We start from the raw sequence: 63698 nt of genomic DNA, 5'->3' as shown, positions 1-63698 counted from the left end.
GGTGATCCGGCCACTGATCGTGTGGTTTTGATTTTGTTATGAGACTTTTTAATGTTGTCGATAATATTTGCATTTTGTATGCATATGATAGTTGAGTTCTTATCATAGTTCATGTGATTAAGCCAATAGAACGAAGTATCTATAATCAAAGTAATAGAAAATGAGTCTAATGGTATATTCTTTTTTATTTTTTCTCTAACACTTTTTTTCAAAAATTAATATACTAAACACATTCATTATTTGTATGTTCTATATATAATTTTCTATCCTCTACATAAAAAAATTTATTTCACAAAACAATACTTACAAATATACTTAGGGCTTTGTTTATACAGCCATCTTTGGTGTGGTTGGCCCTGTTTATTTTCAACAGTTGCCTCTAATTTAAATTTGTTTTAAATTATTTTATTGTAATAATAAAGTAATATTTTTTATGTTTTTAGTATTATGTAAAATTTTATTTTTACTAAATAATATGTATTGATTATGGGTATCTTTATTTTTTGATCGGTTTGGAAAATATTTGGTTTGAATTTATTGTTAAAATAATGTATGATGAGATATTTTGTGAGAAAAAAAATATATTTTTTTATAGAAATGCTGAGTTCAGATACTTAAACATGCTTTTTTGTTGCAAAAGAAACATACCTTATGTTTTCATGAGTTTGTTCATCCAACTTTATTTTTAGATGACATGATTTTTTTTATAAATATTATAAAAAATATTATGTTAACATAGGGTGTGTTTCTTCAAATAAAAAATCCAAAGTTTTTATCATTTGGATTCTGTATTTTTTAAAAAGTATAGATTTTTTTCTCTCACAAAATATCTCATTATATGTTATTCTAATATCAAATTGAAATCAAATTTTTTTTATAACAAACAAACCCATAGTAGGAGTATAATACTAATATTTGTATTTTTGTGGAAAAGATAAAATTGCTTTTATTAGATTGTGATAAAAAAATAATGGCATTTGTGTTATTGAAAGTTGTAAAAATGTTAATTATTGTTTGCCTTTTTCTTTAATCTGCTTTTTCCTTGATCTCTTATTATTATACTAACATTCTATTAACAACTTTGTTGATGATTAATTAAGATAATTTTTAATGGTTGTAATTTACTCAAAGATCAAAGATATTTTATGCCATTAGGAATTCAAGAAATAAAATAGCGCCTTATATACCACAGGTAAAGATAGTTAATATTAATGAATTATATTATTATTTTTATATAATTAATAATGTTGATAGTTTTAAAGTAATTTTAATATACTCCTTTCATTCCGCAACAAGAGTGGTGTTTGTTTTTTGCATGTAAATTTTTTAATATTAGTATTATATTGGATTATAGTAAAAATAATAAAAATGTCTTTATTAGTATGGTGTAATATAAAAGTAATGATATTTGTGTAATATATTGTAAGTTGAAAGGATATTTATTATGTGAAGTAGGTAGTATAATTACTAAATTAGGAAATAGTATCATTGGACGAACGAAAATAGAAAAGAGTAACATTTAATGGGTAGGAGGGAGTATATAATTTATAAAATTAAAAATAATATTTAAGTATTTTAATTTTTTTATAATATATTTTAAATATTAATAATTAATATAAATTAATTTTATTTAAAAAAGTTATAATTTTAAATATAGATAAAAATATTTATTTTTTCAGAGAGAAATAAAAGATGTTTGAACATATCTAAAAATTTGATCTAAAATATAAATATTGACAAATTATGAATTATATCAATTGTGATGAGAGGGAGGAAATATTATTTTAATTTTAAATTTAAATCTAATATTTTCAAACTTTTTCCAAAGAAATGCTCCCTTGTAATAGAAGACTTAAGCAGACATTAGTTAATTCGAATTCTCACTCTCTATCACTATGAATTATTATTTTTTAAAATAAGATATAAGTAAGAAAAAAATATTTAATGGAAGTTAGGGTGTGTTTATTTTGGTTTTGAATTTTGATTTTAAATAATAAAATTTTGAATTATGTAATGATATGATGTTTTGAATGTTAAATTAGATTTTAGTGTAATATAATAAATAAAAATTGAATATTTGATTTGATATTTTTTAGAGAAAAAGTTGAAAATTAAAATCATGCTTAGAATCTTACAATGCCAAGTTTGTTTTTAGTTTATCCAAAATTTTACAATGACCTCGAAGAATCTAATGTTTGGATATGCTATGTATATTTCAAAGTTGATCGTCAAAATCAAATATTCAATTTTTTACTATCGACGAGGTTAAAGTATAAAGTGAATTCTTTTAGAAAAAAGCGATATTCAAATGCGTAACTTTTTAAAAATATTTTTATTTTTTGGGAAATGATTTGTATTTTAGATTTTGAATGAGGCGAAAACGCGTGGTGTTTAGCCGGGATAAAGATAGCGCAAACGAGTGGGGTAGCTCAAAGGTTCGGTCCCCTCCTATTCTTGGCAAGTTTGAGACACATTATTCGCAATTAGTCGAGTGCTTAGTCGATAAGGGATATGGATACAACACAAGGGACAGGGAAGAAAAGGAAACAACCACATCGAAACAAAAATAATATGATGTTGTCATGGCTTATCCCCTAGCAGCATGGACCCCCCTCTCATTGTCTGTCTTCTGTTATGTTCTTTGTTTCGATTTTCATCGCCATGTAATGTTCGCGCAGCGCCGAGGATCCCACCGTTATTACTATTATTATCATCGATGTGATAATGTTAGGAAGAAGATTGTTTTGCTGGCCTTTGTCAAGGAATTTTGGATGATCTTGTTGATGGATTATTGTTTTGGATACACACATTGATCGTTGAGGTTTGAATGGTGTCGAGGCGATAGAGAAGGGATGGTTTGGAAAGAAATGACTTAGAGAAGTAATTAATCATTGATGTTAGAGGAAGACATCGATATACATTACATGTTTTGTCTGAAAAATCTCTAATCCTCTTCGATCCTTCGACTTTGATTGTTTGTGTTCGTCTCATTTTTCTGAAAATGGAAAAAAAAAAGAGAGAAGAAAATGCTATTAGATTAAACTTCGATTCGATGATCTATTTACATACTGAATAAAAAAATTTAGAAAGTTAGTTTCTAGCCTTAGTTATAAAAAATTGAAAAATCGAGATATTTATGCTTTTTATCAAGACTTGATTTTTAGGGTCAGGTGAATTGCTAATAATATTAGTACCTATTGATTATTATTATTATTATTATTATTATTATTATCAAAAAACTCATTTCTAGCTTTAGTTATGAAAAATTGAAAATTAGAAACATCTACGCATTTTTATCAAGACTCGATTTTTAAGGATCAGGGGAACTGCTAATACTATTAGTACCTATTGAATTTTTTTTTTAATTTTTATCAAAAAACACATTTCTAGCTTTAGTTATGAAAAATTGAAAATTAGAGATATTTATGCATTTTTATCAAGACTCGATTTTTAAGGATTGGACAAGTTACGAAAATGTTTAGTACTTCTAGCTTTAGTCATTAGAATTGTTAAAGTAAAGATATCTACACATTTTTACCAAGATTCGATTTTTAAGGATCAGTCAAACTGCGAAAATGTTATTACCTATCGACTTCTATTAAAAATTCGTTTCTAGCTTTAGTTATCAAGAGTCGATTTTTACAAAGCGGACAAATTGTGAAAATGTTCAGTACCTATGGATTTTTATCAAAAAAACTCATTTATACCTTAGTTATCAAGACTCGATTTTTAAGGATTAGGCGAACAGTAAAAAAAACATTAGTACCTATCGATCTTTTGCAATAGAGAATGGCTTCATGGATCGAGCTCTCGAAAGCGTCGCTCGAATTAGAGTTACATGACGGCGTGAGATGGTGCGACGGCTCCGCCTGAGGCAAATTGCTCCAACTCTTGACCTTCCGAATTCCGTAATAAAAATTGACTTTTGCGCCGATTTTCTTTATATCTGACCAATCGACGACAGAGTAAGCCGAGCTTAGCCTCGGCGGCGAACAATTCCGATTCTGCTCGACTTCGCAAACCTTTCGTTCGAGATCGTCGACGCGGCTGCTTTTCCTCGGCCCGGACAACGTTTGGAGAACGAAACCGAGACATCTTCTCAGGATCATTTTCGATCTTTTTCGCCATTTGCGAAGAAACAGAGACCGGTAATTGTCGTCGATGTAAGAACCGATCGGTGTAAGAGTCGGAGGCGATGGTGGGACGGATGTCGTCGTCGATCTGCCGACGTATAGCGGCATGATGTGGCCGTCGGAGAAGATTTCGTCGGCGTGGACTAAGGTGGATGGAGAAGCAGGTGAGAATGAGAGGTGGAAGTCGAAATTCTGATCCCTTGGGGTTGAGGTGCCGTCGGCGCCGCCGTGACGGCGGTGGAGAGTCCGGTCGGTAAGCCAGCTGTAGGAGAAGCTCTCGGTGGCTAGAGGCTGGGAGTGAGAAGCATCCATCGCTGCTGAACAACACGGCTTGCAACACGGCTGTGTTGGTTTGTGTTGGCCTCTTGTTTATATAGATATATATATATATATATACACACGAGTGAGAGAGGATGAAGCCTGCGTGGCTAATTGGGTGTGTTTGTTTCAAGTTTTGTTTTGAATAGTAAAAATTTTAAATTGAAATAGTTTTATGATATGATATAAATCAGGGGTGTCAAAATTAAATCCAATCCGAAAAATTGAATCAGTTCGACCTGAAATTTTTTAGGTTTAGATTTGGGTTTGGGTATTTTGGGTTAGCAAAAGATCGGGTCGATCTGAATTTGAAATGAAAAAAAATTCGTATTGTGTTCGGGTTGGATTTCGGGTTGACCTGATTACCCGAAATGTAAAAATTAAGATGAGTTTCGTATTTCGGGTTTTGAAATTATTTATTATTATTAATTTAATTTATAATATTTATATTATTTAAATATAAAATAATATAAAAAATTAAATAAAAATGAAGGTTTTTAGGTTAATTTAATTTTTTTAAGTTTTCGGGTCTATTTTGTATCGGATTTGTTTCGAGTTTGTTCGGATTTCGGGTTAATTGAAACAAAATCAGGTTAAGCTGAACCCGACCTGAAAGAATTTGTGTCGTGTTCGAGTCCAGGGTTTTCACGTCATATTTTGAGTTTGGGGGGTTCGAGTTAACACTTTTTTTGTTAACCTCATTGCTCAACCTAACATGAACACGACCCAAAAATACGAATTGATACCCCTAATATAAAGATGTATTGAAGTGATATTTTCAATCTAAAAATTGATATTTAATTTGATATATATATATATTTTTAAAATAATAAATAATAAAAAATTGAAAAAATCTCTCAAACAAACGCACCATCCTCTTATTGTTATTATAACATATAAAGTATGAGCAAGTTAATAAAATGAAAGAAAATTTTAGAAAATTTAATAAATAGTTATGATATATTTGGAAATAATGGTAATATTAAAGCCAACAAATTAAAGTGTGTATTATTATTATTATTATTATTATAATAATAACGTATGAAGTATGAGCAAGTTAATGAAATGAAAGAAAATTTTAGAAATTTTAATAAATAGTTATGATATATTTGGAAACAATTGCAATATTAAAGGCAACAAATTAAAGAGTGTATAAAAGTTTAATTTTTTATTTTTGTTATAAAAATATAAATTTTGTGGATAAATAGAAAAATAAATATAAATTTGATGATAGAGAGATTATTATGATTTTTCTTCACTATAAAATTGTTTGGAGACAATTTAAGTGGAAGAATAAAGTATTATTATTATTTATAAGGTAAAAATTTATAATTATACCAAGAGATTTTTGAAGCTATTATTTATTTATTTATTTTTATTTTTTATGACATGAGATTCCATAATTATTATTCTTCAAGTACGTTCTGGGGTAAATATTCAATCGAACTTAATAGCTTGCAAACTAGATTTAGCAAGACAAATCACACTAGATGAACTATATGTGACGAACAAAATTTAGAGGCATAGGAGTTGGATATTATTTATTTATTTAGTTTCTAATTACGCGAGAATTTGCAACCGCTATTTTTCGAGTGCGCTTTAAATAAATCCGAGTCAAATCTAATAATTTGCAAACTAAACCCTATAAAATAAATTATATTAGACGAACTATATCTTACAAATAAAATTTAGAGGCGTCGGAGTTTGATTATTATTATTATTATTATTATTATGTGCATGAACACATGGTATGTTGCAGAAGCCAGAAACACTATTTTGGTAAGATTTGCCATTTAGATTTTAGGGTGACATATGTCTTTTGTTGCTTTACATTTCTGTCCCCCACCTTCCTTCTTATTCTTATTTAACCACTACCTAATTATAAGAGTCGTAAAACAATCGAATTGCTTCCTTTATCCAATTCAATCAAATCTGATTCCATATAAATTTCAACTTATAATAAAAAATTATTTTTGTTTGTGAACTATTCACTAATGTTCTATTTCGATAATAATTTTAAAAATTTTGAAAAATTTCAAAAATAATATATTGAAATTGGTGTAATTAAATTGACAGTACGATATTTTCATTTTGGACCAAGTCCGTATGAATTTATTTTTGAACAATTTTAATGTTTAATAATGCCTCGGCAACATATAAAATGTAAACGGATAACATAAATTATATTTTAGTACAATGAAAATATAATTTATGAAACAACAACATATAATACTCCATCCGTCCCATAAATATAATTTTAATTGGGTTGGGCACGAGATTTAAGGAATATTGATATTATATTTGCAGTTGATAAAAAGTATAGATAAAAAATTTTTTTGCTCTTTGAGTGTATTAGTGTAAAAAGTAGTGACAATTGTGTAATAATAATGAAAAAGTAAGACTAGTTTTTATAGTGATATGATTATTTATAGAAATGAGATTATTGTTTTCGGACGGATAAAAATAGTAAACAAAACTATTGTATTGGGACGAAAGGAGTAGTACGTATATAAAATAAAAAATACAACACAGACTATATTAATTCAAATCATATATTGTAAGACTAGATTTGGCTACTAAGCATTAACCCTAGTCAACATACAAGGCTTTGTTTACACAATAAAATTTAAAATTTGGCACTATTTATTTTTAAAAAATATTATATCAAATTTTTTTTTCTCACAAAATATTATATCAAATACTAATTTTTTACTATTTTCAAGATTTCAAAACTCCAAAACTCTCTTATCTAAGGTTGTTCTATTCTCATTTCAAATTTAAATCGACATTACCCTACACGATTTTTAATACAAAAATGTCACATTTTTTTATAAAATATCATATCAAAAATACTATTTAAACAAAATTTTAAATTAATGTTGCATTTCAAATTAATTTCAAACCACAATCATACAAACCAATTCCGAACAAGAGATTATTTGGCTCCCGTATTATTCAAACAATTGTTATATTGTATGATACACACAGAGATTATTTGACTTGAACATGGGTATTCAATAATAATAATAATAATAATAATAATAATAATAATAATAATAATAATAATAATAAAATTATTGAGTTATCAAGTTGAGTCGAACCAAGCCAAGTCGAAATTGTAGATGATATCTAATTCAGACATATATAAGCTAAAAACCCTATAGTATATAGTGTGCTAAAAGATATATGGACCCTATACAACAATAATATTAGATGAAATTGCAACTAACTAACAAATTCATTACATTATATATTATTGTTTGTACAATTATAAAAAAAAAAAGGTTAAAGTTGTCTAATGCATTTGGCATAACCTAAGTACAATTAAGCACAACTTGCCAGGAGTATTATAATTAATTAATTGGTTTTTAACAAATATATTTGTCACAAAGATACAACTACTAAACATCAATAATAATAATAATAATAATAATAATAATAATAATAATAATAATAATAATAATAATAATATCCTTTTCGAGAAGATGTGAAGGATTGAAGCAAATTATTGACACCACGCATGGGCCATGCCTGCATGCACGATATTATAATTTTTATTATTTTATTCGATACCTTATTTATTTATTTTCCTATGGTAATTTGATTCTATATATTTTAATCGTTTGTATAAATTCAGATCATAATTATTGATACGAATGTTTTATGTTACGTTAGTAAAAATTATGATCGAGATAATTGCAAAAAATATTTCGTACTTATACCCCATTATCACTTTTGTTATGTATTTATCTCGCTGGCAAAATATATCCCATATATTTACAAAAGTCAATACTTATGTCCTTTGCCCGCGCGTGACACTCACACCACGCGCCCTTACGTGCGATCACGCGCGGCCAAATGATAGAAATAGCGACTTTTGTAAACATGTGAGATATATTTTGCCAACAAAATAAATACAGGACAAAAGTGATAATAGGGTATACATGTGGGATATTTTTTGCAATTTACCCAATAATTATGTGATGAGACACTTTGAATGAAGAATGTTTTCTTCTTCTTCTTCTTTTTTATATAGAATTTCACATTTTTATTATAGTAATTTCGTTTGTAAATATAATATTTTTTTTTGGGTAAAATATGAGTATATATTTAAACAAGCAAACTGTAATGAATAGTTCCATATTAATGTGAAACTAATGCAAATATTTTCATTTAAAATGGTCCAACAAACCAAATTTGTTGCTTTGCCACAGTGTCTGAAGTTTTTCGGCCATTCAAAATCATTTAGGACCACAAATCAATATATATATATATATATATGAGAATGAATAATGTGCTGATTTTTTAATAATAACGAGTGTGTTGTATATAAGTATGTCATGTGCTGTTTGTTCATGTGTTGTATTTGTATTATATTAACATATACAATGTGTGATTTATAATAATATTATGTGTTGTCTATAGTAATATTGTGTGTTGTTTGTTGTAATAATTTGTGATGTGGAGACTATAACATGTATTTTTTGTTCATGTGTTGTATTTGTATTATATTAAGTATGTGATGTTTGTAGTAATATAATGTATTGTCTAATACTGTTCAGCATAATACTGAATTTTCAGCACTGTAGCCGCCGTGTATATATATATATACATACATATATTAGTTTTCAGGATTTTTTTCCTTTTGAACATTAAGGTTTCAAACGTATAAATACATACGTTTTTTTTTTGGATCTGGATTTTTATTTTTTTTTTCTAATAAAATATTTTAGATCTTTAATTAGTAAATTTTAATTCTATTTCGGCTATCTCAATTCATTCATCGGCATTGGAAACATTAAAAAAAAAAAAAAAGCCCTAATTAAGCTAATTTTTTTGGAGAGTATTATGATACACTCTCTATGTTGATCAATATAATTGTTTGCCAATATTGTGTTTGTTCATTTAGTATTTTTTAATGGCACAATTTTTTATAAATATTATTTTAAATTATAAATATACATATTAAAACAATATATAATATATATTATTTACTCACATAATGTCAATAATTCAATATAAAATATTTTTTTAATATTATTAATACAATTTATTGTACCTAACATAAAAAATATGCCAATAAAAAACATAAAGTGGACAAACTGATTTTTTGCACAACTTACATATCTTTAATGGCTATACTTTCATAATCTTATATTAACTATTTTGCACTTAAAATTCAAAACAAGCAATATATATACATTACAATATATATATATAACAGAAAATAAGGATGGTTGTCGTTAACTATGTAAATTTTAGTGACAAAATTGATTAAATTCTGTATTTAATTCCGTCTCTGATGTCATTAATAATGGAAAAAAATGGATTTAGAGATAAAAAAATTTCGTTATAAAAATATTATTTTCTTGTAGTGATATATCAAAGCCATTCAAAGTTTTCTTTTCAATTTATATATATATTGTTGGATAATCTATTATTCGGTTAATTAATCGATAAAATTTAATTTACGTAAATTAAATTTTAAATTTTCGAAAAATGGGATGATCTAAATTGCAAGTGAAGCTTTCAATTTAAGTTCTAGTATCAGTATAAGGGTTGCAACCATACCTTTTCGAGTTTAGTTTTGAATTGTCGTTTTTACAACTCGCGTGGTGTGTAATCAATTCGACATATATGTGCATTATTGATTCAATGCCACACATCGAAGGGCGAAGAAACACAATATATACATATAAAAATATCGGGAACTGAAAATTTCTGCATCCACTAACAATGGTCGTGGTTATTCGTTCGTATCGTAGAACACTTCCAAGAAGAGCAAGGTGTTGTTGTTTTCATCTTAATTACCAATGAACAAACTTTACCAGATAATTGTAAGAGAAAAGAGCAAAAGAAGGAGACAAGGGTCCCCAGCTGTAGGGTCAAAAGAAAAACCAAGTAAAAAGAAACAAAAGATTCAAGTATCAAGAAAAGCAACTCCAAAAATGGACAAACTTAGAGGTCCCCTACTTGATTTATACTAAATATATATATATATATATATATACGGCGCTGATTTCACCGTACAACGATGTTCAAGACTCTAGAGAGTATCGATTAAAAGTTTAAAAACCACTGATAAATGGTTCAGATAATACAAGTTTTAAATATAGCTCATACTTTCTGAACTCTTAATCGATACTTTCTGGACCTTGATCGATGCTTTTTTGAACTTTTGATTGATGCTATTTGAAAAAATCATCATGGCGTTATGTATTCTTAGTTTTTGGTTGTATTTGTAAAATATTAACATAAATTATATGTTATTTGAATAGTTAATCGGTGCTTTTGGAACTCTCGGTCGATACTGTTTAAAGAAATCAGCACTGTAACCATTGACATATATATAGCAGTAATTATGATGCTAATTCTAATGTTAATATAAAACAAATAGAGCACTTGAATTGACCGTATAATAAACAATGCAACACATGCTATAATTGATCTAATCATACAAGTTATATTAATACATTGTACATATAAAATAGAATAAACAACATATGATAATAATCTACAAAACACATGTATAATTCAGGTGTACGCTAACAATATATATTTCATATGCTGATTATGACTAAGTAGCATGATGTTTGATTAATCTTTAACAATTCATATATGTGTGTGTGTAAACTCTAAATTTTGTTCACTTTTTCGTAGTTACTTATTGTGGTCTTTATTTTTGTTTTCACATTTGTAGGGATGAGCATAAGTTCGACATGATTTGATGGTAATAAATAAGAAATTGCGATAGAATTGGATTATATATAACTTTTTAGGATATAATCGAGACAAAGAAAGCCTTATTTTAGGTTTTTTTTTTTTTTTTTTTTTAAATTTTATGGAATTATTGTCTAACCGATTTTCCACCCCACACCACCAGAACATCTCTATTTTTCTCAAATTATTGCCAGAATAATTTCACCTTCACACCAACATGTATATTAGTAGTAGTACTACAACTATACTATTATTATTATTATTATTATTATTATTATTATTATTATTATTATTATAGAACATGACATCATATATAAATAATATGTGATAGAAATAACATAAGTTAGTATTTTTTTAAGATTCAAATTTGAATTTTATTTAAATATTAATAATTTGATGTGATATTTTGAAAAAAAATCTTATATTTTTTATTGAAGAACGTGTGATATATATATATAGTGTCAAGTTTTAAAAATTCTTCGAAGAAATAGAAGCTTAAAATTTTAAATTTGATCTAATTATTTTTTGAAATTAAAAAAAATTATTGGTCTTAATTTGTATGGACATCATAGTCATGTTCAAAACAAAAAAGTTACTTAGAAAATGAACATTATTGGAAAGTGTAAACTAATTTGACAGATTTGAAAAGCCAAAGTTGAGTGGAAATTTTGTGTTTTTCTTGGTCTTGTCTTTGTTCTTCTTACTCTCTTTAGGGCAACTCCAACCACTGCATAAAATTGTTGGGGGGCCTCCAATCCACTCTCAAAATTACCCCTTCAATTTTAGTATTGCTCTACTTTACTTTTAAAGTGGAATTTGTGTGATGTTTTGTGATGTTTGTATATTTTTGTTATTTTTTTTTTTGGTATATTGTATAATTTTATTTTTTTTAAAAAGAAATGATATGTACTTTATTTTTTTTTAAAGATAATGTATAATTTTATTTTTTGGAAAGTAATATAATTTTATTTTTTAAAAAATAATGTATAATTTTTTTTAAAAGTGATATAATTATATAGTTTTTTTAAAAATAATGTGTAATTATATATATTTGAGTTATATTGTAAAAATAAATTAAAGTTGAACTGTAAGTTATAAATATAAAAAGTTATACAAAATAATATAAAATATGAATATATAAATAATATACTTTTTAGAGTGAAAATTGAAGTTTATGATTAGAGTAAAATTAACGTAGATCGACTGCATTTTTACTGTAACTACTGCAAAAATAAAGTAATAAATTGAAGATGATCTTAGTCTATTTATTTCTTTGTTGAAACAAAGATAAAGTGTAAAAATTTAAAGCCCGGGTTGAAATTAAAATTAAAACATTTCAATAGAGTATTGTTGATTGGATATTTATCAATATCATATTTGATTGCTCTAATCCCTACATAAAATTACTATATATAACATATGAAAATATAACAGATAATATATAATGTTTAAAGTATTAGTACTTGTTGGCAATTATATACTTTCTTTCTGTCCCGAAACTAAATATCTATTTGTTTTTCACGTAGTTTTATAAATATTGGTATTATATTGAGATATAGTATGAATAAAGTAGAAATGACTAAAATAACCTTATTAGTATGTGTGATATAAAGGTAATAACATTTGTGTAATATATTGTAAGTTGTAAGGGTATTTATAATGTTAGGTAGACAGTACAGTTACTAAAAAAAAAAAAAAAAGAAATTGATACTTTGTTATGGGATGGACTAAAATAAAAAAATTGATACTTTGTTATAGAACGAATGAAGTATTATATGTATTGTACATTTATGTACTATAATATATTGTCAAATATATATATTAAAGTATTGTGCTGAATTAGTACGGTAATCGCCGCCGTTAACAAATTATTCTTATGTTAGTTTGTGTTTTACTCCCTCCGTCCTAGGTAATTTGGGCGTGTTACTGTAAACATGAGAATTTAGGTAAAGTATGATTAGTAAGTAATTAAGAAGTGTATTAGTAAAAATAATTATAGATTAAGATTAAAATAACTATATACTTTAATTTAGATTAAAAAAATTATAAAATATAAAGTTTAAAATGTAATTAAAGTATATAATTATATTTTCAAAAAAATAAAGAACAAATTATATGGGACGAAAAAATATGGATAAATTATGTGGAACAAAGAGATTATAAAAAAATTGAGATAATTAGCACTATTTATTGTCTAGAAGATTCAATGAATTTGAAATTTTAGTCTGTGGAATTGATTAATATTTTTTTTTTTTGTTATTTTTTAGAGAGATATTATGTTTGATGTGCATTTTATGATTCATAGAAGTTACTGGTTTTCAACAAATTATTAATATCCATCGAACCACATATAGTTTTTTTTTATAACGTCGGAATTCGCAGCCGCTACTCAAAAATGCGCATCGGATAAATCCCCAACCAAATCAAATACCTGCACGAATATTATCATTATTCAATAAAAAATGATAATAGAATAAAAAAAAAGTGTTTATAAGCTGAAAACTCCAAAAAAAAATATTGTGAATACACTATTTAATTATAATAAATAGTACTCTTTTTTCTTTTTCTTTTTTCTTATAAAAATAATAAATAGTACTCTTTCATTCCGCATCTCATATCCATATTGGCATTTTAGTCCGTGTTTTATTTTTTTACAAAATTATATATTTTATTCATTTTTTATTTTTTAATTTATAATTAATTTAAATTTTAATTAAATTAATTAATTAATATTATTAATCTTAATATTAATTATTTATATTGTATTATAATTACTTTTATTAATATATTTTTTTAATTATTTATTAATTATGTCATTCCGAAAATCTATAAAAATATAATAACAAAAAATATTTTTATTGAAAACAATAGCTGATGAACATTAATCTATTCAATATATGATCATTTGTAACACCCACATCTTACATTATTGAGTTGAAACAAAATTTGTAAGGACATGATTATAATATTTGCTCATGAGTCAAAATTGTTAAAAAAATGTGCTAACTTTTGTTGACCCATTTTATTTTCTGAGTATAAACTTTCAATATAGTATAATTATTGACTGCATCAAATATTTATTTTCAGTCAAAATTTATTATGTTTAAAATATATCAAAATTATCAAAAACATTAAACGATAACCAAACAAATATGATACTTCCTCCGTCCCAGAATTATAGTTTGAGTTGTATTTGACACGAGATTTAAGGAATATAAATATTATATTGGTAGTGGATAAAAATATAGATAAAATACTTTTTTTGTCCTTATAGAGTGTATTAGTGTAAAAAATAATAATGAAAAAGTGAGACTAGTTTTTATAGTGATATGGTTATTTATTAAAATGAAACTATTGTTTTAGGACAAACAAAAATAGTAAATAACGCTGTTGTATTGGCACGGATGAAGTAATATATAAATGGAGCCCACAAAAAATTAATTTTTAAAGAAAGAGCAAAGAAAAAAAAAAAATTCCATCTCAATGGAAATCAAATGTTATATATATACCCGATACAATATGATTCGGCCCAAATTGACACCGTCCAAATCGGCCCAAATTGATTCCCTTGCCACAATCAAACCATTTTCCTCAATAAATATTGGATATGTCATTTATATTTTTGGATAGATATACTTTTTAATAGTGAGAGCATTCCTATTGTTGTAATGTATTCAAAGAGTTTGAACTGAATTTGAAAAATCAAATCCATCGATATCGTCATCTTGTTCGTTATCATGATAGTGCTATATTATACTCCATTTTCTCAAATGATCAAACTGTAGATATTTAAAATTTGATCCATTATTAAATTTGACCCGCAATCCAAAATCTTTAATCCGGTCCGGTTCTAAAGTCCTGATCCGATCCGGCACCCTTGTATCCGTGACTCCCCTTCACATTCGGTTCGGCTGAAAAACAGATTAATTTTACAATTATTTTTATAATAATTAATATTCAAAAATCACAACACATAATATTAATTAGCGGAGGAATAGAATAATACGTATTCAAGAAATAGACAGGCAGTGGTGCGGAGGGGAAATGTCCCCACAGAGAACTACCAAACGACGTCGTTTTCATCACTTGCATAGCCATATATATATATATATATATAGCTGGCATGGCGGCGTTGCTTTTACTACACACGCTCTTCCTCACGCACATACACACCACACCGCATTCTTATATAACTGCCCTGCATATACATACATATATATATATTAATATATACCTTGCTTTACCTCCAAATTTACTTCAAGCACGCCAATTGATTATTCCTCCAGTTCAAAATCCGCTACTTAATCAACTGTTGGAGCTCCGATTTCATTTTCGAATTTCAATCTCGCGCAATAGCAGCAGAATCAGTTGTGTTTTCGATGGAGGTGGAGGAAGGTGGAGCGGAGAAGCGAACGATGGTGTTCGAGGAGGAATCGATGGAGAGTTCTACGAGTTTTGTCACGGCATTGCAGGTTAAGTAATTTGCTTGATAGTTTTATGTTTGAATTGATCATATCTGTCTGTTCGTTAAAAGGCATTAAGTGTTTTGCATGTGGAACAGAGAGTATAATGGCTTTTGATTATCTACCTGGCTTGCTTGATGGCTCTGTTTGGATTTTTTAAATTCTATATTCTCCTAATGATAGTGTTTTTGCGTGTTCTCCATATGATTGACGCGGATGCAAATTGCGGATCAAATCAGTATCAAATATCACTTTTTAGCGTTTCGTTATGAATTATGATAGGAACGAGTTGATTATGCTCGACTTTATTTGTTGAATTTCTGGTTGTGTGAAGGGAATCGTATTAACTGAACTTCTGCTTTGTTATTTCTCATGATTTCCTCATATGAACACTGTGTTTCTTTTTCTTTTTTTTTTTTTACTGATATTTCGATTTTACGTGTCTATAGGAACTTAAAAACCTCAAATCTCATTTGTACTCTGCAGCAGAGTATTGTGAAAAGTCCTACCTTAAGAGTGAGCAACAGCAGATGTGAGATTTCTGCCATATGACCTATCTGATATGTTTGTTTCTTCAGAGCAATATTACTTCAATCTAAATTGTTATATTAAAATCATATTGGAGCCATAAGGATGATTAGTGTTCACTGTGGCTCTAAAAATCATATCTACGTCATCTCTTATTGTGCACAAGGATTCTGGACAATCTGAAAGATTATGTTTCACGAGCTCTCGTCAATACTATCGACCACCTCGGAACTGTTGCTTACAAGTTGCATGATATTGTGGATCAACAAGCATTAGAGATCTCATCTTTTGATCTGAAAGTTGATTGTCTAAACCAGGTAACTTTGCTTCTTGGGTGTTAATTTACAGAGCATAGAAGCAGTATCTGTACTGAAACATATATTTTTGTATGCAAGAAACTTCTTACTTGTCGAACATATACTGATAGAGAAGGTCTAAGGCAGCAACAATTGTTAGCCATCATTCCCAGCCATCACAAACATTATACATTGCCAAGTAAGATTAAGGCTACTCTAGAAGTAGTTACTAACTTACTATGGTAGATTTAAAACCCATCCTAACTTTCACCAGCACCCATGGTTCTTGATTGTCGTCGAGCTAGATTCAACGAGCAAGAAAGTGCACTTTGGACCATATATACAGTCAGATTTTGGGCAGCATGTACAAGTGAAAAGTCATCGATATCCTTCAGGTTATAGGTTTCGATAGTATTGAATGTGTGTTTATAAAGCGAGCGCGAAATAATGCATCCTTGTTACGTTAACCTTTGATTTTCTATACATTGGTTCAGGTGCTTTGGCAGCCAGAACACTTTCTTGGCATTTGGCCTCAGAAACCAAGTCGACCTTCAAAGGGCCTTCAATAGGGATTATGAGGTTAGTTGTAGAAAGTTTCATTCAACTAGAGCCAAATGAAAGTGAATTTCTTTACACTTGCATGCAGCACCGAGGAGTCGAAGATAAATGGGAATGAGAAAACATCTGGTATGTAAATATATATTTGATTCTTCTTTGTTGAGATATTTTAAATATTCATTTTATTTAAACTTGAGTCTATTGAGTTTTATGTTGCCTATAAATTATTTATTTTGATGATCGATATAATGTAATTTTCAGTTTCCCAAAAATTATTTTCACACTATTTTTGTTGTCAATGAATAAGTAGGCTTTGTCTGCATATATTTATTCAACTTTGATATGCACTCATCATTGTGGTAGTCACTTTGTATTGTTTAGGCAATTCGAAGAATAGCTGGAGGAGATCAACCCCAGCAACAAGAGTAGCTATGCGAACCCTTGGTGTCACACGGCGAGTAATATGATATTTTTTTATTTTTTCGGTCAATTGATTATTTTTTGATAAATTGATATATATATATATTTTTTCCCATGGACTATTTTATTATTTTAGCTCCGTAATAGAAGTTTGTCGCAAATTGGTTTTGTAAGTAAAAATTTTCTATACTTTTAATCCTCCCTTGCCAGAAATGCCTACGTGGCACCCGCGTGGCTCTCCTGATGACACGTATCCGTGCGACACCTTACAGACCTGTAAATTTTTTAAAATTTTTTTTGTTTATTTATTTTGTCTTTTTTTTAAAAAAATTAAAATTTTCAAAAAAGAAAATTGAAAATAAAATAAAAATCACGTGTCATCTGGTGAGCTAAATAGATGCCACATATTCATCTCCGACACCGGAAGACTAAAATTGCGAAAAATTTTCACTTACATACTAGTTTGCGACAAATTTCAGTTAGACAACTAAAATAATAAAATAATTTAGATACGAAACTAAAAAAATTAGTTTATCTTATTTTTTTTTAAAATATTTTTGCAAATAGAGTCGGGTGGACTTGAGTGAAATTGCAAGATGATTGTTTCTTTTGCAGGATTCTCCACAAAAACCCAAACCCTCAGCAGAAGAGGATAATGGCATCGACAACAAGAACAAAATTTCAGACTTATTGGTAAAACCCAAGGCATCAAACTTGAGGAAAAGTGGGTGAACGAATGAATGTTTTTTGGCCAAACAGGTAAGTAAACTAACTATACAAGGTAGTTAGTTTATATACATATGGACATAGGGAAAGAGTTTTAGATATAAAGTACACTGTTATAATACAAATGAAATTCTCTCTGTACTTTCGTCACATAATAGGATATATAGTAACACATACTTAATGAATGATTTTCTTGGGCATAATATTGGTTTTTAATTGTGGAAAGTGGCTTGTATCATTTGATTCATTTGGTGAATGAAAAGTTGGATCTCTATGTAAAAGGAGCCTAAAATAAATATATTGCATTAGCCCTGTGACTTTATAATGACTGTCATCATTTTTAGATCTAATCTCCTTGTAGATCTCGACATTTAGCCATACTTAATTAAGTTATATGGCGGGCATTAATTGAAAAATTCAACACTTGCTGATAGGACATTCTATATAGAAAAATAGCAAATAATACAGACTTGGCAGATAATATACTTCATCATCAGTCTCAACCTAAATTATTTTTTTCATTCTTTTTGTATGTCTCATATTTTTTTTTATATTTTAATAAAAATAATTGTATATTAATATAAAAATACTTTTTAACTTTTAGTACAATGACAAATGTACTATTAATACCAATATACTGTTAATTTTTAGTACTAAATTACAAACATACAGTATTATACATATAGTTAATTTATATATATATATATCAAATTAAAAAAAAAAAAAAATGACAAAGTACTTTTATTGTCCTTAAGAGTAGAATGTGGGGAGTATGAAATATATTAACTGAATGACACATGATATAAAAATAAACATCACATAACTACAGGATATACATCACATTGTATAGAGACAAACATCAATGTCAAAAATAGTGTCACAATTACTGTGAACACTATAATTTAAGAACCTTATAGCATACCAACTAGTCTAGATTATCTTTCTTTTAGACAGGACAGGTCAGGCAGCCACTTTGGGAGAAGCAGCCAACCCCCAAACTGCCTAATTAATTACAAAATCATCGAAACTGCGATGATTACAATAAAACTATACTATTTAGGGAAAGTGACGAATTCAGCTGCTCAACCCCTTGAGCAACCTTTTCCCCCAAAAATAGAAGGGCACTTCAGCCCTGTTACTTGAATTAGAAACACGATCTGTTGTAATGGCGGGTTACGGAGTGTTTCAGTCCTCGCCGTCTTCTTCGGACCTCTCTCCGACTTCAATTACAGCCTCCAAGGTGAAATCTCAATTTCTGATTACGCCAAAGTTGTAATTACGAGCTGTAGCTTTTCATGGAGGTTTTTAATTTTTGAGTGGCAGATCTTTGGCTCCCAATTGAGATTCCTGGAAATTGAGCTGAGTCACTTGCGAATTTCGGGGTCTTTAAAGTATGCCCTTGTCCTATTTTGAAAAGTTATTTTCCTTGGTTTGATCGTGGTTATTAGTATCTGGTTTGTCGTTTCGATTTTGATGAATGCATCCAATAATTCTTTGGTGTGAATTTTGCTTCAAGAGCAAATTTGGTTCATTGGTAGTTTTGATTTAAGCCTTTTTTTCTTTTCTTTTTTTTTTTTTTTTTTTTTTTTTTTTTTTTTTTCTGTTCTGTGGATTGCATTTGTTCTGTTTGATGAAATGCCTCAGTGACACTAAGGGACCATTTGATATCTTCAACTCTTTCCAGGTAAAGATACAATCGTGTGGGGATATTGTAATAAATTAGACTAATTTGTGATAAAATGATCGGTTCATTGAGATTTGTAAGATTCTTGACTTAATTAGACGATTTGTAGATCATTATTATATATGATATATATTCATGGAATGTATTTTATTTAACAGTTTCCTAAGATTTTTGACTTTGTAGGCCACTATAAATATGTATAAATTTTTATGATTGAATCATTTGTTGCTGTACTAATGCATGCTCTGTTTTGCTATCCGATAACGCCTAATGTAGAAGAAGTTTGACTTTAAGAGCAAAGGCATCAAGCGATTCTACACATCGAGTTCAGAAAGCCATTGATAGCAAGCCGAAAGTAGCAGGCTCGACTGATGAGGCATCCCATCATTTCGAGGAGTTGAGACAGAGGTTTCTCGGGTTCAAACAAGATATTTTTTTGTAAGAAAATTTGTGTTAGAGCCAAATATAGTTAGTTCGAGTCATTGAATCGATTGACAGGTCTAATCTTTGGCAAAATAGCAAAAAACTTCCATATGGTTTGCGAAATTTGCCGAAAAGACTCTTTCTAAAATTTTATCCACATGTGTTTAAGATTATGTTGCAAAAAATACCTCGCGTTTAAACTGCGAGTATTATTACAAAACTATAGATAACAGGAAAGAAAGTTACAAAAATAATACTTAGTTTAATACTCTTAGTTTAAGTGTGTCTGCTACCGTTAAATACTAACGGAGATGTATTTTATTTAAACCACAGGTGGGTAAATCGAAATTTTATGACCAGGGCTTTTCAGCAAATTTGCAAACTATAGGGATTTTTTTGCTATCTTGCCCTAATCTTTTAATCTAAATGCTTTTGCAACGTCTGCAGGAAAAACTTAGATCACTACCAAAAGCTTTCTGATGCCCAAGCACCTAAGGTTATTTTCTTTTCGGCAGTTTCTGAGAAAATTTCATCGATACCAATGAAATCATGCAAGAAAAATCTGATGTTTTTGAATGACAGTTCATGGTGATCGCTTGTGCAGACTCGCGAGTCTGTCCTTCGAGAATTCTAGGATTTCAACCCGGAGAAGCCTTTGTGGTCCGAAATGTGGCGAATTTGGTGCCACCTCATGAGGTGTGTAATAATTAATGTGGAAGCTCGTCTTTCCTAAGTTTTTATGTACAGATTTTACGACTTTTTATGCAGAGTGGACCTTTGGAGACGAATGCTGCTCTTGAGTTTGCTGTTAACTCTCTTGAAGTGAGTAAATATTTTGCTTTAGATCTCTTCAATAAATTGCGATTGATTATAATTTAGCCGGAAGCTATGAAAGATACTTGTTGTCGAGTTCAGGTCGAAAATATACTCGTTATTGGTCACAGCTGCTGTGGAGGAATTAAAGCCTTGATGAGCATGGAGGACGATGACCTTACTTCAAGGTTTTATTTAGTGTAAATTATATAATACGCCATTTAAATTTAGTGAAAATGCGCTGAACATATCGTATTTTATTTATTGAGTGAAACTGCTTTGTGTAAAATTAAAGCACCCTCGTCATTTAAAGGTAATGTTTGGTTATAAACTTACATTTAATTATGCAAATTTTATACCAATAAAATAAAAAGGGTAAAGTAATGCTAATTAAGACGATTTGTTAGCTAACTTTTATAGAAAACTATAAAATGAATGATTGATTTGTTATTTATTTATTTGTATAAAATTTGCATAATTAGGTGCGTATTTACGACTAAACTTCAGTTTTGACGAAAAAAATATTTTGTGCATACTTTAATTTAACACGAGGGGTTTCATGCAATAAATAAAGTACCGGATGTTTTATGCATTTATACTGAAACACAAGGGGTATTATGCAATTTATCCTTTTATTTATTAGTTAGTTTCTTTTTTTGGTTCGATTGGCTGATGAGTTGTTGCTTACTATCTGTTCTTACATCTCTTGTTGCCGTGTTTACAGTAGTTTCATCGAAAATTGGGTGGTTGTCGGGAAACCTGCCCGGGTGAAAACAAAGGCTGCTGCTTTGAACCTCGGCTTTGATCAGCAGTGTCGACACTGTGAGAAGGTTCACTTCCTTTGTTTTCCATTTTGTTCTCTCCCAATTATTACATAACTTTGCCGATGCTTTATATAATACTCCCTCTGTCCAAAAATACTTATTTTAGTTTGCTTGAATACGAAAATTAAGAAATAATAATATTTTACTATTAAAGTTTTGATGAATAGATGGTAGCTAAGTAGAAAAGCATGACAAATTAGTTGTTATTTAGGGTAAATTATATAAATGTAAAGTTTGCGTTTTTTATTTGTATAAAACTTGCGTGATTTAGGTCTTTATTTAGAATTAAGTATCAGTTTTGGACAGGGGGTGTGTTTGATACAAACTTTATATTAACGCAAAGGGATTTCACGCAATAAATAAAATATAGAATGTTTTATACATTTTTACTAAAACACAAGACGTGTTATATAATTTATCATGCTATTTATTAAAATAAAAGGTAAAAAATTATGAACGGATAAAATTATTTACTATAAATAGAATTTTCATAAATTTAACGAACAATGAAATAAAAAATAGAGATATAATTTTAGCGGACAAGGAAGTATTAAGTGAGTGTCTGCTTAATTTTGGCCAGGAGTCGATCAACAGGTCGTTGGTGAACTTGTTGACGTATCCGTGGATCGAAGAACGCGTGATGAGGGGGAAGCTCTCGATCCATGGAGGTTACTATGACTTCATCAATTGCACTTTCGAGAAATGGACACTCGACTACTATGGGGGAAGTAGCAAGTCGGGCGATAGTGAATACGGTATTAAAAATCGGGAATTATGGACTTGATTTTTATTTCAACAGGCAGTTTTTGTGTTGCCATTCTCTTGCTCTTGCCTTTTAAGACATAAAAGATTTGTTACATTATCACGTGTGGCCTTTTGTAATAACTTTTTGATCATGTTATGAACATTGAACTATGATTATGTTGTCTTGTTTACAAAACATTTATGTAACTTATGATTTACTCCTTCAGTCCCACCGTCCAAGTTCAAAGGATCCTTTGAATTTTATAAAAGATTAAAATATATTCATTTTTTTTTATGACGTGAAAATCGGCAGCCGCAATTCGAAAGTGCGCACTGGGTAAACCCTCGACCGAACCTAATACCCTGCAAACCAGGCCCGACGGGAAAATCACACTAGGCGAACCATGTGTGGCAGGTGACCTGAGGCGTCGGGGGTTTGAACCCGTGACCTCACGGTCACAAGTCCAACCCCGACACCACTAGGTCATCCCTTACGGGACAATATTCATATTTTATTGGTTAATAGAACGTTAAGAGATTTTGACATTTTTAACTTTCGATTTTATTTTATGTATAAAGTAATTATATATGTAATGATATGTGCATAATTTAAATAAAAATTAAAAATATTTTAGTATTAATGTATAATTATTTTTTTAAAATAAAAAAATAAATTAGTGAGATAGACAAAAAATAATAAAAATGATACTTTAAATAAGTATTTGTTTCCCTTTGTTGTTGTTGTGTTGTATTCATTTTTGGCAAGATAGATTATTAAGAGATTATTACTCTATCTAAGTAGTGTGTGTATATGTATATGCTTTGGTTTGGATGTTAATCGGGTCAAATTAGTATGATATTAATATAACTCGGTCAACATATACTATTAAGACAGCCAACATATTTTTTTTTGTAACACATAATATAATTTCAGGTAGCATATATTATAACATCAATGATATAATTATACATAGCACAATATATTATTGATTTCAACGCAGTAAATATATTTATACAGTATATCACAAATATAAAAAACTTCACACCAGATAATTGTATATGACATAGCATTGTGTTTTACTATATAGAGTATGTGTTGTCACCTTCATTATGTGTGTTTCGATTTACTCGATAAGTACTAAAATCGTATCTTTTAATTAATATCATTTAGATTTGATTATTATCATTCAAATATATCTACAAGTTTATTATTATTTGAGTTAGTCCTTATTTCATTATTGAGAGGCGGTTGTCGGGATATACCTCAGCACATTTATCACTCCAATCCTTACCTCGAAGATTAGATTAGCTATAATTGATATGGCGGCATCCTTCTTGGATGTTTCCTATATTGTTTTCTTTGAATCAAATAAGAAGCAATGTTTGAATTTCGACACGATAATTTAAGTGAGTAAAATAAAGCGATATGATAAAAATATATATATTTATGTTTTCATCTGACTTGCGTGATGAGATAAAATACATTAATTACTAGTATTTTTTATTTTAAAAATATTGCATAGAACATGCCAAAATAGAACATGTTGTAGAGTATGTAAAACAAAGAAAATATAACTTTTAATATTATCGATACGATTTCACATACATTATATCAAAAGTACATTCATAAAGTAAATATATATATATATAGAATGAACGAAACTCATTGTGTTAATGTATTTATATTTTTTTTTTTTATATAACTATTATTTATGAGTGAACAAACTCGGTAATGTTGAATAATAATATTATTTTATTCAGAATGTAAAAAAATAATTTATTTGGATTCGATATGAAAATTTTAAAGATAATATTTTATTAAATAATAAAAAATAATTTATGAATGAACAAAGAAAAAATAAGAATAAGTTTTATAGCTAAAAAATAATATTTTAAATTAAATAATAATAATAAATTATAAAAATTGATAAGTACATAATATAATTAAATTATATAAAAATATAAAATAAACCCTAATCTTGACATAGCCGTCGACCGTCGTTCTTCTTCACAGTAAGTGTGCGCCGTCTTTCTTCACTTCATCGTCTTTCTTGTCTTTCGGCTTCTCCGATCCACAGCGCCGCCGCCTCCGCCGTCGTATTCGTCTTCATCTTCCTCTTACCCCTCGACCTCGTCTTCAGGCGTCTTTATCTTCCCCGGCGTTGCCTTCCGTTTCAAATTCAGCTTGTCTTAGAATAGATCATTGGATAATCAGGGGAAGGAAAAACCTGAATTGTTAGCAGTGGCCAGTAAGAGCAAATTCTCCCCCAAATTATCGTTCCTTTTGCCGCAGATCATACTACAAAGATGGGAAGAGCGAGGAAAACCCCAAAGTTTGCTGCAATGAAGAAACTCGTCTCTCACAAAACGATAAAACAGTAAGATTTCTACCTTCAATACAAGCGTTTGGTTAATTACGCGGTGCTTCGTGGTTTATCCACACTAATCTCGTTGATTATGGTTGATAGATATAAGGAGGAGGTGTTAAACCCTAACAGGAAGGACTTAACCAAGGAGAAGCTCCCCAGAAACGTGTGAGTTCTCTCATCAAAATCGAATTGCTCAGATTTTATTTAAATTTCTTAAGGTTTGAGAATTTCAATCAGTCCCTGTACCGATTGTTGCAATTTTGCTTTTTGGATGCAGACCTCAAATTTCATCTGCACTGTACTTCAAGCATAACACTGCATTGGGGCCGCCATACAGAGTTTTGGTGGATACTAACTTTATCAATTTCTCCATTCAGAATAAAGTGAGTGTTCAAGCTTGCTAAAATACGCATTCTTATTTAGACGATTGAATATTGGAATTTAGAGTTCATAGAAACGTGTATGCAGTTGTTCATTGTTTGGCTATCTTGAATTATCAAGTGGGATATTTTTGGAACAGATTGTGATAATTGCTGATATATTTCTTTTTTCAATATTGAAACCTTTCCAAGAGATGTGGATATTCATTTTGGCAATCTTTTCAAATAAATTCAAGTGTGTTTTCATGATTTTCGATTGTTGTTTATACATTTTCCGTCTCTCAATCTTGAAAGTTTCTTATTCGGAATTTGTGCCCTTAGCATGACATTCAATATTTCTGTCTTGCCTGAATGTTTGAATCTAATTGCATTTTCTGTCGAATAACGCTTTGTAATCGATTGCCTTGCCTGAATGTTTGAATCTGATTGCAGTTGGATTTGGAGAAAGGAATGATGGACTGCTTGTATGCTAAATGTAAGTTTCTATACAAATTTGTTATTCTAGTGATTGCCCGATGCTTTTGTTAATCTTTTCCAAAATCGATGAACTTGTCCTTTCACTCTGAAAACGTGATAATAAGTTCTTTTGAATAAATTTGGATATCCATTGTACAAAACACATGTATATGTCGTGTTTATCTTCTTCTACTCTGTATTTTCTTGCTGTATATTTGCTTGGCTTATTGATTATCCACAATTTCAAGTTACCGTTGTCTGTTGATGGTTTATGTGTAGGTACGCCGTGCATATCAGACTGTGTTATGGCTGAGCTGGAAAAGTTGGGTCAGAAATACCGAGTTGCATTGAGGCATGTATCTTTGTCTCCTTTTTTCTTTTTTTCTTTTTTTTTTTTTCTATATATATGTGGATTGAGTCGGGACAAGATACTTAGGAAGCCGAGGAAACTAGAGCCAGGTGACAAAATCCGAACTAATCGTAGCACCTCTTTTAGAAAAATGATCCGCCAAAGAGCTTGTACTTTTCGGCGCACCTCTCTGTTTTTTTAGCTGTGTATTACTTTCCTGGATTTCGTTTTTTCTGTGTCTGAAATCGTTCCTTTTAAGAAACAAGACTTAGACTCGTAAAAAGTTGTCTATTTGATGTCCGTTTTTTTTTTTTTTATGTGCCTTTTTCGAAAAAGGTTTTCAAGAATGTCTAACTAAATAGAGACGAAAATGTGTAATTTACTTTTCTCGTATTCATTACAAACAGAATTGCTAAGGACCTGCGATTCGAAAGGCTTCCATGTACCCACACTGGAACATATGCTGATGATTGCATCGTCGAAAGGGTTACACAGGTGCATTTTGATTTGCTGATATTCATTTTCTGCACTTTCGACTCGTGACTTATATATTTATTTCATTCTCTAGCTCTTGGATAATGCATTCGTTCTAAAATTATTACGTACCTTAACATGTTCTTTTCTTAGACTTTTATTACAACAAAATATCTAACATCTCGCGATCGTTACCCTTACCCGTGAAACAGCACAAGTGCTACATCGTGGCAACATGTGATCGGGACTTAAAGCGCAGAATCCGTAAGGTTAGGACCATATCCAAAAATCTCTTACTAATTTTCTGTTTCCCTGACGGCAAGATTAATGAATGATTCATTGTCAGATCCCCGGCGTGCCGATCATGTACATCACTCAGCACAAGTATTCCATCGAACGGCTACCCGAGGCTACAATTGGCGGAGGTAAAAAAAAAAAAAAAAAAAATCCCGACTTACATAAACTTTTTTTTGGCTTCAATTACCTTTCGAGTCTTAATTATTGAACCATTTTTTTGCTTGCAGCTCCAAGAATGTAACGCGTACGGACAACATACAACAGACAGACAATGGTTGGAAGGAGTGCCTGTGTTTTTGCCATAGTTTTTACTCTCTTACTGTCTGAATTTCCTTGGTTTCGACAAATATTATAATTTAAATTTATCTTTGGTTTTGGAAGTTAGCCTTGGTGATATCATCTTTGTTGGAAGATGTAAATTAGTTATACATTTTTCTACTAACGTCATAGGGTCATTTAATATTTTTTTATATATATATATATATATACATACAAATTCCTAGCTGAAATTGAATTTAGTCTCATGGTTTGTTTATTTTTAATTTTTAGAGGTTATTTAGAAAAATAATCATTAGATTGTGTTCTATAGTATGTTATGTGCTTTATGGAAATATATTAGGTACTCCCTTTGATCCGACTAGAAATTTTTTTTTTGTTATTTTTGTTGTCTCATTAAAAATATAATTTTTTTAATTTTATTTTAGAAACAATAATTATACGTTAATAATAAAAATAATATTTATTTAAATTAAAAATATGTCTAAAATTAAATTATATTAATATAAATAACATGAACTCTTTGAACTTCTGATGAAAAATCGAAGACATGTTAATGTAATTTTTTATGAAAAAAAGTATTATTATTTTTCATAATTTTTTTAAAAAATGATAATATAAATATTTTAATTATATATTTTACAGGCTTTAAATATTTTTTTTCAAAAAATCTTAAATTGTAAGAAAATATAATAACAAAACACTATAAAATTAAATATATATTAAATAATTAAAAATTATTAAACAAGCTGCGTTTGTAGTCCAACGGTTAGGATAATTGCCTTCCAAGCAATAGACCCGGGTTCGACTCCCGGCAAACGCAATCATTTCGTATATTTAATGTCTGGACGGGCCAGATTTGTTTTATGCGATCGTACGCATACTGACTGGCGTAAGATTATTTGCTTTATTATGTATACAATAAATTACGAGTATTTCGTTTTGGTTTCAAATTAACATCAATGTTATTTAGTTCATATTTTGATAAATTATACTACACGTCCGATTTTAAGAGTTCATTTACATTTTTTTTTTTAATTTTACATTAATTATTATATTAAAATATAGTATAAATTAAAAAAAATTGTAAAAATATTTTTATTAATGTCTTATAATACTAATAGAATGACATTTGTAAAAAAAAATTATATAAATATAAAGATATTTTTAATGTTAAGTACAACGACGTAAAAGATAAATATGACGCTCAAAGACGGACAAAAGTATTATTTTATTTTATTAAAAATTATATTTAATATATTATTTTTTAAAAAATTAAATCAAAATCAATTATTTAGTATTTCTAATAAAAATATATTGTATTAATTTATCTTACAAAATATTTTATTAATATATAAACTTTAAAAAATTCAATAGTTATGATAATTTTGTAAAGAAAAATATTCAATATAATAGTAAGTTATATATATATATACAAATATTTTTTAAATATTATATTTAAAAATTATTTCTAATTAAAATATTAAATTAAAAATAAAAAATCTGAAAAAAAAAATTGTATTTACTTGAGAGATTTTAAAATAATTTTACTATTTCAACTTACTATCAAAAATATTAAATTAAACATCTATTTTATTTAGTTATGTATTATGTTACGTTAAAATTTAATTTTACATTTAAACTATGAAATCAATACTTATTTATATTACATCAAACACCGAATTCTATTCAAAAAATTTTCAGTGTCCCTTGATAATCTATCTATTTTTTCTTTTTAGTCTGTCTCATAACAAAGTATCTATTTTTTTTTAATAATTGTACTATCTACTTAACATTACAAACATCCTTCCAATTTATAATATATTACACAAATGTCATTACCTTTATATCATACAATACTAACAGAGTTAATTTAGTCTTTTTACCTTTATTTCTGTTTTACCCCAATATAGTACTAATAATTTTTAAAATTCCGTATAAAAAACAAATAGATATATAGATATGGGAACGAAGGAATACTACCTAAAATCTTAGAATAAAAAATACAACAAAACAAAATAATTTTGATGGGGTGGGATTGGATGACAGCATATTCTATTGATTTATTTATTTTTTTTAGTTTTGTGGTTTGGCTTGCTGGCTCCCACTTTCTTTTCACTCTTTCTTTTTTGTCAATATAACAAATTATATTAATGCTTGTCGGTTTATTAACAAATTATATATTTATATAAAATATATTTATTTTCGTCTATCCGATAAATATATATTTTTTGTTAATTTTTTTTTCCTTCAAACACATATGAATCCCATCATATATTGCACGTACCTTCGTATTTAACTTTACACATAGTAAAGATAAAATAATTTTTATATACTAAAATCATAATTAAAATATTATAATATTTATTAAACTCTGTGCAAAATATAAATATTTTACTTTAAAATGAATCAAGAAAATATAATATATATATATACATTTTATTCACTAAAGATAATAATTCAATATAAAATATCAATTTTTATATTGTCTAACACATTTTTCTTGCCTAATAGTATAAATAACACCTCGAATTAAAAATATAAAACAAACACTCAATATTGGATTTGTTCTTTTGTATTTTTAAATTGAAATCAATATTATTTATTCTTTATAAATTTTAATAAAAATGAACATATTTTTTTTTTTACAAAACATCACACTATATACTCCTCCGTCCACAAATTAACATCCTACTTTCCTATTTGAAATGTCCAACAATTATTGTCTATCTTTCTATTTTTATACACAAAATTTACTCTTTTACCCTTATTTTATTTACTCTTTCATTTTCTATACACAAGATTAAGGACAAATTTGTCATTTTATAACAAAAACAAAAACCCTAATTGTCTATGCGTGTAAATATCAAATAGGACATTAGAAAATGGACAGATGGAGTACTATTTAAACATTGAGAATTTAGAAAGCATGAGCTATATTTTAAATATTGTATTACTTGAACTCTTAATCGATATTTTCTGAAGTTATGAACAAAATTATCTGAAAAATAAGCATAATACTAATTTTTTCCAAATAAGCACCGTAATCGCTCGGATATATATATATAGTTGTATTGTATTGAAACTTTATTTGTAAGGTACATCGTCATTGTATTTAATTTCTTTTTATCAATGTGTCGAATTGACTAGACGTACCTCGTTATTGCAATAATATTCTATATATTGAATGCATTGTTGGTAACTTTTTGTTTATCTTTTTATTTATTTTTATTTTTATTTTTATTTTTTTGGCATTTTTTATTTTAATTTTGAATCTCCTACTATATCAGGAAACACATTATATGATATGATAACACACAAACTAAAATATTCTCCTATTGACATTGAAATATTGTTATATAAATTTATTAGAAAAAAATATTATAACCGAATAAGTAAAATATAGGATTTGTTTATTCTCTTAGAAAAGTTAATATTCAATATATAATATTATTTTGTATATTATCGATATAATTCTCTATATTTTACATCAATAATAAAAAAAAAAAATCAAATCAAAATACTAAACAAATAAACCATATATATACATTATTTTTCATTCATGAAAAGTTGTATGATATATGTATAAAAGTTGAATATATAAAATGATTATATTCTTTTTGTTTCAACTGAAAGTATTATTTTTATCATTTTTATTTATTTATTATTACAGTAAAAATAATCAGATATTAATACCAAAATATTTTTTTACTTTACATAAATTATATACTTATCATTGTACATATATACAAAGTACAAAAGACAAAAATATTAAAACAATCTTACATAATTCTACTAATTTATAAAATATTATTATTTTTTAATCAACTACATAAACTTCAATAGATATTTTGGTTAATATTACATGAACTTTGCTTTTATGAATGAGTGAAACTAGGATGCCTCAAAAAATTTAATTTTGTGTAGTATTTTACTATGATATATTAATATTTATATATATTGCTAGCAATATAAAATGTTTTTTTTTTTTTTCTAGTTATCGAATAAAATATTCATGTTAAGACACGACACAACCACACAAAGACAATTTATATTTTCATAGAAGGAAATTTTTCTATAGGAAATATATATAAATGTTATATACATACATCAAATATGTTAAATTATACTCCCTCCGTCCCAGATATCATGTTCACCACGTTGTCGTTTCTGTCCGTCCCACGTACCATGTCACTTTCCTTTTTTGGAAAATGATTACACACTTTAATCTAATTTTAAATATTTTAATTTTATTTTTTTTAATTTTAATTTAACTAATTAGTTATTTTAATCTTAATTTATAATTATTTATATTATAGGATAATTATTTTCACTAATATATTTTAATTATCTACTAATTACACTTCTCCTAAAATACCGTATCTACAGTGTAGCAGACACGGTATCTCGGACGGAGAGAGTATATATCAAAGTGTATACGTTATTGTAGGCATATAAATTTAGAAAAATATATAAGTAATAAATAATTAAAATATATACTAGTAAATATAATTATTATATAGTACAAATAATTATAAATTAAATTAAAAAATTTAGACAACTAAGTAATTTAAATAAAATAAAAAATTATAAATTATTAAATTTAAAATATATGATATTTTTCTAATATATATATATATGAAATAGATAAAAATATTAAATAAAAAAACACTTTATATGAGGGAGAAAATAAAACATACTAAAATTTTCGTGTGTAGACATATTTGAATAATTAAAAACTTAGAAGTTACCATGATTCATAATAGACTCCATCACGTGTTTGGTTCAACATGGATCACATGCTAATTTGTAATTTGTAATAATAATATTTTATTAGTTAGTGGAAGTGTGTAATAAATTTTGATTTTTTATCATTTGACTTTATATATAAAGTTACTGTATATGTAATGATATATTTGTAATTTAAATAAAATTTAAAAATATTTTAGTATTAGTGCATACTTTTATTAAAATAGAAAATTAGTACTTTGAATAGGATATACAAAAAAATGATAAAAATAATACTCCATATTTATTTTAATTATGGAGTATTGGTTATTTAATGATATATATACTTTATTTATTCATAAAATGTAAACAATTTAATACTACAAAATATAATAAAAAAGAAATACATAAGGTTATGTGCCACTTATAAGATGTTAGAATTTTTTTACATCTTTCAATGTGGGATTTGCGTTTCCACCTCAACACATTTTTCAAAAAAAATTACTACATTAATCCTACATTGGGTGCCCTAGTCACTGTAACATTAGAATTTAGGATAAGTATAATTAATAGATAATTAAAAATGTATTAGTGAAAATAATTAACCTATAATATAAATCATTATAAATTAAAATTAAGATAATTAATTAGTTTAATTAAAAGTAAATTAGAAAATTTAAAATAAAATTAAAATGGGTAATCATTTTCCAAAAAAGGAAAGTGACATCAGATGTAAGACGAACAGAAACGACAACATAGACATGGTAAATAAGACGGAGGGAGTACTATATTACATGTATTTATTATTTTTATATTTTCAACATAATTTTTTATATTTACATTAAGAAAAATTAAAAAAAATCCCTCCAAACCATTTTCACAAAACAAACACAAGACTAATTTATAGTTTTTAAAATGAATTCTCCAATTAAAGTACTCATCCCGTCTCAAAACTATAGTATGGATTGTGTTTGGCACGGGATTTAAGAAATATTAATATTATATTGGTAGTGGGTAAAAATTACAAATAAATTTTTTTTTTTTTGCCCTTGTGGGTGTATTAGTGTAAAAAGTAATGGCAATTGTGTAATAATAATGAAAAAGTATGAGTAGTTTTACAGTGATATGGTTATTTATGAAAATGAAACTATTGTTTTGAGACGAACAAAAATAATAAACAAAATTATTGTATTGGGACAGAAGAAGTATATATTTTTGTAAATAAAAGAAAATCGAGTATAAATAGAATAAGGAGGATATCATATATATACAATCAAGGCGATCTTGAGCAATATTTCTTAAATTAAGAAATTATCGCACCATATTTAATAAATAAAAATTACTAATTTTAAATATTTATCAAATATTAATGGGAAACTATTATCAATATTCTACTATCTCTTTTTCTTTCTTTTTTTTAAAAAAAAAAAAAAATTGTTTACAATTCATTTATATTAAATAATTTTATTTATCAATATTTTTATTATTTTACTTTAATAAATAATAGTAGTCGATTTTCCACTAATTTTCTACTTACTCCGTCGTCTTTTTATTAATCATTTGATATTTTCTTTTATAATATTTTTATCTTATTTTAATACTCCATCAGTCTCATAATTATGTATCTGTTTGCTTTTTGCACGGAGTTTTAGAAATATTAGTATTATATTGAGATGCAATAGTAATAAAATAAAAATAACTAAAATAACCTTATTATTAATGTGTGATATAAAAGTGATGACATCTGTGTAATATATTGTAAGTTGCAAGGGTATTTGTAGTGTTAGGCAGATAGTACAACTACAAAAAAAAAATAAATAAATACTTTGTTATGCGACGAACTAAAATAAAAAAAAATAATAATTTGTCGTAGGACGAAGAGAATAGAGTATTATAATATCATTATTATTTTTTTAAGTATATGTCCTCAAGCAAACCTTCATAATTTGATGGGATGCAGGAAATATTAAATTGGCTATACGTAGGAATGAGCATTCGCTTATTGATTTTCGAATATTTAATTTAGCATAGAGTTTTAAAATCATTAAATTTAGTAGTTTGGCAGTGCTACAAATTAAATTAAATTAAATTAAATTACATTAAATAAGCCTCAGATACTGTTGCTTATACAAAAGTTTAATTAACAGGGAGTTGTATGAGTGTTAATTTTAGGTGAAATATATGAGTAATTTTTTTACTTTAAAAGATAGAAAATTTGAACGTTTAGAATTTTTAAAAATAATAATTAAAAAAATTGAGTATTTAATGTAATATTTTGTGAGATGAGAAAAAATATTTATTTTGATATTGGTTTCTAAATAAATTATTGTTAATAAATACTCATTTTGTTTCAGATAAAATATCAAAATTGCTGTAGATACGAAAATTTAAAAATATTATAATTAGCAAGTAACTAAAAAAATATATTTGTAAAACTAATTATGTACTATACAAATAATCATAAATTATAATTAAGCCATAAACATTTATTTTTCTTTGCTCTTATTTAACTTTTATAAAATATATTCTTTTATTTTATAAAATATTGTATTTAAATTAAAAATTCCAAACAAAATAAAATATATAAAAAATTTCTAACTAAATATATCAATTTTTATTTGCCCAAATGTCTCTTATTCGATCGATCATATCATTTTATTAATCATTTTGCCATACATTATTTCTTTTAACTTATTCATTTGACATTTATATGTTATATTTTTTGGTGAATTTTTAATTTTACCGAGTAAATCAATTCTCATTCTTTGTTAAATTTTCTACTTTATCAAATAGAGAATAAATTATCCAAAATTTGAATCTAAACAAAGTAAAAAATATATATAAATAAAATGAAAGGTAGAATTAAGAAAAATAAAAAGAAAATATTTTTCACCTTTCAAATATTTTCTTATCATTTATATCTAATTCAAAAGTACAATATTTTAATAAGACAAAAACTTCAAAAAACATTCTACATATTTTTTCTTATCAATACAATATTACTATTATTTTTTAATTTATTAAAAAAAAAAAAGCCCATTTGAATCAATATAGGATGTGTTTGTGTGGGTTAAATCCACTATTTATCTCATCCCTTTTTTTTTTTTTTTAAAAAAAAACATCAAATCAAACATCTATTTTTTATTTTTTATATTATATGAAAAAATTAATTTTACATTCAAAATATCACATCAACGCCTATTTATATTACATCTCACAACTATTCAAATTCAAAATTTTTACTATTCAAGTTCCAACTCAAAATCCAAATACCCAAACAAACACACCCATAGAAGAAATATAAAGGATTTGTTTAAATAACACATTTGTATTAGTTAGACATTATTTATCTTTTTAAAAATATTATATTAAATATAATTTTTTTTTTACAAAACATCAAATCAAATACTAAATTTATTTTTTAAAAGTTTATAAAATTTCAAAAACTTCTAAAAATCTCTATCTAAACAAAGTGAAAAAAGATGTCACAAATATGCGTACATAAATGAAATAAACCAAAATTACGGAGTGTAAATATAAAAAACTGAAAGTTGATAAACAAGAAAAAGAGAGTAAAAAGGGTTGGTGTCTGTCGATCGGCGAAGAACAGCGGCGGCGGCGGCGGCGCCATTGCCTTTTCATCTTTCTTCGTTTCGAACAAAACAAGAATTCCCCACATAGACATACACACATTTTTAATTCGAGACCACTACTGGGGCTGCCTGCCTGGTGGGCTTTCCCTTCCCCTTCTCCTTCGCATCCAAAATTTGTCCTCAAAACCGCATCGAAGAAATGCACTGAAAATCAATTCCCTTCGCCCAACAGCAACAGCTCCCACTTTTTTGTCCGTGTCAACAAATCCAAAAACAAACCCCTATAGGAAAATGGAAAGCCGCCCTTCGCTGGCATTCCTCCTCTCAACTTGAGTTTCGTTTTTGTTTCAGGGTTAAAAAATCGAAGAGGGACAAAATCAGCATTTCGGGGGAGGACGGTAAACACTGTTGTTATTATCACAATCGTAATCGTAATCGTAGTAATAATACTGTGTGGATTGTTCCAGGTTTATCGACGAATCGAATCAAATCAAATCCAATCCACTTTTGCGCCGTTTCGTTTTTTATCGCTTATATTCAATCGGTTTGTCCCCATCTCGCTTGTTGTTTGAATGTTGCTGTAGATATATGAATCTGTGTGTTTGTGTTGAATCTTTCCTCTCTCTGTGCTCTGCATCAAGGGTAGAGTATTTGATTTGTTTTTTAGGAAGAATTATTTCGTCGTTTTGAATCGCCTACTTCATTATGTTCCTGAGATCTGTTTAGGTCGGCGCGTCGTTTCTATTGTCTCTTTCGTTTTCGATTTTATAGAATTTTATCCTTTTGCCTCCACTGTTGTCGGTAATGTTCTTCTCTGGTTGTTCAAATTAGATGCTGTGCGATGAATCATGAATCGATTGGTTTATGGAGCTGTTGGTTTCTGCAATTGTGCTATTTCCGATTTAGGTCAAGAAATTTTTTCAATTACAAAGAAACTTTTTATAAATTTCATCGATGGGTATATACAAAATTTCTGAAGATTTTAGCCCTTTTGAATGATTGATTATCCATGTTAGATTTCCTTTAGCCTCTCTGTGTTAAGAATCAGGGATTACGATTTTCGGTATATGATTTTGTTAGTAGGCGATCTTATAGCTCGATGGAATGTTTTTCTTGTTCTTTAAAGCTTACATTATCTTGTTGGAAGTGTAATTTGTGATTTGGGGATAGAATGTGGTTGTTGGAGCCATAGTTGAAAGTTATGTCCGGATTTATACGGAAATTGTTTTGTTTGGTGTTGTTCTAATGTTTGAGCTTTGAATATCGGTTTGTTATGTATTTCGGAATTAGAACGCCGCCAATTTTGTTGTTATAGGTTTGTTCATCAGTGAAATTCTTTGTGGTTTTTCTTAAATTGCATTGTATCTTTATCTTTGCTTCTTTGTGCGCCGTGCTTTTATCCCTAATTCGGTTGGCATTAATGGATGCATTTGTTTGTTGTTGCTCGATTTGGAAATCTATTTATTGCTCGATTAGTTTCTTCAAATATAAAAGCACGTGTTGGATTAGTTCCTTTGCCAATTCTTTTTCTGTTTCTGCAGATCGTTAATCATGGAAGAAGAGACTTCATGGATCAGTCACAGCTTCGATCACGCCACGAACACCACTGTGGCTTTGGATTCCTTTTCTGAGACAAACGAAGAGACAGACGATGACGCGGCAGTTTCTATGGATTTAGTTCTGCCTGATGATTTATTGGAACGAATTCTTTCCTATCTCCCAATCGCCAGCATTTTCCGAGCCGGATCTGTATGCAAAAGATGGAACGAGATCGTCTCTTCAAAAAGATTTCTATGGAACAGCTCGAATGTAATGTCGCAGAAGCCTTGGTACTTCATGTTCACGAGCTCCGACGAGCCCGTCGGCTTCGCTTACGATCCCGTCCTCCGAAAATGGTACGGCATCGATCTCCCCTGCGTCGAGACCTCCGACTGGTTCGTCTCATCGTCGTGCGGTTTAGTCTGCGTAATGGACAACGACAGCCGTAGCAAACTTTTCGTCTGCAACCCGATAACAAAGTGCTGGGCGGCGCTTCCGCAGCCGCCGGGTCTGCAAATCTCCGACTACAGCGCGTTGGCGGTGTCGGTCGACAGGGAAACCCACGAATACAACGTCGTGATCGTGAAATCGAAGCAGGTGCCCGGGAACTTCTTCCAATGGGATCTCACGATCCACGTCTACGACTCGTCGACGAAGGCGTGGACGACTCCGTTGACGGAGATTCTGACGGGGTGGAGGGGCGGCGACGAGAGCGTCATCTGCGGCGATTCTTTATACTTCTTGATTTACTCGGCCGGCGGAGGCGGGCCTGACAATCGCCACGGTCTGATTACATACGATCTCCGGAGCAAAATTTCCGACGAAGTCTTGATCAGGAGCTTTGTCCCGGTCCCGTGCGCGCTTACGTGCGGGCGACTGATGAATTTGAAGGAGAAACTTGTTTTAGTCGGGGGTATCGGGAAAAGGGATCGACCCGGGATTATTAAGGGGATCGGGATTTGGGTTCTGAAGGGGCGGGAGTGGGAGGAAATTGCGAGAATGCCGCATAAGTATTTCCAAGGTTTCGGCGAATTCGACGACGTTTTCGCGAGCAGCGGGACGGCTGATTTGGTGTACATTCAGAGCTACGGCTCGCCGGCGCTTCTTGTGTTCGATATGAAGGTTAAGCATTGGAAATGGTCGCAGAAGTGTCCGGTGACGAAGAAGTTCCCTCTTCAGCTCTTCACTGGCTTCTGCTTCGAGCCGCGGCTGGAAATCGCGCCGTAGAAGGTACGATATATATATATATAATCTATATCTATATATCTATATATATGTATGGGCTCTTTATGGTAGCTTGATGATACAGACAGAGATGATACAGAGAGAGAGGAGAGAGAGAGGGATACATTCATTGGGTTCTAAGTGGTTTTTGAATTTGATTCTGCTGAAGTTTTTCCTTTGAATTTTGATGGTTGGATTGGTTCTAAGATGATGAATACTTGTGTTGCCTGTGTTTGAATTTCTCTATTCTCTATTTTGTTTTGTTGATTATTATTATTATTATTTTTAATAAGTAGAAATGATTGGAAATTGAATTTGGTTGTGGATGAATGGGCAATTTGGTTAATGTTTCTAGGGGTGGACTAGTACGGTATACCGAAATTTATAACATGTATCATGCCGTGGTAAAATACCATATCGAGACTGTATTAGAAATTCGATATATTGAACTTTATAGTGTATATCGTTTCGAAATTTTAGGTATGGTAAAATATCATAATGAAACTATAGTAGAAAATTGCTATACTGAATTTTATAGTGTACATCGTATCGAAATTTTTGGTATGGTAAATGTCATACCGACGCCTAATTAGGAAATTGGTGTACTCGACTTTATAATGTATATTGTATAGAATTTTTGATAGAACTTTGTATACTGAATATATGGTATCGAAATTTAGGGTAGTACCAATCTTCTAATACGTTAAATTTCGATACGACATATGTTAAAAAATTCAGTATATCAAGTTCTATAAAAATTTCTATGCGATATACATTATAAAGTGGAGTATACCAATTTTCTAATTATTGATATGATCAGATATATCGAATATCAAAATATTAAAATAATCTGCGATATTTTTGATACATGCCGAACTAATTTTGGTATATATTGAAAATATAAATTTTGAAATTTTAATATTTTCGGCACGATATATGCAACATATGGACATTCTTTTAGCCCCTACATGTTTTTGTGGTTCTTTCTTTTGGTTAAGAGAAGATGTATATGGTTTGAATAGAATGGGGATTAGGTTTGGTTGGTTGGATTTTGCATATTGTTTAATTGTGAATGTGATGTGAGTTGGTTTACTTTTAGTTAGAAAGAAATTAAATACTCCTTCCCGCATCTGTTTGCTTTCTGTTTTAGAAATATTAGTATTATATTTGGATAAAATAGAAGTAAAAAGACTAAATTAACTTTATTAGTAATGACATTTGTGTAATATATTGTAAATTGAAATAATATTTGTAATATTTTGTTATGAAACGGACCAAAATAAAAATATGGATAAATTATTAAGGAACGGAGAGAGAATATATGGGTGTGTTCGTTTGTAGAATTCTAACAAAATTCTACTATTCATCCAATTTTTTCCCCCCAAAAACATCAAATCAAACACCTATTTTTCATTTTTTATATTATACTAAAAATCAATTTTACATTCAAAACATCACATCATCACATATTTATATCACATCATACAACTATTCAAATTCAAAATTTTTACTATTCAAATTCCAACTCAAAATCCAAACCCCCGAACAAACACACCCTATATATATATATATATATTATATTGTTTTAATATTAAAAAAAAAATGAATTCAAATATGGATTATTTTAATATATATTTAGTTTCAAGATAATTGAAAAGCCTTAAAATTGATTTGGCAGACCCGAGTTGGAACTAGTGACGAATGATATATTGTAGATTTGTAGGTTTGCCCGCAATGCGATTTGACAATTATTATTTGTTTTTTATATAAAAAAAAATTAAAAATAGTACTCTTTTTGTTCTAAATATTAAAATATTATTTTTTAAAATTTTGTGAATAAATAAAATGACATAATTTAATTACAAAATATGATGGCGATTGAGTAGTATTTTATTTACTCGTAATAGTGATCGACGACGTGACAATGACATTTGAATTAATAAAATTAATTATTAAAATAGAATTGAGTCGATTGGCTGTCAACAACATTCTATTTTTTCCACTTTATTTGTCGAACATCTTCTTTTTTATTTATTTTTTGAAATTTTGTTTTATACATTTTAATTAGACAAATAAATTTTTTAATATTAACTTATAATTACTTATATTATATATGGTATATAACTACTTTTATCAATATATTTTATTTATTGTGTCACTTTTAAAATACCATATTTACAATAAATATGACACAATATGTTGGACGAAGGAAATATTATTTACTTTTAATCCTCACGTGACGTTACTACATAGTTAATATAAACCTCCAATGATGTTGGATTCCCTCTTCGACATTTACCATAATTTATAATTGACAATAAAATACAAATCGTCATATTTTGGATTTTCTTCGGTAATGTGACATTTGAATGCGAGTTGGATAAACTATCTGAGAAATTAAAATTTGTAATGACAGAATATGTATATATATATATATGCTGATCACTCATAATGTATGCTAACCATTCAAATTAGTACAATATTAACGGGATCGGATCAGTAAATGATCTGCCATCCTCTTAATGATTTATTTGAAAAATTATTTTGCCTTAAAACACCTGTAAGGAAGTTACTTATACACATATGAAAATTTTTCGTTTCAAGAAAAATTGAACTTTTTTTTTTTTTTTTATGTGCTCATTTATGGATGAGGGCATTCGACTTGTAACGTGTCAAGTTTGGATATTAGAAAATTGTAAATTCTTGTGTATATTATCATCATATATTCAAATAAGTTAATTTTAGAGATATTTTTGTTGAGATATTTTAGATAGTTTTAGTAGATTTATATTTGGATTTGATATTATTCATAGATTAAATTACTTATATTTGAGTCTATCGAGTCTATTTTGTATTGCTTATATACAGGCTCTTTATTTTTATGATCAGTAATACAATCTTCTTATTTTCCCCCAAAATTTCTAACAACTTTGATTTTCGAATATTTGAAAGTATAAACGAAACGACATCTCATATATCTATATGCTGAAGTTCTTGAATTTTTGTAGATTTTTTACATCTAAACACTTTACTTCTCTAATTTCGATATAATTCAATTTTCTTTCATAAAATCAAGTTCTTCTTCATCTTATCCAATTTACGACTTTTCTAAGTGGTACTTGTGGCAAGACATTGATTCAAATAGATATTATTGTTGTAACCTATAAATCATTGTCCAAATAGATACAATATTTGTAATAGTTGTTATAAACAATATTTATATTTAATGTCACAATTGTTGTGATTGTTTTCTTCTCTTGGGCTTAATACCTTCTTGTAGCTTGTTTTTTTTAAAAAACATTCTTTTATCATAATAAAAAATTTCTCTATATGTGAAACAAATTATTATTTATATATATATTTTTTAAAATTTTGCATTTTAGGATAATATCTCACAGTAAAATTTAATTTTATTCTTCAGTGTCCGAAAAATTCACATGATCCTATATGCCGGCATAATGCCACATAGAATATGTGACTTGCACGTGAATTTATTTTTATGCCGATGGCCAAAATTAAGGTATACCGTCGAGATATTATTCTAACTTACAAAATTTAAAAAATAATAATTTGTTTAATATATAGGACAAAATTTATAAATTCCCTTTAATATATTAGATATACATATACAATAAAAAAATATTACTAATAATAAATATTGCTTTAAAATATTGGATTGTATCTAAGCATGTTCCCCAAGTGTTTGAAGTCTTGAATTAGTTTCTAAGGGTGCGTTTAGTGTGTATTTCAAATCAAAATGATTATTATTTAGTTTTATATTTTCAATAAACATATATTTTAATTTTTTTTTATAAAATATTAATTTAAATTAAATTATTTTCTTTTAGTTTTAAATCAAAATAAAAAAAAGTCTTAAATACTAAAAAAATTTATTAATATAATTTAAGCTATGTTCACATAAAAGTTTCTAACAGTTAAAAAAATAAAAAAAAAATATTTAATATAATATTTTATAAAATAAATATTTCCATCCGTCTAAAAGTGTTATTATTATTATATTTTGTAAAATAAGAATACTTTTTAAGAACGGGATAATAATTATTTAATATGATATATATTTTAAAAAAATATTATTTCACAGTAACATATCAAAACGTAACTTAAGTATTTTTTATTTGTTCACGAGGCAAATAATTTTGGTCACGCTCTCTACACGTGGCTACTTCTAGCCTAGGCCATGGACCACAATGCCCCACATTTTAAGGCATTCTTGATTCATTAAATAAATAATTTTTTTTTTTTTTTTAATTTAATCTCTTTAGAAAAAAAATACATATATATTTTCTCGTCTTAGATATGCTATCATGCATTATAGATACAAAATAATACTCACTTCTTTCGTTTGTTTGAGATTTTATAGTAAATTAAAAATAATAATATTTTATTAATATGTAAAAATATGTAAGAGATTTTAATTTTTTTGTGTTGAACTATATTTATAATTTAAATAAAAAATAAAAATATTTTTTATTGATATATAATTATTTTTATTTTTTAAAAAAAAGGTATTATGGGGGATGAATAAATATAATAAAAAAATACCTTAAATTAGGACGAAAAAAAAAAAAAAAAGTTTTTACGAGTGACCATAATTAAAAAAAAAAGAAGAGAAGATACTATAAAATATGAGACAAATAAAAATACAAGTAATATGGACACGGTATAATTTAAAGTTATTTTTACATTTAAATTTATCCAATCCTTCGACAAGGATAATTTGTAGTAAAATTATTTTACTTATAAAAATAAACCAGCACTGAACCCAAACAAATGGTCGGAACTTGCCACGTGTCTCCCGCACGCTCATCCATGAACTGATTTTGATTTCCAAAAATACAGTGTAAAAACTATGTATATATATACATAGGTGTGTGTGTAGTGTGTAGGTAAGGTAGGGTAGTGATGATTGATCTGAGAAGTCTTCTCCATGATGACTTCATTTCATGGCGGCAATTTCTTTTGAGGAGGAAAGCAGGACTGGCGTGCTGCGAAAGCGTTGGAAAAGGAAGGAGAAGATTTTCCAGAGGATACTGTGCGAAAGTCGAGCTCCAGCATGTGTGTGGTATGGTTATGGAGAGAGTTGAAAGTTTTTAACGAAGTGCTGCTGCTTTATTTTCGGTTCATTGATTGATTGGCAGGAATTGAAGTGCATATGCGAAGATTGGACAAAATTAATGCGTCTGCGAGCGATTGATTGATTGAATTGAATCGAATTGAATTGAATTACAGCGGCACCAATAATTAGTGGAAGTTACTCGAAAGTTAGGGATGGAAAAGGGGGAAAAGGTGAGACAGTTAATTGGGGAAAAGTTGAAACGCGGAGTTTCGATTGGGAAGCGCGAGGGGAATTCCACACCTTCGCCTACTTGGAATTTCGGATTTGTTCAACCTGATGGTACTCTGCTTCCCGATTTCCATCTCTCCTCGACCTCTAATTGTCTGTCTGCTAGGAAATTGGGAGCCAATCTTTGGGAAATGCTGCCAGAAAGTAACCCTAGCCTGGCAAAGCTGAGGAAAATTCGACTTCATCAGAAAGGGGAAAACACTGAATCCAAGGAGTTAGGAGGGGAACACGACGAGCAGGTGAGATTTGGAAGCTGCAATCAATTCTATGCTTAATTCGAACTCAAATGTGATCGTGATTGTATATCACTGATGTGCTGCTTGTGTGTTTAGTGTTATGATCTTCATCTTCTGTCTCTGTGTTGCTAAGTGCTTCTTGTGTGTTTGGATTATGATCTGTTAGCTTAGCTATATAAGTTTTGGATATGTTATTTGGTGATTAGGAATGTTTTTGGATCTTGAAATAAGTTTCTTGAGGTGGAATTGTTATCATATGCTATATGTTGTTGATAAGTACAGAAGCAAAATCGAAATGTGAATGCCGAAAATGGAGTTAAAACATTTGATGTTTTCTTATCAATGCTTGCTTATATGCTCGTCGTTTGTGCATTTACAATGCATTCTTTTGCTCATGGCAATATTTTCGAAAAACTAGCCTTGTGATTCAAGACTTGTAATGTGGATTACTACATTAACATGACAGCCGGCAAGTGGCGTTGATTTAGGAGAAGCGGCTGCGGCATCACCGACACAACACAATCTACGAGTGAAAAAGGCGGTGCAAGCTCAACAGCCCGCGTCTCCTGCTAGCTACCGTAGCTCTATGGAGGTATTTTTAATGCTCTAGCAACCTTGTTTATGATTTATGTGAGACTCTGAAGTTGGGTCGGTGCTAGACTATCCAAAATTGAATAGAGTTTAAATGGGTTGAATAGACTATTCATGTCAACAATGTGTATATTAATGTGTACGTTCCTTTTCGAGAGCTCTATTGAAAGAAATTTAGAGTTGAACGTTCTTGTTCTTGAGTATATTTTCCCCTGAGAAGTCTCTCACGGTGAGCGTAAGTGAGGACAAAGCATGTTGAAAGGACTCGTGTTCTAACTCTTGTTAACCTATGAGGTAGTCTGCAATCACGACATGCTCGGTTTTGCATGGCTTGCTGGCTGGAGTGTCACACTTTAGTTCTCAGAAGTCTCACATAATAGAGTTTTGACATTATGTATATATATGTATATATATGTTTGTGGTTTTCGAATGTGAAGAATAATACTTGATGTGTTTCGGTCTTCATATAGCCCGGTTTCATTTAACATGAAAATGAAGTAACTCGAACCGGGGTATGTAGAGGGGTGTTCTATGATTATGTGTAAACACTTTGTAAACTTGTTTACATGGATTGATGCCATTGCATTTTCACATTCTGATTGATATGAGTATATATAGCTAATCTTGCAGCTTTCGATGAAGTGTTCTTTTGAGTAGAGCTGTTAAACGAGCCGAGCGAGCTCGATTATTAGTTGTTCGAGCTCGATTCGAACTTGTTAACAGTACAGGCTTGACTTTGCTCGATAAGAGTTCGAGCCAAGATATGGCTCGAGCTTAGCTCATTAAGCTCAAATTTAAATTTGAGTTCAAGCTCGGCTTGTTTATAAAAAAAATTAATTTTTAAGCTCAAACTCGGTTCGTTTATCTCTGTAAACAAGCCAAGTCAGGCTAGCGAACTACTCGATTTGTTTAACGGCTCTACTTTTGAGTATAAGTCTATAATTGTTCCTTGTCTACTTGCATAGTAGTTACATATTATCCTAAATATGTTACATTGTGCCGTTAATTTTCTCCGAATTCCATTCCAGATGCCTCCGTATAGACCGGCCATAGCACCAAACGACTCTGTACTCGCCAAGGGTAAACTTGGAGAGTCGAGTCCGAGCCTCAGGACGTCAACCGAGTTGCTTAAAGTTCTCAACAGAATCTGGAGCCTCGAGGAGAAGCATGCGTTGGATATGTCGATCGTAAAAATGCTTAGACGGGAGCTGGACCAGTCGCAGGAACAAATACAAGAACTGCTTCAAGAGAAGAAGACAGATCAAACAGAAATCAATAATCTGACGAAGCGCCTATCGGAGTATGAAGTCGCGATGAAAAAGGAGAGGGAAGGCAAGATAGAGGACGAACATAAATTACGAAGAAACTCCGATCGATTCACTCGTAAGTCGGGCAACGAGCTTCTCGATTTGAAATCTTTACTGTCCAACACTTTAAAAGAGCTCGAGCGAGAGAGGAAAGCGAGAACACTGCTCGAAGATCTTTGCGACGAGTTTGCCAAAGGGATAGGAGATTACGAGCAAGAGCTTCGATCTATGAAGCACAAATATTGCGAGGATCAGACTAAAAGGGACGGCGATAGTCGATTAATCCTTCACATTTCCGAAGCCTGGTTAGACCAGCGATCTCAGATGAAGCTATCGGAACCTCATGTTTTCGAAAAGTCGTCTGATTTGGACAAACTATGCTTCGAAATCGAGGGATTTCTCCAAGCGAAGCAATCAGGTAAGAACAATTCAATCCCTGTGAAGAATTGTTTCGAATTGTTTCGTTTGAACGAGCCTGCAAGTGCTCCATGGAAGGCAATCGAAGAAGATGACTCAGTTGAAAGAAGTGCAATATCGAAAGTGGGCAAGAAAAAGGTACAAACCTTGAAGGATCTCGATGCATCTACGTCGCTAATGCAGCAGAAGTCTCCATACACATATAGTAATTCAAGAAAGAGTAGAGAAGGGGAGACGATGCACAGACCTTTACGGGAAGGAAAGAACAGGATGTTCGACACTAATGGCGACGATCTCCACAATACGGCAGCTTCAAGACAAGTTAAGAATCTGGAAGGGTCTATAAACTCGTCAATGTTTACGGGCCCTTCGAGTCCTGTAAAGAAATGGATTTCAGATACGTACGATTCCAGCACTGCTTTGAGGTGGCCGGGAAGCATCAAATCCGGTTCTTTGAAGACAAAGCTAATGGAGGCGCGCGTCGAAGGCCTGAAGTCTCGTCCCATGGGCTCGCCCTCGCCCTCGTCGTGAGACGGTAGGATTTCGGGTTGAGGAAATTTCCTGTTGGAGAAATTTTGATGCTAAAGTTCCTGTATTTGTGTACAGGTTAATAGCAAGTATCTATTTCTAAATAAATATTTCGGATAAATGTACTTTCAGTTCCAATCGTGGCATATATTATGCATTTTCATTTATTAATAAAATACTATTATTTCGCAATCCACTGTAAAAAAAAAGTAGAAGTATGCATTTGATAGGGAAAAAGGGAGTATATTTGTATATCTATCTAAAAGTTAAATTTATGTCAACGTAACAAGTTCACGTTAGCTAGTTTCGGAGAAGTCATGTCAATACATGTGACAATATTTCAGTATTAGAGGACTTTTTCAAAGACTATGCATTAGATGTAAGACTATTTCTATTTACTCAAATGACTAAAATCGTAACGGTTGCTATAAACGATAATAAAAATAAGTTTATCCCAAAATATTTTGCGGAGCATCAATTCAAAAATTTGCAAGTGTTGAAATAGAGAGTGAGGCGAATTACGTCTTGTTTCAGTAACACAAACAAGTCGAATTGTAGAGACAGCAAAGAAATTGCCATAAATGTTAAATGTACCACCAAGAGTCTATTGAATCCTGCAAACTTATGCCTCCAAACACGGCCATGGCCTGTCCAAAGCATTGTTGATCCGTCGAACCACAAACAGAAACCAACTGCTATTCACCGATCGATCAGAATTCCTTAAATTTCGCCGTCAACGCACACAAGCAGCAGACAGTGTCTGTTATTCAGCCAATTCAAAGTTGTCAGCATTCTTTGAACATTGATTAAAACACAAGATGAAAACAGATGCATAAAGAACATAGAACATTTCTTTACGATGGAACTGAAATACAAAATCTAATCAATCAACAAAAGTATTCCTACTCTTAAAAATGATGAATACTTTCACAATTACGATAAGGATCACAAATGGATTCTTACCTTTCGTCATCTGAGTTTCTCCTTGGCAGCACTCTTCCGAGCTGCCTCGTTGATCTTCTCAATATATCCTTCGATTGGAGGTGTTAGAGTAGCCATAAACCTGTTCACAGGAAAAGGGGTTAAATCAGGCACCAAAGCCGCTGCTTTCAAGTCTTCGGGTAGAGCCTCAATTGCTTCCTTCTTTAACTGCAACAATGTCGATTCTGCAGCCTGTCTTGCCCTGTGTTTCCTCATCAAAACTCTGCTATACTCCTTAGCAAGCCTCCGTCCATCTTCAACAGTCAGTTCGTACTTCGGAATTTTTTCAGCATCGACTAAGCCCAAGCTAATCAAATCCATTCCGGGTGTCCCCATGATAAAAGGTGAATCGAACTCTTTCCCCTGTTTCTTTAGCTTTTGTTTCGCCTGCTCATTAGCTTTGCTTATCAGCCCCATCTTCTCCCTCTCAGCTTCCCGAGCCATTTCCTTAGGTTTCAGGAATCTTAATGGTGGAGTTGCAGTCAAGCATTGATCAACCATTTCGTCGAACTCACTGCGCTTTCTTGGTCCTTCTTTACTCGAATCTGGAGCCCCCCCCTTTCTTGTGGTGACCTTTGATCGCTTCAATGGCTGCCCGGCTTTGATTTTAGCCTTTCCCTTTGCTGTCCTGCTTACAGAACATCTCTGCAAAAGCTGGCAGCTTAAAGAGTCCAACGAGGAATGCAATGGCTTCCATTTCTTGATCACTGCAGAGCTCATCATCTTCCACTTTATATAGCCCTCTTTACTCACGTTGTAACCCAATCACAAACCCTAATTCGATTTTAACATTAGTATAATTGCTCTGAATTCTTTGAAGCAATAGATATTGAAACCATTACTTGTTACCAATCAGTCAATAATTTTAAACAAAAAAAAGTGAGACATATAATCAGTTCTCAAAGGAATTATAAAAAGACAGTAACAGAAATCAGGAACATAACAGTGAGTTAGGCAGGAAATCAATGGAGGTTCCTAGAGAAAACAGGATTCAAATCACATCGAACAAACTAAAACCACAAGTTCAATGGACAACAAACTAACGAATTTCAATCGTTATTACGATAAACCCTACAAAAAACCGTCGTCGCTCCTGATTACAAATTCAGCTTTGTATATAGCACTCGAGATCATTCATAGCCCAGCAGATTCTAACGATTTTGTACAAAAGCCGAATCGATTGCTTAATAATTTGCAAGCGAAAAAACGGGTAGACTCACCTATTCTCGCAGGTGAAAATAAAATTGAGCTAGAAATCAACGTCCATACGTACATACATACCTCAGACAACGCTGAAATCGATCCGAAGCTGTAAAGCCGATCCGAGGAAGGCGACGACCACACCTGCACCTGCACCTGACTTAGAGCTGGAGAAGGAGGAGGAGAAATGAAGGAGAAGAGACGGCGGTCTATAATTTGGGCCGTTTGGGAGTTCATGTCCTTTTTGGGCTTTTTTATTGGGCCTAAAATAATTGCTCATTCAATCACTACCCATTTTAATAAGAATAGATAATATTTTTTAGATGATTATATTTTTAGCCTAATTAAAAGTATGTGTTTAAAAAAGAAAATAGAACAATATGTTCCAAATAAAAAAGTAAATCATTAGTGCGTGGACGGAGGGAGTAATTGATACTAATTTTATTTTTTATTTTTTATAAAAGAAAATGGAAACATTGTTTTTTGACATATATATAAAAAAAAAAAAGAAAAAAGTATAAATGTAAACGATAAAAATAAAGTAATATAGTTACGGTGGAGAATTAACTATCATAATTATATTCATAATAAAAATTAATTATATGGATTAAAATAATTAAGTATAAGTGCTGAATATTATTAAGCACTTTATCCCTAACCATATAATTATTATCACTGTTATTATTAGGATTAATTTGTCTCAAAAGTTTACTTAAAAACAAAAAAAAAAAAAAAAAAAAACATTCTTTTAAATTGTTAAAATTAAATCATTTTTTTAATTGTTCTTTAAATTTATGATTTTTATATAGAATAAAAAATTTATAAGTAAAATTTTTGATTCAGACATATTTTAATGATTTTTACTGTAGAAAATAATAATTAATTTACTACTCTCTCCGTCCCACGTACCATGTCCACGTTGCCATTTCTGTCCATCCCACATACCATGTCATTTTCATTTTTTGGAAAATGATTACACATTTTAATCTCGTTTTAAACTTTTTAATTTTATTTTTTAAAATTTTAATTAAACTAATTAGTTATCTTAATTTTAAGTTATAATTATTTATATTATTGAATAGTTATTTTCACTAATACATTCTTAATTATCTACTAATTACACCCGGAGTATTATTTTTTATACTTATTCAATTACTCTCTCCTTTTAGATATAAGGAGTTAGATACGGTACATAAAAAAAAAAAAAAAAGTTACTCTAAAATTAATATTCGCATTAAAAAGGATATTATTTTTTATTTTTGTCTGTCTCAAAATGAGGATACTATTTTCTTATTTAGTAATTATATTATATACTAACATTATTAATATCTTTACAATTTTTAATATATTACAGAAATGTCATTATTTTTATATTACACAATCTAATAGGGGCATTTTTGTCTTTTTCACTATAAATAAATATAATACTAATATTAAAAAATTTATTTGTAAAAAATAAATATTACTCTTCTTTTGAAACGGAGATAGTATATTGAAATGACATAAAGGACAAAGAACAAAAAATGACCGATTAAAAAATAAATAAATAAAAATGAAATGATTGGTTATGTTTAAAGAATTACTATAGGATTGTGCCATGTATGGTAGATCCAATAGATATTTTTATGAAAGTTCACTATGATACAAAAAACCTTTTTTGTTTTTATTCATAAATAAATACACAAATAAATAAAAATGGGGAAAAGAACATGATTAATGGTTATTGAATCATATGAATAGAACAACCAAACCAACCCTACTCACGACACACACTATCCTAATAAACTAAGGGCGTGTTTGTTTGGGCATTTGAATTTTTTTATTAGAATTTGAATAGTAAAAACTTTGAATTTGAATAGCGATTGGGTGATTTGATATGATATAAATATATATATATTGATTCGATATTTTGAATGTACAATTAATTTTTAATATAATATATAAAAAATAAGTATTTAATCCGATATTTTTAAGATAAATTTTTTTATGAACAGTAAAAATTTTGTAAAATGTTACTCCATCCGTCTCATATGGTCCACTCTTTTTATTTCGATGAGTTCCACATAATTTATCTTTTAAAAAAATATATAATTATACACTTTAATCATATTTTAAAATTCATAATTTATAATTTTTTATTTTAATTAAATTATTTAGTCATTTTAATTTATAATTTATAATTTTTTTTTATTATATTATAATTATTTTTACTAATATATTTATTAATTACATAATATCTAAAATTTAATGTCTCAAACTAAAACTAAAACTAAAATAAACAAATTAATTGAGTTGAAAATAATATATAAATGGTATATATATATATATATATGCGCGTGTGTTGCCGTCAGGGCATTGTCAAGTGTTTGCTAAATAATATTCCTATGCAACAACTATGTTATTATAATAACTATAATATTTCATTCGTTACATAATTATGTATTCATTTATTTTTTTATAAAATTTTAAAAATATTAGTATTATATTGAGATGTAATAGAAATAAAGTATAAATATTATTAGTATTGTGCTATATAAAAATAATGATATTTGTGTAATATATTGTAAATTGTAAGAGTATTTGTAATATTAGATAAATAGTTCATTATAAAATAAAATAAAAATGGATACAAAATAAAAAAAAAATAGATAATTTGTTAGAAAGGATTAATAATAATTCAAATCTTTCTCATTATTCCCAAAACTCCCCACAAATTTGCAATATTAATTTTGTGCCATTTGCAGCAACCCCTTTTATCAAAATCTTCTTTTCATCTTCCCAAAACTTCCAACAAAATCAAGACAAAGAATATTCAGTCAGTCAAGAATCAATCAACCAATCAATCAACCAATCATGTCCTAACCTTACAATACTTTGAATGCCAATAATCACCATTTCCACACCTCCAAATTATGCTCAGATCATGTCTTGCCTCCTCGTCCTAATTTGGACCATCTTCTCCGGCGTCCGGGCAGACCCTAACCGCGATTCCCTCGACTCCTTTCTCCACGACTACGCTCTCCGCACCCTGCCCGTAATTCAGACCGGCCTGCCCTACTCCGTCGCCCCGCCGCCGGCCAACATGTCCGCCGTCGAACTGTCGGTGATCCGCCTGAGAGCGCACCGCCTCTGGATCGCCGGCGCCAATTTCACCTCCGCCGTCGAAATCCCGCCGGTAACGGCGCTTCCGGAGCCATTCACGAAAAGGATAACCTTACTGTATCAGAACCTCGGCAATCTGTCGGCGAATTATTACAGCATCGAGAATTACACCCTCGTCGCGCCTGTCGTCGCCATTCTCGCCTACGATTCCTACATGAAAACATTAAACCAGACATTAATCGATCTCAACGTCAGCAGAAGCAAAAGCCATGGAATTCGAATCAATTTCTTCGTCGGAGAAGACGATGATGTGAGAATAACAGGTGGTCTGATACAGTGCGTGAGGTTCGATAGAAATGGCACGTGGGAGCTTAGTGAAGCAATTTCGAGTCCTTCTAGAAAGTCGTGTGTGGCAAGAAGATCAGGGCATTTCTCACTGGTGATTCCGGACACGGGTGGGGGTGGGGGTGGGGGTGGGGGTTTTAAGGGGTGGGTGTGGGGGGTTATCGCAGGAGGGGTAATATTGGGAATTGGAATTTTGGGGGGTTTGGGATTTAGGATTTGGGAGGGTCACAGGATGAGAGTTATGGAAAGAGAAGCAGAAAGAAGAGAGGGATTGGAGAGAATTTGGATAAATGGAGAGACAAGAATGCCCTTTGCTTCAGCTATTAGGACAAATCCTATTCTTGAAAATACCTATGTTCCTTGATTTTATTTATTTATTTTTATTTTCTTGCTAGCTAATTAAATTAATTTGTATAATTACTTCATTATATATATTTTCAATTTATATACATACATTCCTCAAACAAATTAAACCACTTGTTTGATGAAATGATTTGTTACAAAATTTGTCTTGATAAAACCTTTTTGTCATGCGAGTATATGTTACAACAGAAATACCGTAATAAAGTTGACACAAATATATACTCCCTCCGTCCAGTTAGAAAGTATACATGTTTCTATTTTGGGACGTCCAATTACAAAGTAATCATTTCATTAAATACCTCATTTTTTCCACAAATACATCTATTTTACATCACATAATTACTTTTATACAAAAAAAAAAGTAAGGACAAAAATGTCATTTCACTACTTCTATCTACCCACTATAATTAAAATACTATTATTCCTTAATCTCCGTGCCAAAAGTAAATGTATACTTATTTTGTGGACGGAGGGAGTACGTTATATTCTTCCTCTCACCTAAATTTGTGTTAATTTTTTTTTTTTTTATTTTTTGTCAATAAAAAATATTTTTATTTCTTATTTAGTAATAAATTATATTAATTTATTTTTATAATTCAGAATAGCATTAAATAATATATTAAGAAATGATAAAAATTGCACGATATAATAATATAATCAATCACAAAAAATATTCATATAATATACTATCTCCGTCTTATTTACTTTTGCACATAAATTTTTTAATATTAGTATTATATTGAATTGTAATAAAAATAAATTAAAAAATCCTCTATTAGTATTATGTAATATAAAAGTAATAATATTTGTTTAATATATTATAAATTAAAATGATATTTATTATGTTAAGTAAATAATATAATTACTAAATCAAAAAATAATACAATTGTTTTGAGACATATATATATATATATAAATAGAATATAACAACTTTTTAATGAGAAAGAAGTATTACACTAATATAAATTATAATTTCAACTAATATACATCACATGCTAACAATGTGAACTTTCCCCAAACAGATGATATGGAAAAAAATAAATAAAGGACACAATTCCATTTCGGGTGTGGTTGTACTGGCATTGGATTAGATTTTTATTATTTATCCCATTTTTTTCTTTAAGAAATATCAAATTAAACACCTATTTTTTATTTTTTATATTATACTAAAAATCAATTTTACATTCAAAACATCACATCAACATCTATTTATATCGTATCATACAACTATTCAAATTTAAAATTTTTATTATTCAAATCCCAACTCAAAATCCAAACTCCTAAACAAACACACCCGAAATAAATGGGACAGTAGAAAAGCTTTATTGGAAGTCTTTGCATTGTTCATATTTGTTTACACACCAAACTTCTATGTATGTTTAGGACAGCTGTGAATTACCTGTTTTGCCTTTTGTCGGTTTGCAAAATTTCTAATGCATATAACTTGTGTTCAAATTTGTATGCAGAGAGAGAAATAAAGTGTGAGAATATAAAACTATCATAAAAATACTTACATATTTACAGTGATATACAAATTTTATAAATAACAAAAAAATATTTTAAAATTTTTTTTAAATAAGATAATTATCATAAATATAAATATAATAGTATATATTACTTCTAAATATATATATATTAAATAGAGTGAGAAATCCAACCACCAATAATTTTAATTCTTTCATACTGTGTAACATAAAAGTGGGATGCAACTAATTATTAATTGTAGGGCCAATATACAAGAAACCAGGCATATAAAAAATATATATATATATATATATATGTATTTGTGTGACAATTTGGAATTGATTGGAGTATTCCCAACCACTGGTCTAGATTTTTATTGTATTGTATTGTACTTTTTTTGTCGGGTTATTTATACATAAAGTTCAAATACGAACACTAAAGAATAATAATATTTTAATATAAAAATAAAATAAAAATATTATAAAAAATTATTAGAAAACTAATAATAAAGTAATAAAGCAAATTGAATATTATTTATTAAAGTAGATGGAGTTACTGTTGAATAAAATTATTTACCATAAATATATTATTCATAAATTTATTGGACAATAATAAAATATTATTTAGTCCCATATACCAGGTCTGTTACACTGTAGACACGGTATTTTATATTTTAGGAGAGGTGTAATTAGTAGATAATTAAGAATGTATTAGTGAAAATAATTATCATATAATATAAATAATTATAAATTAAGATTAAAATAACTAATTAGTTTAATTAAAATTAAAAAAAAAAAAAATTAAAAAGTTTAAAATGAGATTGTGTATAATCATTATTTTTTAAAAAAAGGTGACATGGTAGGTTGGACGGACAGAAACGACAACGTGGACATAGTACGTAGGACGGAGGGAGTAACATAATTATTTATTTATTTGTATAGTTGTCTACAACTTATATAGAGGAGATGATTGTTGTTCCAAGTACTTTCGTGTATGTAACTACTAATTTTGACACATGTTAATCGTCGAAAAATAAATTTATTTATTTTTTATATGAATTCTAATGTAATGTGTGTATATATATATATATATATTTTGTAAAAAAAATTACTAAAATATCATATGATTTTTTTTGCTAAAATAATAGATTTTTTTTTTCTAATAGATAAAATAAATATAATAAATCTATTTTTTTATGATGGAGAAAATAAAAATATTTTAACTTATTGTTGAGTTGGTCTATTTTATTCATCTCAAGAAAAGGTTGGATCAAATATTTGTTTGAAAGTTTGAATTTTAAACTTGAGATATGAATACTAAAACTTTTGATTTTTTTATTTTTGTATAGATTATTTTGTATTTTTATTATTATTTTTGAAAAATCACAATTGGAAAAGAGTATTGAGATAATAAAATAATTGTTTTAATAAATTATAAACATAATTATTTTAAAGTGTGTAGAGCATCTTGTCTCACTTTATAGTTTAAAGGAGAGTTTGATTGAAATAAATTTTTACTAACTTTATCTCATCCTACCAAAATTCACTCAATTGTAAAAATTATATTCTGTGCACCTGATTTCTCTGTGTTAAAAATTACTCCATTCTTTCCAAAAGAGACATCTTATTGGATGGTAACACGAAAATCAAAGAATAATACTTCTTTCGTTCCATAAATATAGTTTTAATTAAGTTGGATATGAGATTTAAAGAATATTGATATTATATTGGTAGTTGGTAAAAAATATGGATAAAAGACTTTTTTACCATTGTGAGTGTATTAATGTAAAAAGTAGAAGCAATTGTGTAATAAAAATGAAAAAATAGGGGTAGTTTTACGATGATATGGTTATTTATGGAAACAAGACTATTGTTTTGAGATGGACAAAAATGGTAAACAAGACTATTGTGTTGGGACGGAGGAGTAGTATTTAATTGTAAATGGATATAAAGTAAAATGTAAAAGACTAAAATACTCTTGTTTTTTTTAAGAATTTTAAAAAATAGGTTAGAGTAATAATTAGGGGTAGTTTAAAAAAGTGTGAATAATTTTATTGTAAAGTAAGGACCACAATTATTAAATAAAACAATAAGACAATTGTTTTGGGACAGACCAAAATGAAAAAAATAAGACAACTCTTTTGGGACGGAAGAAGTATGCTTATTATTTATTATTATTACTCACTCCGTCTTAATACAATAGTCTTGTTTACCATTTTTGTCCGTCCCAAAAAAATAGTCTTGTTTCCATAAATAACCATATCACCATAATATCTTTACTTTTTCATTTTTATTACCCAATTGCCACTATTTTTTACACTAATACACACAGAAGGGCAAAAAAGTTTTTTATCTATATTTTTTTATCAACTATCAATATAATATCAATATTTTTTAAATCTTGTGTCCAATCCATTTAAGACAATATTTATGGAACGAATGTAGTATTTTTTTTTATTATTATTATTTTTTTTTCTGCAGATAAATGAACAAAATAGTGATCTTGAGGTTGAGATTGAGATTGGTTGTTACCACATTGCTTTCTCTCCTCTTTGTATAAATACATGATGCCACGTAAGGTTTGACAAAATTTTATTTTATTTTATTTTATTTTATTGGGTTTTCTTGTAAATTGTTACTTATATCACATCATAAAAGTGGCAGTGGACAGAAATTGCACATCATTTTGTACATAATTTTGAAATGAATATTGAAAATGATGTGTTGATTCCCACCACTGATTAATTAATCTGACGTGACATAGAAATAAATAATAGTAGTAATAATATATATTCACTATACTCTAAATTTAATTTGTGTTTTTTAAGTTTTAAATTTTTATTTAAATAATATTTTGATATAATATTTTATAAAATAAATAACATATTTTTATTAAAACGGTATCAAATTAATAATATTAATTTTTATTTAAAATAGTAAAAAATTAAACTGCAATATCTATTAAATTAATTTTTAATCATAATTATGTATGTTGTGTATATCTTTATATAGTCCGGCCTTTGGATGGTTTGTGTATATATTATGGTTCCTTTTGTTTGGAGTTTTGGATTTTAAATTGACATTTGAACATATAAAAATTTGAATTGTAATAGCGGTGTATGATGCTATGTTTTGAATGTAAAATTAATTTTTAGTATAATATAAAAAATAATAAATAAGTGTTTAGTTTGATATTTTTGAAAAAAATAAAAAAAATTGATGAATAATAAAATTTAGAGAATTTTTCTCAAACGAAGACACCCTATATATAAATATTGTGTTATAGCTGAGAATATATATATATATATATTTATATAAATTATAACATTATGAGTTTATTTTTTTTATAATTTTAATTTAAAATTAATATTATTCACATGATTTTCAATAAAAATGTATTATTATCAAATCTCTTATAAAACATTCTAAATATTATTTAAATAAAAATTCAAATCAACATTTTAATTTAAATCAATTTCAAATTACAATCAAACAAATAATATTAGAGCTAGGCAATTAGGGTTCACTTTTCCCCTTTATGTTGCCGCCGATCAACACTGTCACCGACAATGTTCGCCTCGTCGAAATTGGTCGACTCTAAAAATTTTATGGCCATCGGCCGCATGTGTTACTGTAATTCGTTGTATTTTTATTTTTTTTAATGATGTGGAAACTTACAGCCGCTACCTAACGATTATTAATTAATCAGCACAGTGCTGAAAATTGCGATTCAACGTTATTCAAGCCCTTTTATGGGAGACAACAATGAGAATCAAATGATAGGCTTAATGTCGCAATAGTTGTAAATATTGAAAGGAGGATAAAAGTAAGATCCCGTAAGCATAGCTTTAACGACAAGTTTGTTAGCCGCTTCTGTCGCATGAATTCCATCGAAGCTTACATAGTTGTACGGGTCCTCGCACGCCGTTGCTGTCACATTCTTACCATCGATTATCTTCGAGTTTCCACAAAACATGTCTTTGTTGAAGTTGTACTTCCCGCCTCCATAGCCACAACATGCTTTTGTTCCAAATTTGAACCCTACTCAAGATGGTCGTAATATTGTGTTATCAAGTACAAAATAATCGGAGCTAAATGTATTCTAGTCTCATATACAATATATATTATATATTGAAATTTTTTTATATATAATATGTAGACGTTGAATATATTCTATACTGTCGGAATATTATCACATGTACTGACATGACACTCCTAAAATTGAAATGAATAAGCCATATAGTAATTTTTAGTACCAAATATTGATGTAGAATTAATTTTGTATATTTTAGTAGAACATATATATTTAAAAATTAAATACACTTCAAATTTTGGTGTTGCATATTACTATGTGGCTAATCCATGTCAACCTCGATCATATTAACTCGCATAATGATACTTTCGTACCAGATGTAGTTTTTTTAGCGACTGCTTATTAAATATAGAAATATTTATTTACATGCTTTATTTAAAAAACAAAAATAATAATTACATCACATGTAGGACTAAAAATACATTTATCCTTAATAGTAATAGATGATTGTTATATTTGGTATTATTAGGTTTTATTTAGCCATATGAGAAATTAAATCATACAAATAAATATTGACTTAATATATACTTTCTCCGCTATGTTATTTTCATATAAGTGGTGTTGTTAATATTTTTAAAATAAAAAATAATATATATGATTAAAAAAAAATATTTAATTATTTTAAACACTATTGTCTCAATAAATAATATATAATATGAATATTATTTTGTAGATATTTATGTCCTGAATAAAAAATATTACTTCAAATGGAAAGGTTTCTATAAACATCCTCAACGAAATTCTATTTTGTTGAAAAAACTTCTATAATATATGGAAACTTATTTAAAGAGAAGAAAAATTGTTACCATGAGATTTAGGATGTTGGAAGAGGTCGAGCATTATGGAATGGATATCGACGCAAACAACATGTGCGCCGGGAAGATCTTTTCCCACTCGTACCAATGTCTTTTTGAGCATATTATTGTAGTCGACCACAGCCTTGTTGTAAGAGATCAGACAGCCAAATGAGTCGATGTCTAAACCGTCATGGGGCAGCTCCACCAAAAATGCAGGGTAGCACCCAATAGGAGCCATATTTAACACGAAAAATGTTCGCCCCCCTAAGGCGTAGATTTCCTAGAAAATTAAATTTCGAGTATGTAAAAATTAAGTATGAACTAAAACCAGCTCGTAGAAGACAAATAAATCACTTCTTCTTTTTTTTTTTTTCGAAAATAAAATCCTAATTTTTGAAGTTACTATAATAATATCTACATGATAACTGTTGTAAGAATTTATGTTTGATACTAGAGCAAAAACATTACATTTAATACATATTTTTTTGTACATAACATAACAGTATTAAACTATTATTATCACCTCAATAATTTTACAAACAAAGGATTTGTTTACTTGGTTTGATTTCATAATTTTATTTGAAGAATAATTTGTATATGATATTTTGATACTTTGTAAGTAGAGATGTTGTTGTTGTTATTATTATTATTACTACTACCATAAAAGACGTAATTTATCATAAAAAGAAATTATAAATAATTAACATATAGATTATGAATATTTATATATATATATATTTTATCATCACATGATCAACATATTTGCTTAAAGATTTATAAAAACTATAGGTTTGATTTAACTACCTTTATGGTTGAACTAATTTGAGACACGATATCTGGTAGGAATTTTTTTACTCCAATTACACCGATCTCGGCTAAATTTTCAGTAAAATCATTTTGTCCGATGTAGAATGTGTAGAGAGACTTTCCAAATACATCTCGCCCGGGAAGATTATACTCAGCTAAGCATAATAAAAAAAAAAGAAAAAAATTAACAATAACACTCAATATTTTTTCAAAAAATTAAAATTAAAATTAATAAAAAAATATATATACGGTATAAATATATATATATAAATTACCGGAATGGCGATGATGTTGGTCGACTTGAACCTTGAATTGCTTGAGTTGATTGAACTGAATGGCGAGGGAAAAAGGGCTAAGCCCGGACACGAACAATGATGTTTGTGGCAAAAGCACGGTTGATGCCAATGTCGCAAAGTTTGCGCCGTGACTATAATTTGATCCTATCGACTGTAAGTATGGGCTTATAAATGGCAATTCCAATGCTTCGGCTTCGCCACCAGAATCGATCAAAAATAAATATCATGAGAATGATGAACTAGGTAGGAAACTATATATTAGGTCTTAAAGGTTATACTTATTGTATAAAAATGGCCATAAATTTATTTACTATAATGAAAAATAAAAATGAAAAATAAGCGTTTATTTATATAAATATTTTAAAGATTTTTTTTACAGTATTTACCAACAATAATTTTTCACCAAATTTCACATCAAATAGTATTATGTTACCTTTGACATTATATATCTCAATTAATCATATTTGTTTGGTTGTGTTTTTAAATTAAAGTTAATATTATTCATTTCGCACATTTACCCGATAAAAGTATAATATTTATTTCTTTCTTGAGTATATTTTTTTTATCATTTTGTACTGTCCTACTCAAAAGTATCATTTTTTTTATTTTAATAAAAATAATTATACACTGATACCAAAATCCTTTTAGTTTATTATTACACATAGAATAAAAATGTCAAAACCTCTTACGCTTTTACTGAACCAATAAAATACTTTTATTTCTTAATCTACTACAAAACTCCAAAAGACTCATTTAGTGATGTGTGACAAATGGAGTACTATTTTATTTTAAAAAATATCATATAAAAATAATATTTAAATAAAAATTTAAATCTACCATCTATTCGCCCAAGCCAAATTTTGAATTGCGTTTTCCTTAATAATAAAAGTAAAAGATTATGAAAATATAATTTAAATTTTTAAAAATAATGTACCTAAAAAGTCGATAATAACCCTGCCGTCGGTGGCGCGTCCGGCGGGTTTCTTGAAGTAAGTGTTGCCGTACGGCGGCCTTTCCGCCGGAAAAGCCGCCCAGAAACCGCCGGTGTCGGTGTTGGAGTCGCCAAAATTGAATATAGCCTTGAAATCACACGACGAACAATTTCCAATTGCCAGACTTAATCCAATTATAAGAATATTAATACTTCTCCTACACTTCATTCCTTCCATTTGCCTGTTTAACCAATTTATTACCTTTCTGTTATCGACATAACTTTTCAAGACATATATATATAAGAGTAGGAGATTGAGAAAGGGTTTAATTGATGGGAGTAATTGTCGGTTTCTGTTTATGGGCACTTAAACCGAAGGAATATATATATATATATATATATAGACAACTTGAGGATAAGGTTGAAGAAGTAGAAGATAGAACAAGATAATGGTAGTGAATGATATATATATATATCTATAGTAAAGAGAACTAATACAAATGTTATATTCACCAAAAATAAAAATAAAAACTATACTCCTTCCAAAAATAAAAAATATACTCCTTCATTCCTAACTAAAATTGATAAATGTCTCAAATTTGGACACCTAAGCTTCTTTTACCTTAAACTATTGTGGATGCTCTAATTAATTTCTTTGAGAGAAGCAAATGAACCTAAAATGATAAATGTCTCAAATTTTGTTGAAAGTTTCATATTGTTGACAAAATAATTATTGAATATCATATTTTATATTAAAAATATATATAAATATTTACACACATTAGACCCGTGGGTTTGAAAAACATAAATATATATCTATACATGTTAGAAAATAATCTTTTTAACTTATGTTTCCGTATACATGTGTTTTTTTAAAAAAAAATATGAAAAATTATGATGAAAATATAAAATTAATATTTTGTATTAAATTATTGATTTTTTTATAAGAAAAATATTTGTATATTACATATATGGTGATACTGTATATATATATTATAATTTTTTAAGTTAATCTTTAACAATCGTGTCACAAAAAAAAATAATAAGTTAACAAACCCTATTGTTTTCCTTAAAGACACCTATCAAATTTAGACGAGAATGGCGTCAAAGTGAGTTGTCTATCTTACTCAATAAAATGTCCGGACTTGCGCTCGTGAATATATAATTGAATTTGTAAAAGTAATGAAACATAACCAAAAATAAAGACCTTGGAAGATTAAAAAAATTGCCAAAAGGAAATAAATGTAGAACACTAGATAAAAATAAGATGAATGCAATAATCTAATACCAGAGACTAAATAAAATCATAATGCTGAAATTTTAAAATAAGAAACCAAATTTAAGAAAAAGTTAACTTCAAAGAGATAAAGACAAGAAGCCAATCTATTTGCCAACACATTGCTAGCTTTGAACATGTCTTGAACTTCCAAAAGTTTGGTTACATTCTCTATGGGCTTTTTGGATTGCTTGAGCTTCCTAAAATTTTATTTTGTCGGGTGAGTAATAAATTTTTATTGGAACTGAATCAACACAATACTAGTATGATATTGTCTGCTTTGAGTCAAGCTCGCACGGATTTTTTTTGGACTTACTCCAAAAGATCTCATACTAGTGAAGTTTATTTGAGATTTGTAAAATGTAGAATTTTCTTCACAATATCCAATGGGGGACTTGGATTTGCACCCAACAATTTTCCTTGAAAAATATCGGACATACATAATTTTCCAATATAATCCAATATTTTTTAGTCGATAGAGTTTGAACCAAATGGATTTTCATATAAGATCGGCTAGCTACTTCACATTTTTTGTGCTAATTTTGATCTTCATTGAGTCATAGCAAATTGACTCTTTCTTAAGGGTAATGTGCCTCGAATGTCACATCATCTTTTGGATTGGCATATCTATATGGGGACAAAAGGGTTACTCTCACCCATATGTATATACACATTATGTGTATGGGGATATGAAAATAGGGTATGTTAATGGGACAAATGATTCGGTCTGGTTTTTAAAGTTGTAGTTTTCTTCATATTGACCGTTCTTTCGGGCGATAACCCTCTTGTTACAGTTGGTAGTAGAGCCGACAACTGACCTCCGACAACTTATAGTTGTTGACCAAATTGTTGAGTGGTTCAATGGTTGAAGATCCTTGAAGATATAGGATTGCATTTTTAAGTTGGCGATGATGTAATACTCGGAAGTTGAGTTAAACCGATACTAGACCAACTCCAGTATATAAATAAACTGATACTCGGCCATTCAATTGATGAATAAAATTTTAATGGATTGATCTTACTATTCATATCAATAATATGAACGTTTCTTTTCTTTCCAAGACAACCTTAATTTGAGGGTGTGCTTGTGTTATTTTTGAATTCAGTTTGAAAATTTAAGAATTGTCAAAATTTAAATTTAAATTTAAATAGTATTTGTTGTGATTTTTTTCTTTTAACGAAGAATTATTATTATTATTATTTATGTACTATTAAATAACAAATAAGAATTTCATAATATTTAATAAGAATTAAAAATATTCCTA

At 28.8% G+C, this 63698-nt stretch overlaps 8 protein-coding genes and 1 non-coding gene across 18 annotated transcripts; 6 read left to right on the top strand and 3 right to left on the bottom strand.

The window, feature by feature from the left end:
* Nucleotides 1-2872: 2872 nt before the first annotated feature.
* Nucleotides 2873-4487, bottom strand: LOC127263016 (uncharacterized). Its single transcript, XM_051291934.1, has 2 exons — nucleotides 3767-4487; nucleotides 2873-2995 (listed from the first exon to the last, which is right to left on the bottom strand). The coding sequence occupies exons 1-2, from the start codon at nucleotides 4443-4445 to the stop codon at nucleotides 2988-2990; spliced, it is 687 nt and encodes a 228-aa protein (XP_051147891.1). The 5' UTR covers nucleotides 4446-4487; the 3' UTR covers nucleotides 2873-2987.
* A 10848-nt stretch (nucleotides 4488-15335) lies between these two features.
* Nucleotides 15336-18808, top strand: LOC127261500 (protein ABIL1-like). Of its 3 annotated transcripts, none has more exons than XM_051289821.1 (9): nucleotides 15336-15643; nucleotides 16084-16166; nucleotides 16329-16479; nucleotides 16558-16657; nucleotides 16764-16853; nucleotides 16953-17037; nucleotides 17105-17145; nucleotides 17398-17470; nucleotides 18052-18808. In XM_051289821.1, the coding sequence occupies exons 1-9, from the start codon at nucleotides 15551-15553 to the stop codon at nucleotides 18131-18133; spliced, it is 798 nt and encodes a 265-aa protein (XP_051145778.1). In that variant the 5' UTR covers nucleotides 15336-15550; the 3' UTR covers nucleotides 18134-18808. The 3 variants fall into 3 exon arrangements, 2 of the variants coding, with proteins under 2 accessions (XP_051145778.1, XP_051145773.1); XM_051289816.1 differs by having other exon boundaries at nucleotides 15337-15643; nucleotides 17398-17474; XR_007840930.1 differs by lacking the exon at nucleotides 18052-18808 and having other exon boundaries at nucleotides 16733-16853; nucleotides 16953-17145; nucleotides 17398-17467.
* A 448-nt stretch (nucleotides 18809-19256) lies between these two features.
* Nucleotides 19257-22900, top strand: LOC127261476 (carbonic anhydrase 2-like). 3 transcript variants are annotated; one of them, XM_051289804.1, is made up of 9 exons: nucleotides 19257-19402; nucleotides 19486-19553; nucleotides 20126-20284; nucleotides 20717-20765; nucleotides 20852-20965; nucleotides 21038-21091; nucleotides 21185-21270; nucleotides 21807-21912; nucleotides 22487-22900. In XM_051289804.1, exons 1-9 carry the CDS (start codon nucleotides 19328-19330, stop codon nucleotides 22688-22690), a joined length of 915 nt encoding a protein of 304 aa, XP_051145761.1. In that variant the 5' UTR covers nucleotides 19257-19327; the 3' UTR covers nucleotides 22691-22900. The 3 variants fall into 3 exon arrangements, with proteins under 3 accessions (XP_051145761.1, XP_051145763.1, XP_051145757.1); XM_051289806.1 differs by having other exon boundaries at nucleotides 20123-20254; XM_051289800.1 differs by having other exon boundaries at nucleotides 20123-20284.
* Nucleotides 22901-24627: 1727 nt separating this feature from the next.
* Nucleotides 24628-27549, top strand: LOC127261521 (uncharacterized). Its single transcript, XM_051289825.1, has 9 exons — nucleotides 24628-25028; nucleotides 25119-25184; nucleotides 25297-25402; nucleotides 25832-25874; nucleotides 26135-26207; nucleotides 26612-26699; nucleotides 26891-26947; nucleotides 27025-27103; nucleotides 27203-27549. The coding sequence occupies exons 1-9, from the start codon at nucleotides 24958-24960 to the stop codon at nucleotides 27214-27216; spliced, it is 597 nt and encodes a 198-aa protein (XP_051145782.1). The 5' UTR covers nucleotides 24628-24957; the 3' UTR covers nucleotides 27217-27549.
* A 453-nt stretch (nucleotides 27550-28002) lies between these two features.
* Nucleotides 28003-28074, top strand: TRNAG-UCC (transfer RNA glycine (anticodon UCC)). The gene has a single exon. It is a non-coding gene; the product is annotated as a tRNA-Gly (tRNA).
* A 7486-nt stretch (nucleotides 28075-35560) lies between these two features.
* LOC127263090 (F-box/kelch-repeat protein At3g61590) lies at nucleotides 35561-38517 on the top strand. Of its 3 annotated transcripts, XM_051292046.1 has the most exons (3): nucleotides 35562-35970; nucleotides 36040-36116; nucleotides 37114-38517. In XM_051292046.1, the coding sequence occupies exon 3, from the start codon at nucleotides 37124-37126 to the stop codon at nucleotides 38336-38338; it is 1215 nt and encodes a 404-aa protein (XP_051148003.1). In that variant the 5' UTR covers nucleotides 35562-35970; nucleotides 36040-36116; nucleotides 37114-37123; the 3' UTR covers nucleotides 38339-38517. The 3 variants fall into 3 exon arrangements, with proteins under 3 accessions (XP_051148012.1, XP_051148003.1, XP_051147994.1); XM_051292055.1 differs by lacking the exon at nucleotides 36040-36116 and having other exon boundaries at nucleotides 35561-35970; XM_051292037.1 differs by lacking the exons at nucleotides 35562-35970; nucleotides 36040-36116 and adding an exon at nucleotides 36125-36478.
* Nucleotides 38518-43252: 4735 nt separating this feature from the next.
* On the top strand, nucleotides 43253-46782 carry LOC127261963 (uncharacterized protein At5g41620-like). 3 transcript variants are annotated; one of them, XM_051290416.1, is made up of 4 exons: nucleotides 43253-43411; nucleotides 43495-43939; nucleotides 44403-44528; nucleotides 45556-46782. In XM_051290416.1, the coding sequence occupies exons 2-4, from the start codon at nucleotides 43625-43627 to the stop codon at nucleotides 46780-46782; spliced, it is 1668 nt and encodes a 555-aa protein (XP_051146373.1). In that variant the 5' UTR covers nucleotides 43253-43411; nucleotides 43495-43624. The 3 variants fall into 3 exon arrangements, with proteins under 3 accessions (XP_051146373.1, XP_051146368.1, XP_051146367.1); XM_051290411.1 differs by having other exon boundaries at nucleotides 43253-43418; XM_051290410.1 differs by having other exon boundaries at nucleotides 43253-43939.
* LOC127261973 (uncharacterized) lies at nucleotides 46667-49174 on the bottom strand. 2 transcript variants are annotated; one of them, XR_007841035.1, is made up of 4 exons: nucleotides 49042-49174; nucleotides 47743-48534; nucleotides 47374-47539; nucleotides 46667-46812 (listed from the first exon to the last, which is right to left on the bottom strand). XR_007841035.1 is itself a non-coding variant. In XM_051290420.1 (3 exons), the coding sequence occupies exon 2, from the start codon at nucleotides 48481-48483 to the stop codon at nucleotides 47749-47751; it is 735 nt and encodes a 244-aa protein (XP_051146377.1). In that variant the 5' UTR covers nucleotides 48484-48534; nucleotides 49042-49174; the 3' UTR covers nucleotides 47188-47539; nucleotides 47743-47748. The 2 variants fall into 2 exon arrangements, 1 of the variants encoding a protein (XP_051146377.1); XM_051290420.1 differs by lacking the exon at nucleotides 46667-46812 and having other exon boundaries at nucleotides 47188-47539.
* An 8663-nt stretch (nucleotides 49175-57837) lies between these two features.
* Nucleotides 57838-61508, bottom strand: LOC127260014 (GDSL esterase/lipase At4g01130). The gene is made up of 5 exons (XM_051287650.1): nucleotides 61161-61508; nucleotides 60206-60418; nucleotides 59928-60085; nucleotides 59133-59403; nucleotides 57838-58274 (listed from the first exon to the last, which is right to left on the bottom strand). Exons 1-5 carry the CDS (start codon nucleotides 61393-61395, stop codon nucleotides 58006-58008), a joined length of 1146 nt encoding a protein of 381 aa, XP_051143607.1. The 5' UTR covers nucleotides 61396-61508; the 3' UTR covers nucleotides 57838-58005.
* Between the last annotated feature and the right edge of the window lie 2190 nt (nucleotides 61509-63698).

The sequence above is a fragment of the Andrographis paniculata genome, unplaced genomic scaffold (genome assembly GCF_009805555.1).
Source record: "Andrographis paniculata isolate CXL003 unplaced genomic scaffold, ASM980555v1 Contig15END, whole genome shotgun sequence".
In the NCBI taxonomy this organism is placed as follows: domain Eukaryota; kingdom Viridiplantae; phylum Streptophyta; class Magnoliopsida; order Lamiales; family Acanthaceae; genus Andrographis; species Andrographis paniculata.
Note: the sequence above shows the minus strand (reverse complement) of the source record. Positions and strands in the feature narration are given on the sequence as shown.

Excerpts from the sequence above, each read along its gene's own strand:
- LOC127263016 (XM_051291934.1), bottom strand. The coding sequence starts at position 4,445 with ATGGATGCTTCTCACTCCCAGCCTCTAGCCACCGAGAGCTTCTCCTAC.
- LOC127261500 (XM_051289816.1), top strand. The coding sequence starts at position 15,551 with ATGGAGGTGGAGGAAGGTGGAGCGGAGAAGCGAACGATGGTGTTCGAG. Across the intron at positions 16,167-16,328 it reads AAGAGTGAGCAACAGCAGAT|GATTCTGGACAATCTGAAAG; the intron begins GTGAGATTTCTG and ends ATTGTGCACAAG. Across the intron at positions 16,480-16,557 it reads AAGTTGATTGTCTAAACCAG|AAACTTCTTACTTGTCGAAC; the intron begins GTAACTTTGCTT and ends TTTGTATGCAAG.
- LOC127261476 (XM_051289800.1), top strand. The coding sequence starts at position 19,328 with ATGGCGGGTTACGGAGTGTTTCAGTCCTCGCCGTCTTCTTCGGACCTC. Across the intron at positions 20,766-20,851 it reads CTGATGCCCAAGCACCTAAG|TTCATGGTGATCGCTTGTGC; the intron begins GTTATTTTCTTT and ends TTTGAATGACAG. Across the intron at positions 21,913-22,486 it reads AGTGTCGACACTGTGAGAAG|GAGTCGATCAACAGGTCGTT; the intron begins GTTCACTTCCTT and ends AATTTTGGCCAG.
- LOC127261521 (XM_051289825.1), top strand. The coding sequence starts at position 24,958 with ATGGGAAGAGCGAGGAAAACCCCAAAGTTTGCTGCAATGAAGAAACTC. Across the intron at positions 25,029-25,118 it reads TCTCACAAAACGATAAAACA|ATATAAGGAGGAGGTGTTAA; the intron begins GTAAGATTTCTA and ends TATGGTTGATAG. Across the intron at positions 25,875-26,134 it reads GGACTGCTTGTATGCTAAAT|GTACGCCGTGCATATCAGAC; the intron begins GTAAGTTTCTAT and ends GTTTATGTGTAG.
- LOC127263090 (XM_051292037.1), top strand. The coding sequence starts at position 36,414 with ATGAATCATGAATCGATTGGTTTATGGAGCTGTTGGTTTCTGCAATTG. Across the intron at positions 36,479-37,113 it reads TTGTGCTATTTCCGATTTAG|ATCGTTAATCATGGAAGAAG; the intron begins GTCAAGAAATTT and ends CTGTTTCTGCAG.
- LOC127261963 (XM_051290416.1), top strand. The coding sequence starts at position 43,625 with ATGGAAAAGGGGGAAAAGGTGAGACAGTTAATTGGGGAAAAGTTGAAA. Across the intron at positions 43,940-44,402 it reads GAGGGGAACACGACGAGCAG|CCGGCAAGTGGCGTTGATTT; the intron begins GTGAGATTTGGA and ends TTAACATGACAG. Across the intron at positions 44,529-45,555 it reads GCTACCGTAGCTCTATGGAG|ATGCCTCCGTATAGACCGGC; the intron begins GTATTTTTAATG and ends ATTCCATTCCAG.
- LOC127261973 (XM_051290420.1), bottom strand. The coding sequence starts at position 48,483 with ATGATGAGCTCTGCAGTGATCAAGAAATGGAAGCCATTGCATTCCTCG.
- LOC127260014 (XM_051287650.1), bottom strand. The coding sequence starts at position 61,395 with ATGGAAGGAATGAAGTGTAGGAGAAGTATTAATATTCTTATAATTGGA. Across the intron at positions 59,404-59,927 it reads AAATTAGTTCAACCATAAAG|GAAATCTACGCCTTAGGGGG; the intron begins GTAGTTAAATCA and ends TTAATTTTCTAG. Across the intron at positions 58,275-59,132 it reads CCAACATCCTAAATCTCATG|GGTTCAAATTTGGAACAAAA; the intron begins GTAACAATTTTT and ends CATCTTGAGTAG.